Source organism: Harmonia axyridis, chromosome 5, assembly GCF_914767665.1.
Source record: "Harmonia axyridis chromosome 5, icHarAxyr1.1, whole genome shotgun sequence".
NCBI lineage: Eukaryota > Metazoa > Arthropoda > Insecta > Coleoptera > Coccinellidae > Harmonia > Harmonia axyridis.
Window position 1 is genome coordinate 34,826,474 of NC_059505.1, and position 72,089 is coordinate 34,898,562.

At 34.0% G+C, this 72,089-nt stretch overlaps 3 protein-coding genes across 3 annotated transcripts; 2 read left to right on the forward strand and 1 right to left on the reverse strand.

Annotated features, from left to right (window-relative positions):
* Window positions 1–818: 818 nt before the first annotated feature.
* LOC123680926 lies at window positions 819–7,157 on the reverse strand. Its single transcript, XM_045619049.1, has 3 exons — window positions 6,911–7,157; window positions 2,246–2,500; window positions 819–1,143 (listed from the first exon to the last, which is right to left on the reverse strand). The coding sequence occupies exons 1-3, from the start codon at window positions 7,155–7,157 to the stop codon at window positions 911–913; spliced, it is 735 nt and encodes a 244-aa protein (XP_045475005.1). The 3' UTR covers window positions 819–910.
* Window positions 7,158–15,933: 8,776 nt separating this feature from the next.
* Window positions 15,934–22,614, forward strand: LOC123680346. Its single transcript, XM_045618192.1, has 2 exons — window positions 15,934–16,325; window positions 21,773–22,614. The coding sequence occupies exons 1-2, from the start codon at window positions 15,971–15,973 to the stop codon at window positions 22,108–22,110; spliced, it is 693 nt and encodes a 230-aa protein (XP_045474148.1). The 5' UTR covers window positions 15,934–15,970; the 3' UTR covers window positions 22,111–22,614.
* Window positions 22,615–67,681: 45,067 nt separating this feature from the next.
* On the forward strand, window positions 67,682–68,842 carry LOC123680347 (keratin, type II cytoskeletal 1). The gene has a single exon (XM_045618193.1). The coding sequence runs from the start codon at window positions 67,739–67,741 to the stop codon at window positions 68,606–68,608; it is 870 nt and encodes a 289-aa protein (XP_045474149.1). The 5' UTR covers window positions 67,682–67,738; the 3' UTR covers window positions 68,609–68,842.
* Window positions 68,843–72,089: the final 3,247 nt, after the last annotated feature.

A 72,089-nucleotide genomic window follows, 5' to 3' on the forward strand; every position in this document is an offset into this window, starting at 1 on the left:
GAGTTCATTAAAACTCTGGAACTGGAGGGTAAGCTGTAGATCATGTAATGGCGAGAAGAGCTCTAATGAGAGGCACAATAGACCATTAGGTCGCAGGGTAATGGAACCCCTTCAAATCTAATGGCTAGCTCCTACATTTCAAGGTGATTCCAGAGGAATGGACTAGTTATTAAGAAGATTGTGTAGTATAGTTTGCAATTCTCGTTATGCCCTGATCGGGATACAGTATACTTTTGTCATAATATCAATGGACAAGGATCGTTTTGTGAATGACATACAGAGGATGGTAAAATTTATATGCAGTTGTGTGCAAGAGTTACTGAGCAGAAAATCCTTTTTTTGGGTGCACAAACTCGAAAAAATAGATTCTGTGATAAATAGGAAACTATAGGTCCCATTTTTCACCGCCAAAACCTAGGAAAATATAACTAGAATGAGTGCGCCTTCATCTCAATTTGCTCTTTGGTTTTTAGGCTCTACATTGAGGTAATTGTGCAGGCTGGCCTCAAGATCGCCAATAATATACGGTTGTCAGAAACAAGTTACAGTTGAAGCACTTTGGTAGAAGATCATGTAATTGATATTATGTTGCTTGTGTAGCAGCATACACTTTTTTGGTTAACGTTATTATAGTCGTACAAATATCTACAAGAATAGTTTGAGAAAAAAACATCTACTCGTACTTTATTTTCAACTAGTCACTTCTTAAACAGGAAAAACACTGGATCAAACCAAAAACTACAATAAGGGATAGTAGGAAAATCACATAAATAAATAATAAATAAAGAATAAATTCTGGTACTAATATAGCACTCCTGTCTTCAATATCTTCTGGTGTTCACTAATGGTTCCAAGTAATCTTGCGAATCAGCATACATAGCTATAACCTGCAAGAAGTCAACTTTTAAGCCTAAATACTTTTCGCTGTGTATTTCCTGATGGTGTACAGTGGTAGCTTTGGTAATCTCTTGCTATCAGCTCTTTTAGCAGCAATTGGTACAATAATCTGCTGCTGACCAGTGCCAGAGTAATTTGCTACTGGTGCTTCGACAGCGTAGTTCACCACTTGTGTTTGGGCTGCTGCACTTGGTACGTAGTTGGCGTAGGCTAGGTAATTTGTGGTTCCATGGCCTTCGTTTCCACCTGAAAAACCACGACTTGATTAATTATCAGGTTTTCATAATATTCAATGATTCTGAGAGTTTGAGGAATGGAGAAGATAAATAATATGAATGGATATATGATATAACTACTTCTACATACTATGATAATTCTAGAGATGCTGCATGACATATAATTTCTTTGAAAGCTTATTATTCTCACCAGAAATACCGTACACATAAGATTTCAAAATGATATTGTGTTTTTCTGAAAATAAAACCTATCCTCAATTTTCCAACATTTCAAATGAGATCACAACAAGAAAAAGAAGAAAACCAGTTCCCATCGAAGATGGTCACGTTCTCAGCAGAGTCGTTCAGTATAGAGACCTTGGCCTTCTGTTCGACCAGAATTTTTGCTTCACTTCCTATTGCGTTCTATTGTTTCGAATGGCTTCAAGACTCTAGGTTTCATCATGAGAAATTCAGGATGGTTCAGGGATACACGGACATATTTTATTTTATTCAATACTCTTGTGAGATCAAAGTTTGAGTATGGATGCGTAGTCTGGAGCCCTGGGTATAATGTTCACATCATAGAGTTAGAAAATATACAGAGGCGATACTTGAAGTACATTAGTTTTAGATTCGATGATGTTCATCCAAACCGTGGTATACCACAAGATCAGTTGTTGAGTAGATTGATTTTCTAGAGCGGCGTCGTCTTACTTAAGTATCTATATATAGGAATATATTTCACTAGTTGATCTTCATGTTCCTAGACTGCCTGTACGCAACCTAACTACATTTCATCTACCTTTTCCACGCTCTAACGTCCTTCTTTTTTCGCCTCTGTATCTTATATGTTATGACTACATGACCATCCAGGATATTGTTGATATTTTTCTTTGTAATCAATCTGATATAAGCTGTTCTGGGATCACGGCTTCACGGTGGGTAGTTAGGCGTAAGTTTTTTTTTGCTCAAGCCTAGCTCCATTTTTTTTATTATGTTCTTTGTTTTCAGTCTATTACGTTTCATTTCTTGTATATTTATTTTCTCATTCTGAAATTCTCCTAGGCTGTAGAATATTGTAAATATCAAATAAAAAAATTGAATAGAAAAAATTAATAAATTTCACTCACCCTCATGGCCGAGGAATATCGGATGAGTTTCTGGCTCGTGATGTTCAATCTCCACGTACGTCGGCTCGTGGTGGTGCTCGTGGAAGAAGAACTTCTTGACAAAAATAGCCGATGAAATCAGTAGCGCGAATTTGGCCACCATAAACGCCTTAATCACCAGCACTTTCATCGTAAACAATATGGCGGAAGTAATCCCAGCCGCCTTGAATCCAATTACTGCCGGAAGTATCATATTGCCCATCTTTTGGGCTCTCCCTGCAATGATAAGTGATCGTTAACACGCGAAAGTGAGAGAGAGAAATATTCGAGATAAAAAATTCCACCGGGTGAAGATACAAATTAATTTATCACAGCCTCCTTAGTTTTCTTTCGCCCTCGTACGTTACTCCTATACAGAGTGTTCCCAAATTGGTGGGACAAAATAAAATAAGAGATTCCTTGGATAAATTTAAACAAAAAAGGTATACGCCCTTGGAACCATTGAAAATTTTGTTTTCTTGTTAATTGGAAAATTGGATATTTGAACGGAAAAAAATGTTGATCGCTTAACCAGCACGATAGAAAATTCAGGATATCGAAAAAACTTGCCCAATATATTTTCCTGTCCACAAAACTGATGGGTTTCAGATTTAAGCCGATCAAATCATCAGAACTCATAAAGAATATTGGAAAGCAATACCAAAAATTTTTATGACAACCAATCGGATTGGGTTGTGATTTTGCATGTATCCCTCAAATAATCATTTAGCTTCATGCAAAACAGAAAATTCTGTCGAAATCATGGAAAATCTAAGCAGAATACCCAAAAATATTGTCCACCATTTCTGTAACAACATATCAGGCTAGGTTGTTATTTTATACCTATGTAAATTTAATCAACTCGAGTATTCATATCAATTTCAGGAGAATTGTAAGAGAATCCCTCATCTAGATAAACTAGCAGACGATAATGACTTCATGGTAAATCACGTCTCATACTTAGGTTGTTCATTAAATATCTAATATTGATTAGGTAATTCATCCTAGATAAAGTTAAGTATACTTTATGCAATATTCTTTAACTTAATCAGCACACATCATTTAGTTATTAAGGTAGGTAATGCGTAGTACCTTACCAACAATATAACGTGGAAAATCACTTGAAAGGGTCCTATAGTTTTTTTCAAATCTCTTCCAGTTTGCAAAAAAAAAAATCAATTTCAAAGATTAGACAGATTTTATATATTGTTACCTCTTTGGCCCCACGTTGGGCGCCAAACTTATGTGTAACCTCTTTGTTACAACTCAAAATGCCCGAGAACAGTCGTTTGTTTGAGTCGTGGTTCAGATCTCTGAATTTACCAAATGGAAGGGACAAAAACCCAGGACGATCAAACACCTCTTATATTTCAAGTATTTCACAATCCGAATCTTTAAAATATCTGGTACCAGAAAAATTGACATACAATATTTCACAAAATAAAAAAATATATAAGTGAATCCGAAATTTGTAAATGTACAAAAATAAAGAATGAAATTTTCTAAATTCACAAATTACTTCCCTTAAGAGGTAAAAGTCCTAGCTCAATACTGAGCCAATCTTCCTCCACCGAAGTTGATAAGAACTTAGGTCTGACAGTTCTTCAATGGTAAGGAGAGTAAATACTTCGGCTTGTAAGCTGACAATTGACAATTATGGGCTGTCTTTTGACGAAGGACTCTCAATGTAATCATCAAACTTTCAACGTTTTCAAGAACACCAATCAGGAATTTAGTAAAGAAAATATACCCAAAAAAAAACCTTTTTTCAGGGTTTTATGAATAAAATAGAGAAAAACAATTATAATAATTTCGCAGCGATAATTATCGACATACATTCAAAGAAACCAGAAAAAAAAATTATATCACAGTTTCAAAGTATCGGGTACATATGCACGCATTGGCGTACGCCCAGATTTTCATCAACTTTCCTGTTTCGTTGAATACATTGAATTTGCAATGTAGCATGCTACAATGTCGAACGAAATAATACTGAATCCGCCCCTTGACACCCCTCTTTATACGTCAAAACGGTGTTCTAAAAAGGCAGAACACGATCGATGAAAAAAATGACGACATGAAAGCGCTAGGAGTTTTTTCGGTGGCCGAAAAAAAGGAAATATAAATATTTGTCGTTAACCATTGAGTCGATGAACTCCGAAAATGATGGAATTCTGACGTGAAGATCCCAGCAATAAAAACCAATTCCATTTGAGCCCCACAGGCTGAAATGGAAAGCAGATTGAACGGGCTTCATTCCCTTGGTGAGGTTTGTTTTCATAAGGCAACTGAATAATCTTCGAAATTCTCAAACATTACGGAAAAAAAAGGGGTCTCGAACTGAATAGCAAACAGTCTAGACTCTCGCGTTTTTCTCTCTTAATTAGTAAAACAATGACCGTGCTGAAAAATGAATTTTTCGTCGAGTTTTCTGCATCATTGAAGTTGTCAACTGCAGATGCGGCAAGATAAAGTGCAGATTTGTTAGATTTTAATCAAACTAGACGGAAAAATAGACCGCTCTTTAATTGCGGATCTGCGTCGAAATCAGTTTTGCGCAGAGAAGATAATATAGTTATTATGACAGAATAGACTAGAAAACTCTAGAATGAATAATTTCACTCAGCGTTCAACATTCATAATCATTTCATTCAACTAGAAAAAAATCATATCTTCCGAACACTAGCATCTTTCAAACATTGATATATGTATATATTCTTTGGAGAAAAATAACCTCAAAAAATACACACCGATAACTCCGATACATTTCAACGTATGATATGAAAGTACAGATAAAAACCTCAGCAAAAAAACTGTCTCTCCGTATTTGAATTTTTAAATTTAAATTTTATTAGTGTAGTGTATAGGTGTAGTGATTGGTTTGTGTATTTGTTTACAGGATAGGCTGACATGTTTATATTGCAGGGCTTCCTCGTCATCCAAACAAAATTTTTTACATCCTTCCTCTTCGCCTAAAGTTGACGACATATATATATATTATAATTAAATCTGAAATCAAAAAAGAAAAGAACCAGAAAGGAGTAATGAATGTAATAGTTTCCATTATATTGACTTAAAGTTAGCGACCCATTCTAAAAAAGAATCTGAAACTGAATGGGTGGTTTGGAAACCATCATGAAATTTTTGGATTGGACAAGTATTCACCAAATGGTCAATGATTCCTTTTAAACCACACGCACATAGTGGGCTTTCAATAAAATACCATTTGAAGAGCATACTATTGCAACGACCATGACCAGTCCTAGGTCGATTTAAAATACAGTAAATTATCCTGGAAAGATTGAAACCTGGAACTTCCTCTGAAGGATCAATAATTAGACCTTTGTTGAAAACATTACAAGAACTCCATTACGAACGCCAAATTTCTTTGTCACTTTCATTTGATACCTATCTACGAATATAATATAATGAAGTTTTTATGACAGAATAGACAATAAAACTCTAGAATAGATAACTTCACTCGGGGTTCAATATTCATAATCATCCTATTTAACTAAGAAAATCATATTATCTTCCAAACATTAGCATCTTTCGAACACTAGTTGAACTATATCTCAAATGAATCTCATCCATAATATTAATTTCAATATGCTGTGCTGAATGAAAATTTCTGCGGGAATGATGTTATTTTTATATATATATATATTTTATTTTTTTACAAGTCGAAACAACTATCAATTTTTGAAAGAAGTTCTATTATTATATTTGAGAAATCTTGGGAAGAGAACACATTTTTGATGCACATACACTTACAACCTTCACAACTGTCTATTAATATTCTTGACAATACAATAGATCACTAAAATTTCAAAATAATAAATTAATCGAAGATGAAGTAAATTTTTTACTCCTTGATTTTCTGAAATAATTCTTATGTCCATTTTCTATTCCTCAAATGACACTTATTGTAATTTAGAGTGTATTTATATCAACAATGAAAGGAAAGACTATCCAAACAATTCTCTAACTTCTCACAAAACAAATTCTAAGGGAACATTTCAGTGTGTACTGAAAGATTGATAACGATTCATTCAAATCCTTATGAAATCAATATTTCATACAAATGAAGTATAGCAAATGAGTGTAGCAGATAAAAATTAAATCGAAAACGTTCAGAACCATCTCTTATGAGATGCATACGCACTTTCAGAATAATGATGAATACACACTTTCAGAATAAGCATGTCAGCAACATAGCAATGGGTTAAAAATTCAAATTGCCCGGTTTTGTATTAGTTTTCAAGGTGGATACAGTTGGAATCTCAGATACGTCATCAGTGACGTCATACCATTCAATTTCAAACGACTTAATTGCTGATGGCAGTTTTAAGATCTGAAATAACCACAATTTCATCCTTCAAATCTTCAATGTTCAAACATTCCACATAGCACTGATATTATAACAAACCGAACAACCTGAATTTCCGAAAATACAGAAATATTGTGCATTTTTGTGCTGAAGGTTAAAACTCCCCAGGTTCTAAAACATTCAGTAGCTCACCCGAAAGAATCGTAGCGAAAAATGCGGAAATTCCTAAGCCTCTTATAAAATCCGACCGTGAAAGCTTTCAGCCTTATAATTCCTAGAGTATTTCCTTCATTCCGGGAATATTCACAGATTCTCACCTTTTCCAGGATCCTGCCGCAACAAATCCAACTCTATAAAATTCTTATCCACGTCCTTGGCTATCGACAATCCATAGTTGGCGAAACTCATCTTCACCGTGTTTTTCTCCAAGAACGACGCTTTGTCAGACGCGTTGTGATTTTCCAGCTGGATGGAAAAACCACCCCCTAAGTCCAAACCCCTGGAAGAGTACAAATCATCCACCCATTCTGCTCGTACGGCAGATGCAACAACACCCAAACACATCACTAAACGAAGACACATCTTGATGGAAATGACTGAGAAAATAGCCATCGGCAGTTTTTATCTTTTGTAATATTTATCGAAGCTTAACTGAATCGCGTGCATAAGGTGTTGGTGAGGAGAGATTCACGATTGAAAAAATGCAACTCGCGGAGAAGAGTAATAATTATTTTCGATAAATGCCATAATGAGGTTAGAATCTGGTTATTTTGGTGTCCAGCCAGTCGAGATGTTATTTGATCAGGGGTTTTCCTACACTTTCCAAGGTTGAGCGATGATTTTGGTACATTATGAGAGTGTTTAAGAAAACTTGAGTTGAATTGTTTCGAATATTACAAGTTTTGAGGGAAAAACGTATTCACACATGAAGGATTGAATTAAAATGTCAAGTTATAGGTATTACTTGAAAGGCGTCCAGATGAATCATATTTATCACACTTTATATTGTGCGATTTGTTGAGTCATACACATCGTCAAATATCTTGGACCCCCTCTCAAGTTGTTGAATGTAACTTGACAATTTTTTGTTTGTGGAATCTTCACTATTTTATCACTTAAATGAAAATAACAAACCGGCAAAAAATGTTTCTTTTTCGGGAGAACACAGTTGTATTCGATGTTAATCAGTTTTCAGCAATTAACGAGAGTTGTAATATTGAGAATATTCCATGGAAAATGCCGGGACATCCAATTTCTTGGTTTGACCGGGCAGGAATAGTAGCCCTACATCAAGAAGCTTTGTTGAACCACCAGATTGCGCAACGTTTGAATACTTCAGACTTCAGTAAGGCGCATAGTGGGCCTTATATCGCAAATTTTACTCGAAGGAATCGAACAGTACCAGTAACAGCCCTTTGAAGTTATTTTTTGAGGACCTATAGACGGGTAGTCTCAACCAGTACCATAAGGATACGGTTGCATTCCTCAAATTAAAGGGCAAGAAGGCCTTTAAGAGTACCTGGGCTATCACCTGGACATAGAGCTATCCGTCGGCAATGGGCAGAACACCACCAAGACTGGCTTTTACCAAATGGCGCAACGTACTTTTTTCGGACGAGTCACGATTAGGTTTACAAAGTGTTGGTCGAAGAGAAAGGGTTTGGAGAGGTCCAGACAGACTAGAGTGATCCAATTTCACCAGGGAAATTGTGCCCTTTAGAGGCGGATCAATGATGGGGTGTTATGTTCGGTTACTGTACCCCTCTTTGTATCGTTGAACGAACATTGACCGGTACCATCTACGTAGAAAACATCATTGAACCAATCATTATTCCTCTGTGTAACGAATTTGGGGATAATTTCATTTATCAAGATGATAACTCCCCACCACACCGCACACGAAGGGTTCAAAACATTCTTCAAAAGAACATTATCCAGATGATGAACTGGCCAGCGAACTCACCAGACATGAATTCAATTGAGCACGTATGGGATTACTTAGGGAGATCAATGTCCAATCGCCAAAACCCACCTTTAATTTTTCAGGAATTGAGTTTAGCCCTTCAGACTGAATGGAAAGATATGCCAAGAAATTTCATTATTGACTTGAATCGTGGGATGGCTAGGCTTATTGGGCAGTTAATTGAAAGAAGGGGTGGTAATACGGACTATAGAATTTGGATTCTGTTGTGAAGAAACTATAATCAATCAAAAATAAATAATCGGTAAATTCAGATTTTTTTCTCATTTCTCCTATTCTGTCTCATTCTGTATAAAGCAAATCAAAAAGTATTCACATCTTCGATATTTGAAATAGAACACCCTGTATATTTTTGCTTTTATCAGTTTGTCGTTTCCCCTTGATTTTTTATATATCAACTTTCCTGTCCCTATCTCTAGCGATTTTGAGAAATTGATTGATTCACTTTTTTTTTTGTGCAAAAAATAGCTTCAATCAAACTTTCATCATTTCGGTACTTGGAATCCAAAAGAGCTTAAATTTCGGATATGTATTATCAATATCTATAGTATAATTAACGTGTAATAAAATACGTCCCTTATAATACAGGGCTGTTCAAAATCCCAGGTATCAAGGAGACATATTAAAATAATATAAAGTGCGTTTTTTCAAATGGAGTGACCTGATTAATTCAAATATTATGAAATTTCCTGTCAGACGTTTGATATGTTTCTATATCTAAATTGTAATTGTTTCTAATTATAAGCAATTTTTAATCTCGATGGCAATATTACGATACCTTTCTTTCAGATCTATGAACTTGTGAATTTTGATAATTTGACTATCGGCATCGCTTCTGGATAAGTGCTGTAAATTCTCTTAAAATCAACGAAAAAAAAAATTTCAGAAATGATGAGGCAATATCTGAATGTTCCTTAAAATTCTTGTCTGTCAACGATTCACTGCACAGGAAGTTCTGAATATAACCTTACATTCAATTTTTTTTTGTCACAATGCAAAGAAATAATTGCTAAAATCAACAGAAGGATTAAAGAGAAAATGAACAAAAAACTTCGTTGACAATTTGACTTTTCCTTAATTTTGCTTGTATATATATTTTGTTCGAAATATTAAAGGTTGCTAAAATTAGTCTGGTAGATAGATCCTTCACCCTGAAAATAATTAAATCAAATCTTCCTCAATTCTGGCATTATTGATCGTATCAAAAGAAACCGCTGGATGTGACAGATGCAACGATTTTCTACCAAGTTATTGGTATCCGTATTTTCTAGAGAAAACAAGTCTGACTTAAATATTGCGGATGTGAGTGTTACACTTAACATACCCAGTATAATTTCTCCTAGTTCAACTACGCTCGAGAATTCCATTCAATTAATTAAAATTGGTAATCTGAATGCGAAACCCAGATAATTATCCACAGCATTCGCATCTGGAGAAAACTGAAACTGCGATGGAACACGATACCAAGTCCCTGGTGACTGATCATTCATGTATTTCACTGGTGGAATAGGAAGAGAATATTATATTATCTCTGTTACAAGCGCTTCGAATTTCACACAATAGTTCATTTCTCCAGTTCTCCTCTCGCGCGGGATGAATCTTGTTCAATAAAGCAATAAAGAATATTTCAAAAATGAGGAAAGTGCAGACGCAAGGTCTGGAGCTCTTGATCTTCTTCGACAATTACGCCTTCGGAGGTCTCATATACCTATACACTGTGTCCGTAAAGTATGAAACAAATTCATTTTTAGCTAAACAGACCATTTCAAGAAATAATCCTGAAACACGTCGATTTTTTATTTTAATTTACCCTTATTTAAAATAATAATCTAATATACAGGGTGAATTACTTTCGAATAATGACTTCACCGTAATTTTTTTTAAATAGAACATCCCCATTTTGTCTCAATTTTCCGATTACTTTAGCTGAGCTGATTCCAAAAATGTATCACATGTTGATTCCAATTGATACAGGGTGGACAAAAATACAATGGATTTGTGTTTGCTCATAAAGTAACGCGTAACATTCTTTATTAGTTAAATTAACAATATTATCAAAAATACTTATTGTCTATCATTTCACAAAAAACTAGACGACTTTGATTTTTTTTTAAATTGATGAGAAATAATTTATGAATCTAAAAATGTAACAAACTACAGGGTGTTGCATTCAAACCAATTACCGCTAGACTATAAGTACTTTTGATAATATTGTTAATATAACTAATAAAGAATGTAACGCGTTACTTTATGAGCACACACAAAACTATTGTATTCTTTTTCACCAATTGGTACCAATACCAATACCAATTGGAATCAAAATGAGATAAATTTTTGAAATCAGCTCAGCTGATCTCTGTTACAAGCGCTTCGAATTTCACACAATAGTTCATTTCTCCAGTTCTTCTTTAGCGCGAGATAAATCTTGTTCAATAAAGAATATTTCAAAAATGAGGAAAGTGCTAACGGGAGGTCTAGAGCTCTTGAGCGCTCGCTCATTCTTTCGACAATTCTGCCCTCGGAGGCCACATATACCTATGTACAAATATCTCCAAGGGCACAATTGGCGAATGAATGAACTAGCGATCAAAAGCTTCTGACTTCACGTCAGTGTTTTCTCAGATTTTTTCGATATATTGTAATGATCATGTATATTGTATAATATAACTGACAAATAAACTGCAACACCCAAAAGGTTTAATTTTCATTTTTTTTTTGTAAAATATAGATAATATAGCAAGGAGTAAATAATTCAATTTGAGGAAAAAAATCGTGATGGTTTTTTCATGTAAACAATTTTTGTAACTTGAATATATTGTAGTCGTTTTTTGCAAGCTTTTGAATGTTACAAAAAATCAGCTGTACGAGGACATCCAAAGTCGATGTTCAGTTGTTGTTAAAATGCCTAGAGCACGTACGCGGAATTTATCGCCTAGAATTTGAAAGAGGTCGAATTATTGGTCTACGGGAGGCAGGGTTGTCATTTTGAGAAATCGCTAACGGTACGAACAGAAATCCAACTACTGTTATGAGATGTTGTCAAGCGGGGTTTGATAATGCCCAAAATCGAAGGATCGGACGTCAAAGGGGCACAAATGAAGTTCAAAATCGACGTCTGAGACTTATGGCCATTAAAGACCGATTTGCGACAACTCGATCTTTGGCTGATGAGTGGGTAGGAGAACAAGGCCATCCTGTAACTGTCCGAACGGTTTACTGCCATATAAGGTCTTTTGGACTGCAGCATTATCGACCCCATCTTGTGTTACCTCTTATAGTAGTGCAGAGAACCTCAACATTGGAATGTGGAATGGCATCAGGTCGTCTTTTCTGATGAATCTCGATTCTCCTTAGGTGCACACTGCACATGATGGGTGAAGAAGGTTTAGACGACGTCGGGGAGAAAGACGTGAACTTCAGTTTGATGTTAAGCGTCATGTACACTGGACAGTAGACGTTATGGTATGTGGTGCTATTGCACATGCAAGTAGGTCACCTTTAGTCTTCATTCGAGGTAACATGACAGCGCTGTGTTACCTTCAAGAAATAGTGGAGCCATATGTTCTACCTTACCTTAACAGGCTCGAGAATCCAATGTTTCAGAAAGATGTTGCCAGAGTTAGTTTAAACTTTTTGGAAGCGGCCCATGTGAATCTTTTGCCATGGCCGTCCAGATCCCCGATCTTTCGCCTATAGAGCGTGTTAGGGACATCATGGGTAGAAGGATTGGAGATTTACCCCAGCCCCCACGGACTTTGGCGGCTCTGAGACATGAAGTACTGGTTGCTTGGGATAGTATCCCTCAAGAAGAAATAGACCATCTTATTGCATCAATGCCGAGACGTGTTGGGGAGTGTATAGATAATTTCGGTGGACACACACTTTATCAACAAATATATTGAAAAAAATTCTAAACCTCCGTTTTTTTCTCCACATTTCAATCATTTACTCCTTGCTATACTATCTATGTTTTACCAACAGAAAAAATTAAAATTTAAATAGCTCCTTCTGGATGTTGCAGTTTCTTCGTCAGTTGGCAGATATACATTGCATATAGCGAGAAGTATTATTGGATATTCATGTGTAATATGGTCACCTTATTACGCAGTACATGAACAATCCATTGAAAGGTTCCAAAATAAATTTTCGAATAGGATTAAAACGGGGATGAACCTCTGAATTAGTCCAATACGAAGTCATTCGAAACAAATTGCCTCTTATATTCCTTGAAACGAGACGATAAAATTTTGATATAATGCTGGTATAAAAAACATGAATTTGAATTGAAATAAAGTTTTTGAATTTTCCGAACAAAATACAAGATATAGCGAAATATTTGAAGCAGTCATTTTTTTCAGAAACGCCCTGTAACTCGACCACTAACTAAGATATTCACGATAAGATATGCTTCCTGACATAATATTATTTCTGAAAGAGAGATCGAGTGACTCTGAAGATTTTTTCTCTAAATATTATAGTTCTCGAGATGCTCTCTGTGAGCATCGAATTTGGTACACTCTGTACACTTCACGCAATGATGACTTTTACTACCAACTCATTATATCATTATTGACTAGTGAAATCACCCATTATAAGGTGCTAAATGTCTCAATTTTTTATATGAAAGAGAAACAATAAATGTGAAAACTTCCAAGGTGATACAAATTCAATTTCTGCAACTTTGTAATGACTTGTATCGATATCGCTAATTTTGAGCAGGATACATAGAAACGGCAATGAAAAACATTTGTGGTGAGATCCCTACCAGCTTGTAAGTGACCGAGAACTTGTTATCTAGAGTTATCTGGGCGGAGCTCCACTAAATCAAGCATATTTGTCTATTCCTTGCGTACCTCAATTAAACTAATAACATTCTTCTATCTACTGACCGAGTTAGTTTTCCGATATGATGAAAAAGAGTGTTATCGACTTGTCATTCCGGGATTATCGATACAGCATCGGACTCGGCCCTCTGAAGGGTTAAGATAACCCTTATATATCAATATTAATTGATATAAACGTAGACCTAAATAACTCTAGAATTATGATAAAATCATTTGAACAATCGATTAGAAACAAAAATAAATTCAAGATTTCTTCTATTATTACGTCAAACTGGTGACGTATCCGTCTTCAAATTCGATTCTGTCCGTCCGTCCAACTACTCGAACACTTCAAGCTACTTGGCATGAGCTTGACTTGATTTCAAGTCGAGTAGTAGTTTTTCAATCTCAAATCAAGTCAAGTATTTATTTATCAAGTACTTGAATCATATCAAGCTACTTGATTTTTAGCAGTTTTATTGTGTACTGTTATATCAATAAAACAATGATGAAATGAGAAGGAACCTTGCGAAAAATACTTTATTCATCAAACTTATTGTATAAAAGAACCGAAAATATCAACTTTTTCGAAAAAAAAAACATGAATTAAATCACTATAAATCATAACAAAATAAAAAATAAAGTTTCATAATATTGAGAAACCTCCAGGCTTTGTTGGATTTTATAATTTTCCATCCAGGATCTAAGACACATGACGCATCTTATAGATTTGTCGCCTAACCTATTGCAGGTTTTTGTTACTGTAAGAGCAGCTCTGGAAAATTTTCTTTCAACAAGAGCTGAAGATGCTGGTGTTGATAAAGAACCCTTGGCCATTTTGGCCAAGTTTGGAAAGATATTTCTGGAACTACCAAAATCTACCAATAGCTTTCATAGGAATGTGAGAAAACTACAAATAAAGTCACACTGGCGAATGCTTCAAACTCTCGGCGCTCGAGGAATCCCCTTATTTAGTCTAAGCGAGCACGATATATGCCGTGCGACGTATGCATATCAAGTTCAAGTAACATCAAGTAGATTGATTTCAAGTCAAGCAATTAATATCTGAAATCAAGTCAAGTCAAGCTCAAGTATGTAATTTTTCACGAGCTTGATTTTCAAGTAAAGTAGTTGGTTCAAATGTCAAGCTACTTGACTCGATGAATCCCTAGATGGAAAGGACCTAGAAACTTGAAATTTTTAGGGTACATTGATACATTCAGTTCTTGCATTCCTCGAAATTTTGTGTTCCTCATAATTTCCAAAGTGCATATTCGATCGAGCATTTGGATCTAGGAGGACAATTTGAAGCCTCGTGCAAAATTCCTTGATGATCGCAACAGCCGCAGAAAATCCAACAAAAAAAATTTTAAAAAAATTCTAAATATTTCGTGCTGATAACGAGTCCATTCCCGGCTAAATAATAGGATTGGGAACGAGTACCCTACAAAAATTAATCAGTGAAAATATTTGCCCATCATACCTAGCCAGCTTTTCAATATTGATAATTGAAATAATTAATCATTATTTTATTCAACACACAAATATCCGACTGCTGAAATTGAAAGCAAACAAATCCCTGATAACGGATTAACCAAATGGGGAATAATTAAAATATATGGATGAAGTGTTTTCCGACTGATAAATATTTCACATGCATTATAGAAATATCAATAGAATATAATCTAGACTATTCTATTCGAATTATGTGGGTGATGAACTAAAAGGGAAGCACTGACTTTGCGTTTAGAACTTTCGACCACTCGTTCATTCATACGTCTGTTGGGACGCCCTGAGGTGTCTTCGAATATATGTAATTTTCCAACTAACACAGATCTCCTATATCTTCAACTGAGCGTTATTGTTCCACTGTGATCCTGTATATATAAATGTGATTTTTGTGCAAGTGAATTCTATATAAATTTGTGGAAAACTATAGGGAGTAAATGTATCATAATAATTGATTTAGTGGATTCTGTCCTCCCTTGATGAAAATTGGTTTTCAATAATTTGCTTTGGTTCACATTAGACATAAAGGAAGATAATTCAAGAAGAAATCAACCTGAAGGAGCCACAGTGTTGGCAAGACAATTGTTGGATATAATGAAATATTTTCATAATTCCATTTCATTTGTACCATAATTTCATGATCAATGGTATAAAATCATACAATGATTCACAAGATTGAATACTATGCATTTATTAATGTTCTCACTAGTTAATTTCACAATACATAATATAAAGTTTATTCAAATTATAAGGTTTCGAGCTGCATCAAAGGTTTTATTACTTCCTCAACGATTTTATTCAAAGCCCAACGAGGTATCAGAACTGGAGCCAACCCTGAAACGTGAATGGACGCACTTCTTGTGCATATCTTAGCTGAAGGTAGACATTCAGGTCATATCTGAGCTCACACTTGATCTGGTTACTTATTCTTTTATTTGAAGGTAGTATGCTCCACTAAGTAGCAATAATGAAAAGTCACGCCAATTTTTTCCCTTTTGATCAATATATATAACAGATTACTAACGCTTATCTATTTGATGTATCTCCCTTGATGAGCCAGCATCATGACGTCCCATCTTGTTCTCCTAGTGCCCTTGTGTGTTCTTTCAACAGTTTCGGTGAAAGGTGCTTCTGAAGGTTTGGATTTCGGCAAAGGGACCCATGTCCTTGGGAAGTTTTTCATACACTACTTGAACACGCAGCCTGAAGACATAAAGTTGAGTGAAGGGGTTCATTTGGTGTCTATCAAGAGTGACCACAATGCGAGGTCATTGAATAAGGATAAAACTGTGTTGGGTGCTATTGAGAACTATCTGCAGAGCCATGAAATAAGGATTAAGCTGCCTGAGCTGATGCCTGGAGAGGAGTTTGGAAGGTCTTTCAAGGAAGCCATCGAGGATATTGATGAGAGTAATGAAGGTCAGTAGGGTCACCGAATAGTCACCGAAAATTAACATTTGAGTTTACTTTTCTTCCTTTTTATAATCGTTTTGCTACTAAGTTCTTTTTGCTCGCTTAGTGTTTCAGTTATAACTGTCATTTAGCCTACTCAGTTCATCTCAAGATATACCTAATCAGTTCATCTCAAGTACGTTTTGCAAGTTTCGTAATTTAAGAATCCTTCTTGAAATATATAAATTTTCCAAAAATATCATATTGGTGAAGAAAAAATTACTTCATATTTTATCATTAAGAGGGAATACCACCGCGTGATTGCTTAGTTAAACAAAAGATTTTTATGGGGTTTTCACGAAATTTTTCTAAAAATTACTCTACTTAGGCGTACAACTTTGTTTCCGCCGTTTTTTTTTCCGAAATTCGAGGCTTTATTGTCAAAAACTGGTTCTACATTTATGATTCATAGTATTGTCCATCGCTGGCCACTACTTTTTCCCATCTTTCGAGCAGCGTACGAATCCAGCGTTGAAAAAAAATTGGTCTTGTATTGAAACGATCCACGAGTCGATCCAAGTTTTTACTTCTTCATGAAACTGGAAGTGATGTTCAGCCAGGCCGTGTACTATTGATCGAAAGAAGTGATAGTCCGAGGGAACATCGTCTGAAGAATACGGCGGGTAGGGAAGGAACTTCCCATTTCAACGTTTCCAAGTATGTCTTGAGCATCACTTTATCATGACTCTCGTTGTATTGCAGCAGTTTGCCTTTCAATGCTCGGTTCAAACGCATTAATTGTGTTCGAGACCGGTTGCCTATGATTATTTCACTCGGTTTTAACAACTCATAATACGATACGCCGAGCTGGTCCCACCAAATACCTGAGCATGACCTTGGAACCGAGAATATTCGGTTTGGCCGTCCACGTGGAAGCAATGCCGGTGTATCCCCAGAATTTTATGCGCTTGGGCTTAACGTCAAGTAGCCATTTTATTTTCTCCAGTTGAACATCTCTCGACTTCAACTCGCACAGCACCAATTTTCTTCTTTCTGAATCATTCCCATGACTTTCAGGCGTTATGAAATGGCTTGTTGCGTTACTTCCAATTATCCTGCCAATTATTGATGCGTTTGGCCCGAGTCTTGATCAAGTAATGCTCCGATGCTGCATATTGAAAAACAATCTCTCTACCATCCCCATGTTGGTCTTCGACGTCAAAATCACCGTTCTTGAAGAGCTGAAACCAATCTCGTCACGTTCTTTCACTAATAGCAACCTCCCAAGTATTTGAGAGCATTCTATGAGCCTAAGTCGCAGATTTCTTCATATCAAAGCAGAATATTCAAAACTCTTGCAAATGACGAAAATTTGGGTCATAAGCTGACGAGAAGAACTTTATATATAATATTTCAATGGCGTTATGTTTACAAATACCTAAGCTTATTGTATAACATCTATTTATTTCGACTACCACTTATCGTTACAGCCATCTATTGCAAAACGGCGGAAGCAAAGTTGGTAATCTATACATCGTAAAATGGCAATATTTTTAATTTGCGATTGGAAAAAAATGTTGGCAACTTTGTTTTTCGCAAAAGAATTGATGATATGTTCAACGTGAAGAGCATTGATATACATATTAGAAAAACCGAGAGAAAAATCTACAAAAATCATTACATAAGAGGTAAAACTATTATTTTGTGAAACAAATAATCGACCATCATGAAAAGCTGCGCTCTAGTTATATGCTCCGTTAAAAGAAAGAAGATAAAGTGAATGTTCAACTTCGTACTGGAGCGCCAGAGAAGAAATGACCTAATGTTTGACTGATACGCGGAAAGGCACGTGGTGATAATCCCTCTCAAATTGAATTTCTGTTCTGAAACTCAACTTACCAATAAAAAACCACTGTATTCCTCTGATATGACTCCGGTCAAATTTCCTCCTTGTTATTTCATGTGAAAAGATTATGAGATGTTCTGGTGATGAATTAGAAGCAATCCTTATGTTCTCTTTCGAAATAAAAATAAGTGTCAGCTTTCTCATCTTGAATTTTTCAAAATGCATTGAATACTTTTGTAGTTTTATGACTGTTTGTCATGCAATGTTCCGATTTCAATGAAATTTGGTTATTGAGATGAACTTCCATCAGTTCTTTGAATGTTTCAAAAATGTTGGAATGTGGATGCACTTGTCCATGAAGGAAATGAAAAGCACCAAGGAACTCTGGCTATATCTAAATTGAAATCACGCACACAATTCCAAATTCATTTACAGCAACCGCTATACAATTCACCTGTCAAAGGAAAGCTCATTCTGAGAGTCCCTTGATTGAAATTGTGTCGCATAGAATTGAACATAATTTTAGGCAATTTCAAACTAATTACTTCCAGCTTTGAAATTGCAACTAACTTCGTTTCAACGATCAACACTAATAAAACATGACAGAGTGATGTCTAGTTGAGATATTTACTATTTGTTTACTTAGGTTGATGATAAGCATCGTAAAATCAACAAAACTGTATCAAGTTTGGCTGAGGATCCTGCAAAAGTTTACCTAGTTTATTGGTAGCTTTTGGTACCTCATAAAAATTTACCGGATTCGAGTTATATCCGCATTTGACTTCAGTAGAATGTTTGTTTATATAATCCCTGAGTATCATCCGGGTTCATTTGGACTATCCGATAGATGTCGTTTGCTTTTATATATTCTCATATGATTATGCAAATTGGAATTCATGAATAACTTTTGGTACGAATAAGACCATAACCCTAGTGATAGTTATTTATGTCTAATAATCTAGATTTGAAGTCAGTTAGATACAATTATTTCGTGAAAACGAAAATTTTTTCAAGTATTATTGGTTGATGTTGATTTAATGATTCACTTAGTACAATTGACTTAAAATATATGAAGAGCCTGTAATCATCAGAAATTTTGAGTTGATAGGAAACGTCGATTCACTATGGGACATAATTGATTGAACTATCTCTGATATGTTTTCATTCCCGCACGCTTTATGTCAAATTTGATAGTTAATGTTTGGGACAAAATTTGCTTACTGGAAATGATATTTTCTCCCTCTATATATGTTCATTACTCTGAGTTATCAGCCAATATAATTTTTGTCAAATCAACGACAACCTAAGTTTTTCAACTTGACATCAGTTGTCAAAGTCATAATCTTCGAAAAATTACATATCCTGACATACCGACAAAAAAGAATTTCAGAGGAAGGAAAAACCCGAAAGAGAACAAATCTGGTAAAATCTCCCTGGATTGGATCATTCCAAAAAGCCTCTTCGAAACTTTGATACTGAAAGATCTAAGAAGTATCTTGATCTAGACTTCCTCATTGGATTCCTTGCAGGTCATTGCCGCCTTAGGAAGCAACTCATGAGAATAGGTCTAGCAGAAAACGACTAGTGCAGATTCTGTAGGGAGGAGGAAGAAACCCCTGATCAACTGGTGACGGAATGCCTCACCATCACTATTCAAGTGAAGAAATAGCCTCCTTGAAGCCATCCCAGATATTGGAGTTATTAGATCTCTGGAATTGGAAGGCGAGCTATAGATCACGTAGTGGCAACAATAGCTCTGATGAGGGGCAGAATAGTCCATTAATACGCAGTGCAATTAAACCACATTGAATTAGATCTCAATCTCAATCTGATCCAGACGTCTACTGAAAAATAATGTTCTGGAATTGCCATAATTGCTAGAAAATAGCAGGCCTCTATTCTTTTCTTCTTTTCAATTGGCAATGTATTCAGGAGTGAATGCAAACAGGCTGTAATAGAAGAATATCATATTCAACTAAAAAAGTTGAATGATGAAGGTTTACAATTCCTATAAAATGGGTTTTCTAATAGCTATTCAGTGAGACACATTCATTTTCATTTGGAAGACTACATTCTTCCATTAGGTATAGAATATAACATTCAAATGAGTATGACGATTTTCTTGTACGTAAATGTTGCATTCTGTCAACCCCATTTTTACATAAATTTAGCTGCATTTCATCAGAAATACATTCACTGTTGATTTTTAATTGCCCAATTGTTGTTTTATTATCGACATAAACTTTTGATCCAACATATCCCCAATGAAAAAATCACAAGTTGTCATATAGCATGACCTGGAAAGATGACTAGATAACTGGACCATTTCATGAAATATTTTCATCACCAATTTTCAATTTCAATAAATCGATTGTGAGATGGCTGTGTGGCAGGTCACACCGTCTTGTTGAAACCACATTTCGTCCAGATTATTATTCCAATAGCATAAAAAAGCTATTTCATATGATGCTGTACGTTCTCCATCGATAATTATTCTTCGACCTTTTTCCTCAAAGAAATATGGACCAGATGAATTGCACACTACACAGAGCTTTATCTGAAAGTTATGATGTCTAAACAGTTTCGTGCAGATTTTCATTTCTGAATTCTGCAATTCTATTTGTTTACATCACCATTCAACTAAAAATGAGCTCCATCAGCGAATAAACTTATTCGATGAAAACTTTTCACCATTTTCAAGTTGTTCAAGAGCACAATTGAAAGATAAACGACGTTAACGGTGGACTAATGGCTTCAGTTTTTGAACCAGTTGAATTTTGTGAGAATGTCGAGTTAAATATTTCCATAAAGGTTTCATGTTGTTGTTTGAAAAAATTTAATTGCCGAGAACGAAGTGGAACCAACTAATTCGGATATTCTCTTTCACTTGATGCTACCAAATCAATATCTTCTTGTATGAATTTGCATTTATTTGTCCAACTGGTGCTCTCGTATGCACTTATGAAGTGAAGAAAATTCATTTTCAAATTTGTCTACAATTCGAAGCTCTGACATTAACTTGATGATGTCGTCCAAGAATTCTTAAAATTCTCTCCGTCTGTATTCACCTCAGAGTAATAAACATTGATAGAGGGAACATATTATATAATTTTCAGTAAGCAAATTTCATCCCAAACATGATCTATCAAATTCAAAATGAAGTGCGCGAAAATGAAAACATATCAGTGATCCGATATTTCACTCAATTCGCGAGTTTCTCCACAAAGAACGCACTTCTTATGTCCCATAGTGAATCAACGTTCCATATTGACTCAAAATAGATTGAAATAAATCCTCGAAAATATCAGAAATTCAGAAAACAAATTTCAAGTGCTCCAAACGACGTGAAACAAACGATGACACTGGAAGAGCATAAGTTACATAAGTTTACATAGGTTTCCCTCAAAACAGAAGTAGGTAATTTGAAAATTTCAGAGTTCAATAAAGAAATAACTCTTTTACCTATTTCTACATTTAAGGACACCAATATAAATTACAATATAATACTGAAGAAGTTAACATCTAATTGTCATGAATAAATACCGCAGAATTAAACATGAAATGAAGATTTCTACTCCTATCGCTTCAAACATCAACTAAACTTCACAACCTTTCTTCTCTCTTTCAGTTGTCACCGGCAGAAGGAGGGGAGGCAACGGAGGAGGTGGAGGAGGTGGAATGGGCGGTGGAGTGATGGTAATGGGGGTAATGATGGGTAAACTCCTAGCAACTCTTGGTCTTGGTGGGGTGGCTCTTATAGCGAAGAAAGCTCTCTTCGTCTCCGTCCTAGCCTTGACACTGTCTGCTATTATCGGCATCAAGAAGCTTGTCCACTCGGATGATCATCACGAGGGCCACACAGTCATCCATGCGGCACACCATGGTCATGGTCATGATCTGCATGACTACAGAAGGAAAAGAGATGTTGATCAGTTGGCTTACAGGGCTTGGAAAGAGTTCAAGTAGTGTGAGTCAGTTGATACAATGTGGTTGATTCCGAAAATGACTTTGGTTTTGTTGACGGGACCAAAAATACCGGAACTGTCGAAAAATTTGATCAAAATTTAATTATTATTCGTTTAACATCTGCATATTGCTGATGGTTTCTTCTAACTCATAATTGGTAGATATTCTCCCAATTATTGGAAGAAGTTCAAAATTAAATCGTATTGACTCAATGCTTAATCATTTTAATTTGCGTTAGAATTTTGTGATTTCGATTAGGTTATAGAAAAAAAAATTTTTGAGGTGTTGATTGAGTTTTATAAACCTCTCAAGACAATTTGAGTACCTACGCATTGTAGGAACGCTAGCTCCAAATAGTAATTTCTCAATATTATATTCAAACGTTATTGAGGACGACAAAACCACTGTCAATTTCAGTTATTATTTATTTTATTTATTGTTTGTTTGTACTCTCATATCATGTTCTGTATATATCATTCATCAAAAATAAATTTCTTTGTTCAATTTTTGTAGTTTCGTTGGAAATAATAACATTTCAGATACTGAAGTCCAGATAACTGTGACTGTAGAAAGTAGTTTTTCAGAAATTATGTCAGTGTCTACTTTTGTAACTATGAAATAGGGTAGTTATCAACAAAATACTTTTGAATAAGAAACCCTAGCACTTTTTAGGTTTTTGTAGAGCCTTTTCAAATATTATCTCATTAGATGGTGAACCTAAGATGATATGCTTTATATAGTGTGTTTCAAAAACATTGAGAACAAACTCACGATATTTATCTCTGAGTTATTTGGAGTCGAAAAGGTACTGTAAGCCTCTGTCCTAGATACAGGGTGTTACATGATTTCCAAATAAATATATAGCCATCAATATGAGGTGAGTCAATAGTGTTCGATCAGTCGATAACTTTTAGATATTTTGGGCTAGCAGATTGATTCAAATTTTGACAGAATTGACAGTACTCAGCGCATCAGCTCAAATCATTTTTGATCCTACAGGCTGGGCCGAAATTGGTGAAACACAATACCCAACCTGTTTTTTTTTTTAATTGAATTTAACAATTTTATATCATACGCATAATCTTCATGAAATTCTTTTCAAATTTCGAAATACCCCACTTGTCGTTACTTATCTCTGGGACTTTTTGACGTAAGCAATTTTTTTCGACAAATTTCAAGGGTATAATGCTTCAAACTAGAGACCATGTCTTAAAAACTGTTCTAGAATATTGTATGATTTTTTTATTGAATTCCTGAAAAGTCTTCTGCAAATATATCTACGGATCACTCTACAGGGGATCTGAAAGAAAATGCAATTTTTCCAAAATGACCTCTGAAAAATGTCAATGAATCTATATATTCAAATGGCATGCCATGAATTTTTTTCTGTCTGTCTTCATTTTTTCGAAGCATGTTGCGTCTGAAATAAATAGTTTTCAAAATCCTTCGCATTTCATTTCCACGCAAATAATTCTAAAGGAATTTCAAGGATAAAATTTTGATGAACTCATTTGATCATCACAAAAAGGATAGGACTATCAAAAACACCTCGACAAACACTCTGTATCCTGAAAACAAAGCATTTGCGGTCCCATGTTTATCGGAAATTTTTCTCAAAAGTATCCAAGGAACATCCTGTATCTATTTATTTCAAAATTCAAATATTGAGAAACTTGCCAAAATATGAAAATATGCAGATAAATTAATTCAATCAGAAAACATGACGAGGACCTCCGACTATGTTATGAATGTAACAAATGAAAATCTGAATGAACAATCTAAAATTTCTTCCATGAGAAATCGACCGAGCATTTCCTCCTTGTCTTTCTACTTCCACAATTTCTCTCCAGCCAAGAGCCACCAAGAAAGCCGGCAGGTACTTATATCCGTCTTTTTATAACATTGACCTGAATTCCACTCGCTCAAACAAATTTCTCCAACCTTGCTTTTCTCACATGTCTTCTCCCAAGTTCAATGAATCAATTTCACCTAGTTATACACTGACCCCGTTGGAGCGCCAGACTGGTTTTCTTGGAGGTGGTGGTACAGGATAGAGAGAGACAAGCTGAGATCTCCACTTACCTTCCGGCTGCTTATACAGGATGTCAGAACTCTCGGAAATTTGTAGGTAGTTATCAAAACCGAAATTTGAATAATTGAATTATCGTTGTGATTTCTGAATATATGTAGATTCTAGTTTCATTATGTAGGTAAACGTCTCTTCTAAATTTTATAATTGTTGTTGTTGTTATTGTTTGATTGATTCACTTAATTACAATTGTACCTTACATGATTCTCCACTTACTCGGTAGAATTGGAATAAAGAATACTTCGAATGCTCTTCTGAAAAATTGAATACACAAAATCGCAATAAAGATGACTGATTTTGAGGACATAATTTTAAGAAAAACCTTCTAAATTGATAAGAAAAAACTTTATACTCTTAGGGTTTAGGCACATATTTCGAAAGAAAGTTAGAGTTCTCATCTCGAATAATATACCAATTCAGACTCTTATTTCGGAAAATTGAACACAAAATTGTTTGAATTTTTTTCCTAAAATTGGTCGATATATGAGATATTGATAATTCTACTTTTTTTAACATATTATGCATAATACCATAACTTGAGTGCATAAAATCAGTCTGATATTTACAATAACACTTGAAAAAGCCTTTTGATTCAGAAATTTTTTCAGTAGAATGTACATAAAATAGTATGGATGGACTAGGCTTATAATGTTTAATGAGAAATTATAGGGATGTTATCCTGTATTTGAAAAGTGGTAGGTATCTACTCCCCTTTTTTCAAAGCTGAGTGAAATAATCCTTTTCTGCATTGAAACTTATGGAAAGTAACAAATTTTTGATATAAATATCGAAAAAAACGAATTATAGCATACATTATCTAGTATCGAAAAGGCCTTTAAAAATGTAAGAAAATACCAGAACAACTAAAATGAACAAGAAAATATTTTTAGGGCTAAAATTGCAACCATAACAAAAAAACTTGTCATAAGTGTCAATAATGTGAGCATGATTTTTTTTTCTCTCTGGATGACCCTTCTTAGCAGCCAACATAAAAGGCACAATTACTAATTTGAACCTCGTGTAAGAGTTTCCGATATCACACCGGAGAATCTTATCACGAATGGAGTGACTTCAGGAACTCCTTTATATATAAATTCTCAAGATCAAGACAAGTGTTTGGCCTTCATTCAAGATCGGTCATTTCTATGTGTGGGAAATTAGAAAGTGTTCTCTTTTAGGAGAGACGTCCTCTCTGGGTCAATCAGACAAGGATGTGGATAGAAGTTGAGATCCAGTGACTGGTTGAAAAGTACAAATATAAATTTCTGAAATGAGCGTACACCATTTGTTTGGGGCTATCGAACAGATGGCTGGACGATGGCATTCTGACATTGGGTTCGAACTTTCACTTTAACGTTGTTGTAGAAGGCATTGTAGGACTGCGGAGAGATATTTTTTTAAATGAGAAAAATTTATGAAAGATTATGGGAGATTTAGTTTATTAGTTTCAATAATGTACCTTGGGAATCGAATATTTTTTTTTTGGTAGGTAGGTTAGGTTAGGGTTTAAATACTACAAATGGTAACGTTCATTAATGTATACAAACCAATGTTAATTGAAAAATTCGTGCATTATTTGGAGATATTTTTTTCTTTTTAATTTCGGTATAAATTTTACTGAAATTTGTGGAAATTTTGATATTCAGCATGAGAAAAAGATTAACTTCTTCTATTCTAATATCCCTCAAAGAAATTCTTAGAACAGACTAGTTAGTTTCATACTTTTGAGTTTCATTGTAATTCAACAAACTGCCAAGATTCAAGAAAAAATAACAAAGATTGAATCATCGTCCGATACTTACCCAGTTCATGACAAGAGTAAAAGATTTTCGTTATTTTGAAATTTGTACCGGGCTTTTCACCATAATTTGACCCTCCCCTTTAACTTTGAAACTAGAAAAGGTACAAAAAAAAATGTTTTTTACAAAAGTTTCACGAAATCGACTATTGTTATTGAAAATGATTTCACAAAACGAAATATATACACAGTGGGCAACATATTGATTGCAACTTCATTTTTTCAAATGGAACACCCTGTATATTTTTCTATATTTGACTAGTTCATTTTCCCCTGATTTCGAATATATAACATATGTTTGGTCTATCTCTCTTATTCTGAGTACCACAGAGTTTCAAATTTTCAAGAACCACCTGGCAGTTTTCAAGTGGTAGGCTGCGATAACTCAAAATGCCTTTTTTTGAGTTATCTCGTTGGCAATGATATGATATAAGTTTTTTCACTATAAATTGATATTCGATGTTTTGGATGCAACTCCATGCATTCTCTCCTTGTAGCTTTATTATTTTTTTGTTCTTCACATAAAGTGAAAATATTTCAAATTTTGCCGCTTCTGTGCAGTGTATATTCGATGAATATTTTCATTCAATGACAAACGTATATCATATTTCGTTGACAACGAGATAACTCAAAAAAAGACACTTTGAATTATCGCAGCCTTCCACTTGAAAACTGATTACTTAGCTTGCCAGGTGGTTCTTGAAATTTGAAACTCTGTGGCACTCAGAATAAGAAAGATAGGCCAAACATATGTTATATATTCGAAATCAGGGGAAAAAGAACTAATCATATATGGAGAAATATACAGGGTGTTCCATTTGAAAAAATGAAGTTGCAATCAATATGTTGCCCACTCTGTATAAATTTCATTTTCTGAAATCATTTTAAAAAACATTCGTCGATTACGTGAAACTTTTGAAGAAAACATTTTTTTGTACCTCTTTCAGTGACAGAATTGAAGGGAGGGTCAAATTATGGTGAAAAACCCGGTACATTTTTCTTAAATGATCGATTTCGTCAGAACCAGACAAATAATGATTGTGATTTTTGCATGATATAAAATAGCATGTATCGAAATGGGGAAAATCAAATCTTCCAAGAATGTATTTATTATTATTACAGTGGACTATCGTTAATTCGAAACACCACGGGACCAAGATTTTTCGTCTAGTACTAGTTACGTATAGTTCGACATAGGCGTAGTTCGAGTTATACAGGTCATTCTTGATTTAATTTGACTTACATGTCATGAGATATAGACGTACACCAAATGAAAATTCAATTTATTGAGATGAAGAATAGTGATATTGGTTCCCTATAGTAGGCGTAGATCCTATACATATTTGATGAATTCACTGAAAAATGAATTGACAATAGAAAATTTCATAATTACATAGACCAACGACTCTTAGTGTTGACTAATGCCAATTGACGAATTCTGAATATTTTAAAAGTTTGTCTGATGAAGAAGTCTGATTTAGACTCCAAAATGTCGAAAAAGGTATTCAATTCAAAGTGTTAAAGTTCGTTTCTTTTCAGGCAACATTTCTTCAACCTGACAAAGTATTGCAATTACATGCAGAGAGGCATTTTGTTCAAATTTTTTAACCTTGTTTCAACAATTGAGAGTGACAACTCTAAATAAATTGTTCGTAAAAATCACAATATATTGAGAGGTCTCTCAGAGGCTTAAGAGAGTCAGGATGAAAACATTAAACGTAAAATGTGTTTCCTTCAGCTTTTACAAAACTGAAAAATGAACAAAACTCTATAAAACCTCACGTCTTCGACATATAGAGGTAAAAAGGGTAAAATATACCCGTAAAATCACTTCCTGTTATGCATGGAAATTTTTTAGGCTTAGACAGGTTTTTCCAAGGATTAAAACAAATGAATTAAGTTTATTTATAAGAAAAAACACGTCCAAAAATCACAGAAATACAAATTTTGAATAGAATGCCATTTGAAGAACATACCATAGCAACGGCCATGATCAGTCCTAAGTCGATTTGAAATACACCAAATTTTCTTAGGGAGATTGAAACCTGGAACTTTCTCAATGGATCAACGATTAGACTTTTGTTGAAGACATTACAAGAACTCCATTCTGAACGCCAAATTTCCTTGTCACTTTCATTGAATTGAAGGAAAGTATTAACCCATATAAAGGTTTGCGTGACTTCATTCAGACAGTTCTAATATCTAATATAAAATACAATTGGAAATAAGTTTGGGTAGAAATTAAATTTACCCCAAAATTTGTTGACTGCATGCTCATGCTGTCTACGAATATGAGGCGGAAGTAACGGGTGTTTTTTTTCGAGGTATATAACTTTAAGTTGGCATTACTGTTCAAGATGGAGACCGATTTAACAGCTGTCAAGTGATTTATTCTCAGTTAGGTTTGGCAATTGATGAATAGACTCAAGCCTGAAAAACGCTTGCAAATAGTGCAATTTCATTTCGAAAATAATGGCTCTGTGCGGAATACGTATCGCGCACTACGTCCATTGTATTTTGTTTAGCGATGAAGCGCACTTCTGGTTGAATGGCTACGTCAACAAACAAAACTGCCCCATTTGGAGTGGAGATAATCCTCAAGTGTATGTCGAAACACCGTTACATCCAGAAAAACTGACTGTTTGGTGCGCTTTATGGGCTGGTGGAATCATTGGCCCGTACTTCTTCAAAAACGATGATGGCCAGAACATTAGAGTCAATGGTGATCGGTATAGAGCAATGATTACTAACTTTTTCATTCCTGAATTGAACAACCATAATGTCCAGGAGCTGTGGTTCCAACAAGACGGCGCAACATGTCACACAGCTCATGCCACAATCGATTTATTGAAAGACACGTTTGGTGACCGCCTAATTTCACGTTTTGGACCTGTGAATTGGCCTCCAAGATCTTGTGATTTAACACCGCTAGACACTTTTCTGTGGGGCTATGTAAAGTCATTGGTCAATGCGGATAAGCCACAAACCCTTGACCATTTGGAAGACAACATTCGCCGTGTTATTGCCGATATACGGCCACAAATATTGGAAAAAGTTATCGAAAATTGGACGTCCAGATTGGACTACATCCGAACCAGCCGTGGCGGTCATATGCCAGAAATCATATTTAAAATGTAATGCCACATGATTATCTTGCGGATAAATGAAATTCATGTCAATCGAATAATCCATCGTTGTTTTATTGCAATTTAAAGTTCTATAGCTTTAAAAAAAACACCCTTCACAAATGTAGAAAAATTTCAAGTACCTGATGAAACGATGAAACCAGTTTGTAGTTCATTGGAAATTTGGGTGAATTTCAGTTAATTCGAGTTTGAGAATTATATTGCAGTATTTCCTCATAGCCCCAATCTGTTTTCCACTAGAACACGAAAACAATCTGTTATTATCAATTCCCTTCAACTTCTACCATGCGAAAGACCTACCAAACCCTCTATTTCTGGCAAAAACACACCCCATCAATATTCTGCACCCTTCTTACGGTAACTCAATGAAAAATCGCCCAACCTTCGTGACAAAACTTCAGGGAAACTTTTAGGACCTTTCGCAGTGAAAGTAAAGTCAGTATTTCCAACCTGTGCAGAAATGGACAACGAAAAAATTCACGTTAACGCTTTACTTTCACTTGAAGATAGTATTCTCGTGAATTGTGCAAGGGTTAACGGGATCTCTTGTTACTTTCACTTGGGTCCTTCGAGAAAAGTAAATATTTGAGAAGGTGGCCTCACCAAATCTGATAATAGGTAATGTTAATGCTCCTTAGAGAATTAGAGACACTTCTATGAGAGTTTAGCATGTGAGGAAATTGTGTTGTTATGAGGAAAAGTTGATGGAAGTTTGCTGTTGATTTCTTAACTTTTGCAATCTGAAAAGTTATCGAAAAGTTTTTCAATGAAAATTTTCATTTAAATTAAATTTCTATTTTATTCCTGAAAGGAGATGATCGGAAAATGCTGCACTAGAGGAACAATTTTAATAATGTTCTTTCATATCTATTTGTATCTGAGAGAATTTAGATAATTTATATTTAAAATCTTTTCGATTCATGACAATTTCCCAAGACTTTTTCCTTCGTTTTAATTTCCACCAATCACAAACCCTCAATTTTGAATTAAAATTTAGATGGAAAAACTGTATGACAGCACCTGTAAGCAGTTTTTTCGAGTCTATCCGCGGCAAAACTGACAGTTATTGTCATGAAAAATTACAATATATTTGAAAACAAGTAATTATATGGTCTCATGAAATAGTCTTGTCAAATACCATTCGGGCATTCAATTTTTCCGGTGAAAGCAATCGAAAGAACGCAATGCGAAGTAATATTTTTTCAACAAAAAGCATTCGTGCAAATGCAAAAATCTTTGGCTTCGATTCGGATTTTTGTAGCCACCAGCACTCATGATTTTTGTTGAAATATTACTTAGCGACGAGTTTTTTCGATTTTTTTCGGAAAAATTAGATGCCCTTTTGATATTACTTATGAGAATTTGGCAATTTTGAATATCTCATATAACCAGAATTCCCCAAATATTTTCCAATTCAATTATATCATTTCTTACTGAAAGTAGGTTAAAAAGTTTGTCTGAATGTTTTTTCAGGGAATATATAAAACAAAACTAGTAATGTTTTCTTTCTTCATCCCTATCCTGCATTATCTTCTAAAAAAGAGGAAGAAACATTCGCTATAATATAATAATTTTGCCTTTTTTGATTGCTATTGAATTCAAAAATTACTGAAATTGACTGAATTGAGGAGAAAAAAATAAATTATTGTGTAAAATTTTTAGCCATCATCCTTCTCACCAAAGTATCCAATTAAAGCACAAAAGTATAAGCTCTTTAAATTTGTACAGCGCATCCACCAGAAAAATGAAATCAAATAGAGTATATCACATTCAGATCTTAAAATTTTGCTATGAAGAATGAATTCAACATACTCCCAATCTAATTTTTCGATATATATTGAGCCATGAAATAGAATTTTGAATTCCTCATACAGAAATTCTCGAAAAACTACACAGCTTTAAGAGTTTCAAGGAACTACATAAATTTTCATTGCAAAATATCCATTTAATCAGAGATACCATCTATGATCAGAAAATGAGATTAGTGAATAACAAAAATTTTGATCGGCGTTAATTTTTTTCTTTCAAATTGTATCAATTAAGGGCGGACGCTGGATAAAATAACAATTTGAACACAGGCGCTTTCGAGAACACAAAAGCTCCTGAGTACTGCAACATTAGTTTTTTTTCAGGAAAATATTGGATGATTATTTTCAATATTCTCATTAAATGTTTTATGGATCTAGTAATATGATCAACATACAATTCTGCAAGGGGCTTCAAGTTGTCATTATTCATTCATATCCAGGTTCTTATCTCGATAGAATATGCAACTTTGAAATCAACAAAAAATAAAATTTAGTACGGCTATATTTACGGAACCCACTAGTTAGATCTTTTTCCATCAACAAACCTATTCGAGGCATTCAGGATCAAAACCAATCCTGCAAGTTTTAAGTTTTTAGGTCCATCCGTTCGAAAGTTATCCTGTCTACGGACGAACAGACTTGAATTTGATGTAATCAGTAAGTCGAACCTTATCGTTTGAGACTTCCCGGCTCAAAATTCAAGAATTACAGGCAAATAATAGCGATATCTCAAAAATATAATGTGTAGACAAAAAAGTACATATTTATTATACCAAAAAAATGGGTATGGTTTGAAGACAAGGATCATGGTTCCAAAAATCAAGTGTATAACATCAGATCGAATAAATTATATCAGATGCTCTCGACTAGGTATTCGACACACCCAATATTGATAATCATTAATTTCGGAACACGTTCTTCAAAACTTTCAGACTCCGAATTATTTTTTAATTAATTCAGAAGTATCGAGAACCAGTCCAGAATTTCGTGGGAAAGCATCCAAAGTTCTGAGAATCGAATTTTTCCGGATTTGTATATTGCAGATAGTTTCTTAGTTCTTCGATTTCATTGTGGTGAAGGAAGTACCAAAATTGTGGAGTGAAATTATTCTCTATGCTAGATAAGCGTATCTTTGGTTGCCAGCAACTAAGGAGTTAGAGTTAGATATTCTCATGATTTAAATAGTGTTAAGACAGAGTCGACTTAGCAGATAGAACAATGATGAGTTTATGTTATTTTGTCGTTTCGATTCATGATATCATGGGGCTATCCTTCTGCCAATTCGCGAATTTTGCGCCGAGAGTGGTCTCAAATAATTGGGCTCGACTGACTGGATTATGTCTATCTGTTCGGTCGCTGTGCACACGACAACTCTTGAACGGAGTAAGCTGGAGTCTTGAGAAATATTAAAATAAAAAAATTGACAACTTTGTGTCCATTCCCTTCACAATAATATTCCTTTATGATATATTTGCTTAATTTTTGTCTTGAAATACATTTCCAATTCTAAAAATGGCAGAATTGATAACCAACTAAAAGAAAATTCAAAATAACTGAAACTTACAAATTGAGTAAACGGTTAACAAACTGAATAACTAAATTAACATGAAGACAGACGTACGTTACGGAATTTTTGTATTTATTAATACAATTTGTCATCATCATTCAAAAAAATTTACTAAATTTACCAATTCACCACTTGTATATCTACTTCACAAAAATTGCAATTTAGGAACTTCAAACTGACTTAATGTATATGTATAACTGTTTCTCTAGGAAGGAATTAAATAGAAAGCAACTATACATATACAAATCGACATTTACAATTGAAATAACAATTTTAGAAATTTTAAATGTATCCTTTGGTAGATAATGACTCTTTAATCAATAAATAATTACTTCAAATTACAAAAATTTATTTTATAACTTGAGAAATATATTTACATATCTACAATTTGTAAACAAATACATAAACACACAAGGGCGGCCCTAGCCTTAAATTTTGAGGGTCACCCTTATGGAGTTCAAGTTTTTGATGGGACCATTTCGTAACTTGTTTGCTTGAAACGCATATTAAGTGTTAGGTAGTTCCATTTTGGGGAGGGTCATGACCCCCTTGGGCTTTGACCCCCCCTGGGACCTCGCTTACAAACACACAGGTATAGGGTATTTTTCGACAAAAAGAAGTAAGCATACACACTAATTAATTTTTATCAAATACACATATGTGTGAATTGAATATTAGGTACACACCGTTCGAAGATAATTTTTTGTAACATCGAATTGTACTAAGCCAAGTTATGTTTGAAAAGAGCAATGAAACATGTTGTTATGTTTGCTATCTTAAGATGTCGTTGATGTTAAATATTCACCCATAAATGCGATCCAAATGAGAATATTTGAAATAGCGAGACTTAAATACTACAAAAATGCGGTGTAACGTAGAGGTTTGTGATATACGTGTCTATCATGTTATTAATATTATTATACATGGTTGCACGTATATAAGCACCACTATCTTGCCTAGCATTTTTAAATCAAATAAACACAATTATTATTAACCCAGCAAAAATTTTAGGTCTTGAATCTTTGACGAAAATAGTAAACCGATTCCAAAAATGGGGAGCAATTTTTTTTTGAAATCGAAGAAGAATTGCAGAAATACATTTTGTGAGTATGAAAAGGCTTGTTACGGATATATTTGAAATCGTTTTTATATTTTAAAAGGACGCAACATGCAAAACTTATTGCATTCTGTATCAGAACTTTTTAACAAACCAAATTTTTCGTTTCAAAATAGGTGTTGAAAATAAGGATTCATTGCAAAAAATGTTTTTAATCATATTGTGTTCCTAGAATTAATAATATTTGAATAACAAAAAAATAAAATGCAACATTGTGAGTACATGAACAGATCTTCTGTAAACAGAATCGTAAAATCTAGTAGGTAGCTGCCCCGTTTTTTTATTGGTGAAGCAAAATCAAGAAAATAAAATCAGAATAATATTTTCTAACTTTTGGGAGCATTTAACTTTTCAAGGAACGGTCCTACTACGGTGCTGATACTATGAACTCTCATATCTTTGTCAAATAGCAAATTTTCACTGATATTTTACAGTATTGTTACTATACGCATTCTCCATTATCTACCTAATTGAAAAAAATGAATAAAACGGCTGGTCCGTATCAAAAATTACATTTAAAAAAAAATTCCTATTGAAAAATTCAATTTACGAGTCAGGAAAAAATACCACTGTAAATAAGATAAAAAAAAATTAAATAGGAATTTGAGAAGAGCGAAGAATATTGATTGAAGATCAGGTTTTTGTATTAATAGCCAAATTTTGTATGGTTTTCATGATATTTTGAAAACGGAACATCTCAAAATTTACATATCTACTTGATGAAATAATAATGATGATTTTCTGGACGGTCAAACTTGAAAAAAACAACATCATTTCCTTCCAACAAAAATTTCTTCGATATTCTGTTGTTTGCATTGAAGAAATTCTCATTGGGATACAATCATATTATTTCATTTTTCACAGCTCATAAAGAAGAACTCATGTCACCACCTCAGTACCTGTACAAATCAAAGACCTGTAGAAATTGAGTAAACGGTTAACAAATTGAAAAACTAAGTCAACGTAAAGACGTTTCGGAATTTTTGTATTTATTAATATTTTTTCTCATCAGTGCCTTATGGTCCAGAAAAATTTTCTGAATTTACCAATTCACCACTTGTATACCTATCAACTTCACAAAAATTGCAATTGAGAAACTTCAAACTAACTAAACGTAAATGTTTCTAGTGAGGATTCACAGATAAAGCAGTTACAGTTTCTTTCTTGTTTAACTCATGAACTACATATACAAATCGACAATTGAAACTGAAATGAACATTTTAGAAATTTTATTTCTAAATAATAATAATAATGAAAATTTGATAATGAATCTTAATCAATAAATTATTTCTTCAAATTACAAAAATTTATTTTATAACTTGAAAAATATATTTATATATCTACAATTTGTAAACAGATACATAAACACACAAGGGCGGCCCAAGCCTTAAATTTTGAGGGTAACCCTTATGGAGTTCAAGTTTTTGATGGGACCATTTCGTAACTTGTTTGCTTGAAACGCATATTAAGTGTTAGGTGGTTCCATTTTGGGGAGGTTCATGACCCCCTTGAGCTTTGACCCCCCCTGGGACATCGCTTACAAACACACAGGTATAGGGTATTTTTCGACAAAAAGAAGTAAGCATACACACTAATTAATTTTTATCAAATACACATAAGTGTAAATTGAATATTACACACCGTTCGAAGGTAATTTCTTGTAACATCGAATTGTACTAAGCCAAGTTATGTTTAAAAAGAGCAACAAAACATATTGTTATGTTTGCTATCGTAAGATGTCGTTGATGTTAAATATTCACCCAAAAATGCGATCCAAATGAGAATATTTTAAATAGCGAGACTTAAACACAACAAAAATACGGTGTAACGTAGTGGTTCGCAATATACGGTGGATCATGTTATTAATATTATTATACATGGTTGCACGTATATATGCACCACTACCTTGCCTAGCATTTTTAATCAAATAAACACAATTATTATTAACCCAGCAAAAATTTTAGGTCTTGAATCTTTGACGAAAATAGTAAACCGATTCCAAAAATGGGGAGCAATTTTTTTTTTTGAAATCGAAGAAGAATTGCAGAAATACATTTTGTGAGTATAAAAAGGCTTGTTACGAATATATTTGAAATCGTTTTTAAATTTTAAAAGGACGCAACATGCAAAACTTATTGCATTCTTCATCAGAACTTTTCAACAAACAAAATTTTTCGTTTTAAAAATAGGTGTTGAAAATAACGATTCATTGCAAAAAATGTTTTCAATCATATTGCGTTCCTAGAATCAATAATATTTGAATAACAAAAAAAATAAAATGCAACATTGTGAGTACATGAACAGATCTTCTGTAAACAGAATCGTAAAATCTAGTAGGTAGCTGCTCCGTTTTTTTTTGGTGAAGCAAAATCAAGAAAATAAAATTAGAATAATATTTTCTAACTTTTGGAAGCGTTTTACTTTTCAAGGAACGGTCCTACTACGGTGCTGATACTATGAACTCTCATATCTTTGTCAAATAGCAAATTTTCCCTGATATTTTACAGTATTGTTACTATACGCATTCTCTATTATCTAAATGAAAAAAATGAATACAATGGCTGGTCCGTATATAAAATTAGATTAAAAAACAAAAAAATTCTTATTGAAAAATTCAATTTACGTGTCAGGAAAAAATACCAATCGGTAAATAAGATAGAAAAAAATTAAATAGGAATTTGAGAAAAGCGGAAAATATTGAGTGAAGATCAGGTTTTCGTATAAATAGCCAAATTTTGTGTGGTATTCATGATATTTTGAAAACGGAACATCTCAAAATTTACATATCTACTTGATGAAATAATAATAATAATTTTCTGGACGGTCAAACTTGAAAAAAACGAAATCATTTCCTAAAATAAAACGAAGTAATTTCCACAATATCATTGAAAATTACTTCGTTTTATTTTATTTATAATGAATTTCCGCCAAGTAAGGACCGAATTCATTAAATAAAGATCATTTCCTTCCAACAAAAATTTCTTCGATATTCTGTTGTTTGCATTGAAGAAATTCTTATTGGGATACAATAATATTTTTTCATTTTTCACAGCTCAAACAAGAAGAACTCATGTCACCACCTCAGTACTACCTCAGTACTACCTGTACATACAAAACAAATACCTGTAGAAATTGAGTAAACGGTTAACAAATTGAAAAACTAAATCAACGTAAAGACGTTTCGGAATTTTTGTATTTGTTAATATTTTTTCTCATCAGTGCCTTATGGTCCAGAAAAATTTTCTGAATTTACCAATTCACCACTTGTATACCTATCTACTTCACAAAAATTGCAATTGAGGAACTTCAAACTAACTAAACGTAATTGTTTCTAGTGAGGATTCACAGAGAAAGCAGTTACAGTTTCTTTCTTGTTTTACTCATGAACTACATATACAAATCGACATTTAGAATTGAAATGAACATTTTAGAAATTTTATTTCTAAATAATAATAATAATAAAAATTTGATAATGAATCTTAATCAATAAATTATTACTTCAAATTGCAAAAATTTATTTTATAACTTGAGAAATATATTTATATATCTATAATTTGTAAACAGATACATAAACACACAAGGGCGGCCCAAGACTTAAATTTTGAGGGTAACCCTTATGGTGTTCAAGTTTTTGATGGGACCATTTCGTAACTTGTTTGCTTGAAACGCATATTAAGTGTTAGGTGGTTCCATTTTGGGGAGGGTCATAACCCCCTTGGGCTTTGACCCCCCCTAGGACCTCGCTTAAAAACACACAGGTATAGGGTATTTTTCGACAAAAAGAAGTAAGCATACACACTAATTAATTTTTATCAAATACACATATGTGTAAATTGAATATTACACACCGTTCGAAGGTAATTTCTTGTAACATCGAATTGTACTAAGCCAAGTTATGTTTAAAAAGAGCAAAGAAACATGTTGTTATGTTTGCTATCGTAAGATGTCGTTGATGTTAAATATTCACCCAAAAATGCGATTCAAATGGGAATATTTTAAATAGCGAGACTTAAATACAACAAAAATGCGGTGTAACGTAGAAGTTCAAGATATACTTGACAATATGTTATTAATATTATTATACATAGTGGCACGTATATCGGCACCACTACCTTGCCTAGCATTTTTAAATCAAATAAACACAATTATTATTAACCCAGCAAAAATTTTAGGTCTTGAATCTTTGACGAAAATAGTAAACCGATTCCAACAATAGGGAGCAATTTTTTTTTTAAATCGAAGAAGAATTGCAGAAATACATTTTGTGAGTATGAAAAGGCTTGTTACGAATATATTTGAAATCGTTTCTATATTTTAAAAGGACGCAACATGCAAAACTTATTGCATTCTTTATCAGAACTTTTCAACAAACCAAATTTTTCGTTTTAAAAATAGGTGTTGAAAATAACCATTCATTGCAAAAAATGTCCTTAATCGTATTGTGTTCCTAGAATCAATAATATTTGAATAACAAAAAAATAAAATGCAACATTGTGAGTACATGAACAGATCTTCAGTAAACAGAATCGTAAAATCTAGTAGGTAGCAGCCCCGTTTTTTTTTTGGTGGAGCAAAATCAAGAAAATAAAATCAGAATAATATTTTCTAACTTTTGGGAACGTTTAACTTTTCAAGGAACGGTCCTACTACGGTGCTGATACTATGAGCTCTCATATCTTTGTCAAATAGCAAATTTTCACTGATATTTTACAGTATTTTTACTATACGCATTCTCCATTATCTAATTGAGAAAAATTAATAAAATGGCTGGCCCGTATCAAGAATAAGATTAAAAAAATAATTCTTATTGATAAATTCAATTTACGTGTCAGGAAAAAATACCAATCGGTGAATAAGTTAAAAAAAATTAAATAGGAATTTGAGAAGAGCGAAAAATATTGAGTGAAGATCAGGTTTTCGTATGAATAGCCAAATTTTGTGTGGTTTTCATGATATTTTGAAAACGAAACATTACAAAATTCACATATCTACCTACTTGATGAAATAATAATAATAATTTTCTGGACGGTCAAACTTGAAAAAACAACATCATTTCCTTCCAACAAAAATTTCCTCGATATTCTGTTGTTTGCATTGCAGAAATTCTTGTTGGAATACAATAATATTTTTTCATTTTTGACAGCTCAAAAAAAGAAGAATTCATGTCACCACCTCAGTACCTGTACAAATCAAATACCTGTATAAATTGAGTAAACGGTTAACAAATTGAAAAACTAAATCAACGTAAAGACAGACGTACGTTTCAGAATTTTTGTATTTATTAATATTTTTCTAATCAGTGCCTTATAGTCCAAAGAAATTTTCTGAATTTACCAATTCACCACTTGTATACCTATCTACTTCACAAAAATTGCAATTGAGGAACTTCAAACTAATTGAACCTAATTGTTTCTAGTGAGGATTCACAAAGAAAGCAGTTACAGTTTCTTTTTTGTTATTGTCATGAACTACATATACAAATCGACATTTAGAATTGAAATGACAATTTTAGAAATTTTATTTCTAAATAATGATAATAAAATTTGATAATGAATCTTAATCAATAAATGATTACTTCAAATTATAAAAGTTTATTTTATAACTTGAGAAATATATTTACATATCTATATTTTGTAGACAAATACATAAACACACCGGTATATGGTATTTTTCGACAAGAAGTAGTAAGCATACACCTTTACTAATTTTTACCAAATACACATACATATGTATAAATAATAAACATATCTACAATTTGAAAAATAATACATAAACACACAAGGGCGGCCATAGCCTTAAATTTTGGGGGTCACTCGTATGGAGTTCGAGTTTTTTGATGGGACCATTTCGTAACTTGTTTGCTTGAAACGCATATTAAGTGTTAGGTGGTTCCATTTTGGGGAGGGTCATGACCCCCTTGGGCTTTGACCCCCCCTGGGACCTCGCTTGTAAACACACAGGTATAGGGTACTTTTCGACAAAAAGAAGTAAGCATACACACTAATTAATTTTTATCAAATACACATATGTGTAAATTGAATATTACACACCATTCGAAGATAATTTTTGTAATATCGTATTGTACTGAGCGAAATTATGTTTGAAAAGAGCAACGAAAGATGTTGTTATGTTTGCTATCATAAGATGTCGTTGATGTTAAATATTCACTCACGAATGCGATCCAAATTAGAATATTTTAAATAGCGAGACTTAAATACAACAAAAATGCGGTGTAACGTAGAGGTTCGTAATGTACGTTTTAATCGTGTTATTGATATTATTATACATGGTTGCACGTACATTGGCACCACTACCTTGCCTAGCATTTTTAAATCAAATAAACACAATTATTATTAATCAACCCAGGAAAAATTTTAGGTGTTGAATCTTTGAGGAAAATAGTAACCCGATTCCTAAAATGGGGAACAATTTTTCTCTTGAAATTGAAGAAAAATTGCAGAAATGCATTTTGTGAGCATGACAAGGCTTGTTACGAATATATTTGAAATCATTTTTATATTTTGAAGGGGGGAAACATGCAAATCTTATTGCATTCTGTATCAGAACCTTTCAAAAAACCAATTTTTTCGATTTAAAAATATGTGTTGAAAATAACCATTCATTGCAAAATATGTTTTTAATCATATTGTATTATATATATAAGCATATAAGGAGATTCATGAAAAATTGCTGAAACTATGCACTCTCATATCTTTGGCAAATAGCATATTTTCCATTGATATTTCACAGGATTGTTACTATACGTATACGAATTCTTCATTAGCTAATAAAAAAAAATTGTAAATATCTGGCCCGCATTGAACAATTCAATTTACGTATCAGGTGGAAAATATCACTCGGTATATGAGATACTTGACACCTGACACGAAAGGTGATTTATTTCAATACCGGGAAGCAATTTTTTTGAATTTTTGTTTTATTGGCTGATGGAGAATGCGTATACTAAATATTCTATACAATACCAGTTGAAAATTTTCCATTTTACCACTTTTTCAACCCTGTATATAATAAAAATAATAAATTAATCAATGTGTTGAATGTTGAAAAATTAGAGGTCACAAACATTTATTTTGGTTCGTCCGCTAAGACGAACGATATCAAACGAAGAAAATCATCCAAACAAATATAATACAAAATATTATTATTTACGTCAAAATTAATGAATGTTGGTGAATATCTGCATGAAAAAATGATTAGAGTGCTATAGATGGTGATTCACTGCGATGGTCTATTAGGAGTTTATGGAAAACTGATCACAATTTTGTGCTGAAATTTGCATGTTGGGGTTTGAGACAAAAATCTTTCTTCCGGTTATACCGGAAACAGCTAATACTTCCTTATTTCAAATAGCACACCCAGTATATTATTGCATCATTAGATAGCTTTTTTGATAACAATTTTAGCAAGATGCCATAGCTTGGGTAAAAACTCAACGTTTCATGGCTGAATTGGAATCTTATGAAAAAAATGATCGCGACGAGAATTCACATTTTTTTAAAATATTTCTCAGGAATTTTTTTTTTCCAAAAACCTTCATCTTTCTCGATTCTGCATATATGTAGTATTATAAACCTGTTCGCGGTTTGGACAAAAATACAGTGTGCTCATTAGAAGATCATCTTGGTGTGCCATTTCAACACCGTATTTTTGATGATAAAAACATAAATATCAAAACTTGTTTTTATCAGTTTTAAACTAATTCTTTTAGACCACTCATACATTTTAAATTGAATGGGTAGTAAAATGGGTTCTTATGAATATCTTCAACCTATAAATAATTGTGTTTATTTACTTTAAAAAATGCGAGTGATGCAGTGGATTACCTAGGTGAGAGTATGCACACGAAATTCTGTCTCCATAATCTCACTAGGGGTCCTCTACGTAACAACGCATTTTTGAGGTATTTCTGTCATGGCATTCAACTTAACCACATTCGAATCGTAATCATGGGTAAAAATTCAATGTGAATGACATCTAGTAGCAAGGGAAGTCGTTAATCCACAACTGAAGAGATTTCCAACAGGAATGATACAAATTAAAATTATATTTTAATCAATATATATTTTGGTTTGAAATCTTATTGAAGCAACTCATTTCCACGTCTGCAAATTATAATTATTTCTTCGTCAAACTGATCGTATCCATTGTTACGTCGTTGAAAACATTAAAATGGTTAGAACAATCTTAATTCAAAGACATCTGGTGTTTTCGCGATAATACCAGCTGTCTTAGGCTAGTGATTGGGTCAGATAGAGTGAAAACGATGATATGAGCGAAATAGTACAATCGTGTATAGTAACTCCTCGTGTGTTGGTGGAATTGATTTTCACTCGAACAGAAGAAGCATTTTTATACAGGGTGGTCCAACGAAAACTTAACACATCGATTTACCGACTTGAAAATCGCAAAATTTTTTTTAGAGTCAGATAGAAGTAGTTCAATATTAGTTACCGCAACACCCCTTATCTCTATTAAAAATCAAGGGATTGTACTCTCCCCCGTTAGGGGGTGTAAGTTACGGGGTGAAAAGGGCAGAAAAGCTGCTCCCCCTCGAATCAGAAATTGATAGGTCCGAGCGATTTTCCACATTTTCATTTTGGAGCCGGAAAATCGAGGTGTCGAGTTTTCGTTGGACCACACCGTATAAACGTCATTTTTCAGTAATTAGGTAGATTAAATAGATCATGCAAAAGACAAAAATTAGAAGATTATCACAGGGGAAGAGCTGTTATGGTGTCAAGGTTTTTTGAGCGGATTCTCACAATTTAGTTTTTCAGTGCATCAGTTGAAGAATATCTTTTTTCGTCCATAACTCCAGAACACCTGAAGCTATCGCTTTGCGACCTTTTGGTTTTTTCATACAAATTTGATGGCATTTCTGTTTCTCTTAGCACTTAAAGACACAATTTGGATTTTCGCAGTGCATCAGTTGAAGAATATCTTCTTTCGGCCATAACTTCCGAACGCCTGAAATTATCGCTTTGCGACCTTCAGGTTTTTTCATGCAAATTTGATGGAATTTCTGTTTCTGTTAAAGAAATCCTATCATTACATTTGAAATTTCGGAGTAAAATGAAGAAAACAATGAACTTCTGACTTAGCGCCCCCTACCGAAAGCAGCAAAAACAATTTTATCATGACTATATTTTGTCCTCAATCAACAAGATATTATCTTTCAGACGAGATCTAATTTGCTCAAAAATGTTGAGCCAAACTGAAGTTACAGGTGTTTCAATCAGTCAGATTTCTCCCTTTCACCTACCCTTATTCGATGTCGTAAAATCGAAAGTGACAATTCGAAAAGATAGAGAATTTTCCAAGGATTACAGTGATGATATTTTTTCTTCAACTTCATATGAAACATTTTCGAGTGAAATTCATTTCTCTACTCGACGGTAGCTATTACGCCCCCTAGCGGTAGAGGTATACACTTCAAAACAATTTCCAGTGTGTTCTCTTTATCACTTTAATGGTGATTTTTTACCGCAAGTCTGTACGATGAGTGGATCGTGAGATATAGCCGCTTACCTCGCTTATTTGCCCACCCTGTACAAGCTTCTCGTTCAACTTGATTCATTGAATTCATGAGGGCAGGATTCTTATTTAATTGTTTTATTTGTGGCCGGTCAAATATCCCTTTGATTACGTTTTTCTCTGTTCAACTGATGCATTTTTACCCCCACAAATGCAAAACATGACCCATTCTTATCAAGAGCGTTTCAAATTGCCTCATTAAGCCCAACTTTATATGTAACAGAGGAAGTATGATTTTTTTCTGTTTCAACCAAAGCGTTAATGACATTCTTTTTCCCAACGTTCATGTTTTCTCTGTGAGGCCAATCTTTTCTAACCCAGTGGTGTGTTTTGTCCCTACTATCCCAGAGGCACAAGAAACATGGATATTTCGTAGAACCACTTTGCTGCCCAAGAAGAAAGATTACCATTTTCAAGTTTACACAAATCATCCATTGTAGTTCGTGATACTTCATATTCTGCAGGACCAAAGCTATGGTATTAAATTCTTTTTTCAGGTTCGTTGAGTGAGCTAGTGGTAATGAACTATATTTACTCAAATACAGACTAACAATAAAACCATTGTACCTACATTAATTAATATATAATAATGTTAGAACTCTCATAAATGAATAATGAATGAAACCCACATTGGTAGATGAGTTGATGTATATAAAAATGTAGAGCTGAAAGAGAAAAACGGATTACATGTACAGATTAAGCGATCCAAATGTAGTTAACCCATTAGTGCATAAGGTTTACCGAACATATTAGAAGCAATCTAGGATTGGTACAGGACCTTAAAATATATTCAAAACACAAAAAACTAAAATCTCAATGTGAAGGAAAAAATAGACCGTCCATTTTAGGGGACGTTATGCATACAAGTCATTAGAGTAAATGATATGCCCTAAACAGTTTTTCGGGTGTAATCCCACATTGCATTTAGTACAAACGAAATTGGATTTTTTTCCACATGTGGCACATCTTCTGACCGTTGGGCAGTAATCAACGATGTAATTTCGTTCATCAAATCTGTCCTGCTGTAGAGACTTCGGGGGCATTTTACCTTTCATTGATATGACACCATAACTTTGCAATAAAATCAGACACAAATTACTTCTGAAAGTCAACAAACATCTGCAAACAGAATCATTGGGATGCTATTTTCCCATCAACAACCAGGTGTTTACAACGCTCACGTCAAACAGATAAACAAAGATAGGCCACCACCACTTAAAAACAGCTTTAAAATCCTAGGAACCATTTGTTTGTTGTTCTGTGATCCAAAACACTCTATGATGAGAACGTTCAAATCTGACATAAATTACCATCCATACAAGCCCTAGTGAGGATAAATCGGGAGACCTTGTGTGCCGGGTCGAACAATTGAGCCCAAGGCTACTTTCGCTTATACAGAACAACCAAAACGTTTTTTAATATGACTGGACATCCTAATCCCAATTCCGGAAATATCAAACTGCAATCGTACGGTATTCGGATGTTCTGGCACGGTTCCTATAAGCTAATGAGCAGAAGTCGAAAATCTCAATTCACAAAATAATTTTGAATGACCGTAAAGTGAAGTTGATCGAGATAGCAGACATTATGAAGACATCATCTGAACGTATGCAAAATAGGTGCCGCGCGAGCTCACAATCGATAAAAAGCAACAACATGTTAATGATTCTGAGCAGTGTTTGAAGCTGTTTAAGTGCAATAAACCTGAATTTTTGCGTCGATATTTGATAATGGATGGAATATGGCTCCATCATTTCACTCCGGAGTCCAATCGGCTATCAGCTGAGTGGACTGCACACGATGAACCGAATCCAAAGCGAGGAAAAACACAGCAGTCAGCTGGTAAGGTTATGGCATCAGTATTCTAGGATGCGCAAGGTATAATATTCATTGATTACCTCCAAAAGGGCCAGACCATCAACAGCGATTATTGAATAGTTCTAAAGATGAAATCGTTAAAAAACGGCCCCATTTGAAGAAAAAATAGGTGCTGTTTCATCGAGACAATGTGCCGTGTCACAAATCAATGAACACAATGGCAAACTTGCATGAATTGGGCTTCAAATTGCTTCTGTATCCAACGTATTCGCTAGATCTGGCTGCCAGCGAAATTTAGCGCCAATGTAGAAGTAATCGCCGAAATTGAAGCCTATTTTGGAGGGAAAGACAAATCGTACTACAAAAATGGTATCGACAAGTTGAATGATCGCTATAATCGCTGTATCGCCCTCGAAGACAACTATGTTGAATAATAGAATCGAATTTTGCCAAAAAAATGAGTTTAACAATGATAGACCGGGGACTTTTCAATTGGCCTGCTACATGCCCTAGTGAGGATAAATCTGGAGACCCTACTTTCGCTTAAAAACAACCAAAACGATTATTAATAAGACTGGACAACCTAATCCCAATTCCGGAAATATCAAACTGCGATCGTACGGTATTCGGATGTTCTGACACGGTTCCTATAAGCTAATGAGCAGAAGACGAAAATCTCAGATAATAAAATTAATTCAAAACCAGCCGCTGACCTGATAGTTGCCGACCACCAGACATAGTTACACACTTTTTCTCCATACTCATTCAAATTTCATGAATATCAATGAAATGAAGATCATACATCGGTGTCGATTTTAAACCAGTGGAATCTACATAACTGGGTGAGAGATGTACTATTGGGTGTAGCTGGTTCTAGAATATTTGATCGGTTACTCATGGTAGTAGCTGAGTGTGCTCGATGGACGCTTTGGCGCGTGTTCAACAAGCCTATAAAAGTGATATTTATCTAAATTCCGGTAGTAATGGAATGGAATTCGACTTATTTGATCATCAACTTGGGTTTGATTACTTTTTTTGATGTGCGAGTTGCATTTGGTGTCGTAAATTGTATAGTAAACATTTTGAGAATGTTAGGTTAAGTTAGGTTAGGTTCGAGAAGGTATTCAACTATTTCAGCTGTTAAGACTTTGTAGTTAATCATAATTGGAACAAGTACTTCGGTGATATATGTGAGAAAATAGTATTTCCAAATTACAGCCAAATATTCCTTTCAAACCAATAAATAGAATATCATCGCTGACCGCTATTATTTAAAAGATTCAAACCTATTATTTGAAAGATTCAAAACAAAATACAAGTCAACATAACGCCATCAAAACATTAGTCGATTTGTGTCTGCATCATAAAGTTATTATCGCAAGTAATTGCACAAGTGCATCAAAATTACCGATAATTTTGCATGACAGCGTGTTGTCATAAAAACTGCATGAGTTCATTTTCATTTTTGGAGAAAGAGCCCGACACCGAAGGTGGAGGGCTCTTTCCCCAAAAATGAAAATGACCGAATGCAGTTTTTCAAAGACAACACGCTGGAATGCGAAATTATCCGGTCATTTTGATGCACGAGTGTAATTCGGGGGAATATTTCCCGAATAAACTGTTACATTACCTGTCAAACTGATTTAGAATGGAATTGCCATAGATTCGAACTGTGTAAGATGCATAGAAACTAAGCATCTATGAACAGAACAATTATCGCAGTGCAGTTTCGCTTCCTACAATGCAATTATCGCTGTAATTTTCGATAATTGTTCTCCATATACATAGAATTTTTGACAGGAGGGAAATATTCGTAAGTAATTGCACAAGTGCATCAAAATTACCGATAATTTTGCATGACAGCGTGTTGTCATAAAAACTGCATGAGTTCATTTTCATTTTTGGAGAAAGAGCCCGACACCGAAGGTGGAGGGCTCTTTCTCCAAAAATGAAAATGACCGAATGCAGTTTTTCAAGGAAAACACGCTGGAATGCAAAATTATCCGGTCATTTTGATGCACGAGTGTAATTCGGGGGAATATTTCCCGAATAAACTGTTACATCACTTGTCAAACTGATGTAGAATGGAATTGCCATAGATTCGAACTGTGTAAGATGCATAGAAACTATGCATCTATGAACAGAACAATTATCGCAGTGCAGTTTCGCTTCCTACAATGCAATTATCGCTGTAATTTTCGATAATTGTTCTCCAGATACATAGAATTTTTGACAGGAGGGAAATATTCGATTAAACATGTCAGCTTACGAGCCAAATTCTCGTCATTTGCTGAAAGTTTCAATTTTCTGGTTTAATATGAAAAAAATCTGCGGCTGAGGCTCATCGAATGCTCTCAATTACCTAAAGTGAGGCCGCTATTCGTGAAAGAACGTGCCGAGAGTGGTTTCAAGGCTTCAAGAACGGTGATTTTGACGTCGAAGTCCAGCATGGCGTGGAAGTGAGAAGGTATTCGAAGATGCAGAATTCAGGAATTACTTGATCAAGACTCGTGTCAAATGCTACAAGAATTGGCAGGATAATTGGAATTGACGCGAAAGTCATTTCAAAACGCTTGAAAGTCATGGGAATGATTCAGAAACAAAGAAATTGGGTGACGTACGAGTTGAAGCCGAAGGCTTTTGTTTGCTTGTGAACAGCTGCTTGCAAGCCAAAGACGAAGGATTTCTGTATCGTATTGTGACTGGAGACGAAAAATGTGTTCATTACGATAATCCCAAGCGCAGAAAGTGATATCCTGACCATGCTTCCACGTCGACGGCCAAACCGAGTATTCACGGTTCCAAGGTCATGCTCAGTATTTGATGGGACCAGCTCAGCGTAGTGTACTATGAGCTCTTAAAACCAACTGAAACAATCACAGGCGATCGTTATCAAAAGCAACAATGCGTTGGAGCCGAGCGTTGAAAGACAAACGGCCGCAATACAACGAGATACATGATATAGTGATTTTACAGCATGATATAGAGATTTTACAGCATGATATAGTGATTTTACAGCATGATATAGTGATTTTACAGCATGACAATGCTCTACCTCATTTTGCGAAAGTCATAGGCATTCTATAAACGACACTACACCGTATGTTGCATAAGGACTCACATCTCAAAGTTCAGTTAACACAAGAACTCAAGTCGATTGATCACTAGCTGTTTGAGTCCTTGAAATAAAAATGATCCGGATTTTCATCGAAACATCATATTCAGTGATGAGGCCCATTTCCCGTTCGGACACTACGTGAATAGGAATGATTGATGAAAATCCTCTGCATCCTCATTGTGGCACTGTTTGATGCGTTTTTTGGGATAATGGTCTGATTGGACCGAAAATGAAACTGTTGCAATTGTTACAGTGAATGGATTGCGGTATCGAACTATAATTAATGATTTTTATGGCCGGAACTGAAAGATATCGATGTGAACGACGGTGCTACGTGCCATACAAGCAACGAAACAACCGCACTTTTGCAAGAAAATTCTCCTTGCTGTGTTAATTCTTGAAGAAAGATTTTGTGATTTGGTACTTTAAGACTGTTGCAAATGCCCCACAATTGACTTAAAGATGGATTTCGTGAAATTATCAAGGACATATAGCCGCAAATGTGCGAATTAGTCATAGAAAACTTCATAAGAAGAATATGGTGCTGCAACCATAACTGTGTCAGCCATTTGACTCTTTGCATGGAAATAAACATCCATTTTGTCAATACATATATTTTTTTTTCAATATTAAAATGAAACCTCTTATTGGAAAACCCTTCACCTCGAATATCACGTTTGTGAAAATTTTATGCTATATCCGAAAAAGCTGAAATTTGTATGGGAGGATCTCAGTACTAATAAGACATCCAGACGGAATTTTATTGAATTCGGATTGAAATTGTAGAAGTTGGGGCTGGTTAAAAGGGTTTCGGACATACAGACCGACAGACAGACCAGATAGTCGTTACAATCCTACCTCTACCTATAGAAACTTGAGCTGTGTAAATGTCAGAGAATGTTGACGTCAATTCAAAATCGCCTACACCCTAAACGTGCTGAAATCTGTGACCTACACCCAACTTAATGGTTTCTGCCAAAGTAAAACTACTAAAAAAAAACTACGACAACAAATAAGCCATTGAAATTCCAGTTCACAATACGAATAAATTCATCGTCCTAAGACAATGACGTGTGTGGCCAATAAAACCTCTAATCGACTGCTTTTACCATGCAAACCACACTCTGAACGTCTGAAACGGCAATTTCCGATACCATTGTGCTGCTCACTAATCACGTTTCTCTGTTTGTCCATTTGTTTTGTTGACAAGATGCAGAACAATGAGTAGGCTCTCGAATGTTTGACCGACAAATGGGCCATCTGCTCCGGACCTGAGTAGGTCGTCGAACATAGTCGAATTGAACTACCTTCGGACTCACTTTTACTTAATCACTGCCGGATATATAATATCGAATGGAGGTAAAAGTTGGTTTACTTTCTTTCTGAATCGTCCGATGAATCGAGACAATCACGGCTTTTTTAATTGGCCGACGTTTCTGCCAAGCCGAAAGGAAGATGTAATAAGCAATTTTGTTGCTGTATGTCTGTTGGAGATGTGTTGGTTCGGAGGTTCTCACGCTCTGAGAGTTTTTGCGGAAGTAGGCGATGTTCGGGTGTCTGGATAGGTCAGGGTTATTCTACAGCCTGCACTTATTACCGATTTAGATCCTCTAGTTTTTGCTTACGAAGGTAGTGGAAGCATTGCAATCACTTTTGCGATTCCTAAATTTCCTTTATCTGAATACATTTCAGACCATCATCAACAAGTTAGATTTTGTTTATGTCTGTCTGTCAGTCTGTGTGTCTTCACACTCTTGTAACAGCTATAACTTCTTCAATTCTTATCCGATTTCAATGGAATTTTGCAGGTCTCCGGCAAGGGTCACGGATGGTCCTATAAAACATTGGCATTTCCAGGGTAGGCGTTGAATATGTGCAAAGATTAAATTACAGAAAACTCCATATCTCGCATTCCACTTGGTCGATGTTAATCAAAATTGATATAAATATTGAAATCGGGCAGTAAATTATTCTATGAAAATTGCAATTCTTACGAATGTATTGCTCAACTGTTGACATAAATTTCTATTCGATTCATTCATAAAAATTGTTACTTGTACAGGGTGGGCAAATTTAGATGTTTTAGCACTACAACTTTTAAACCGGAGGAGATAGACGAAATCTGATACTCCCTCTCGGTCTCTTCTTCTGAGAAACTAACAAGGTAGTATTCATTTTAGGCCAACTTCTTTTGTTTTCGAGTTATAAGCGAAAATTGGAAAAATGGCGATATCGAAAAACATTTATATCTCCGCTAATACTGATGATAAAGCTCTGAAATTGAAACATTACAGGTACTTTTTTACGTAGAATCCAGTGGCGTGCTCGACTTTTCGAAAGGATTTTTAAATACGAAGCTATGAACTAAAGTTATGTTTTTTTCAATTGGCACAGAAATATAGTGTTCCCATTTGAGAAAACATGAACTTTTAAGTTCTACGGCTTCGACTACCAGGGCCATTAGCCGTGTGAATTAAAGCTCAATGTGAGATCACTTTCTTCTTCTGCTGTATATGGGCAAAAGTAAATATTTCATTTCGACTAACATAATAAGACATGAATGTGTAGATATAAAATGAATAAATATATAAATAAATAGTAAAATATAAACAATATTTACAACATATACAATATAGGGATAACTCTGGTAAAATAATTTAGATGAAAGTATATATAAAATAAATAAATATATAAATAAAATTATAAAATATAAACACTATGTACAATATATTCATAGCTTCGTATTTAAAAACCCTTTTGAAAAGTCGAGCACGCCACTGGATTCTACGTAAAAAAGTGCCTATATGATGTTTTAATTTCAGAGCTTTATCATCAGTATTAGCGGAGATATAAATGCTTCTCGATATCGTCATTTTTCCAACTTTCGCTTATAACTCGAAAACAAAAGGTGACCAAAAATGAATACTACCCTTGCTAGTTTCTCAGAAAAAGAGACCGAGAAGGGGGTATCAGGTTTTATCTATCTTCTCTGGTTTAAAAGTTGTAGTGCTAAAACATCAAAATTTGCCCACCCTGTACAATAGTTATAATAAATTTGGCAGGAAGCTGGCTAAGCAAGCTTACACATATCCTGCAAAAATTAAAAGAAAACAATCCACTATCAAAAGAGGAAATTCAACATAATATGTCCTATACAACTGCTCTAATTCTTCAGTTTATTTCTATGTTTCTCACTTCTAAAATTGAATGTCTCCTTTATTTCAGTAGTAAGTACGTTATTAATAAATTAACCGTAATGAATTAGACTTCTTTGTTTTTTTCTGTTTAATTTTAGAACTAGAATGTCTCCATTTGGAACTTGGACAGCATGCTTGACAATATTCTCTTCTCTCTTAATTTAATAGAAAACATCTAATGGTGTTAAATCACAAGAACTCGGTGGCCAATTGTAATCACGTCTTCGAGAAATAACACGACTAGAAAACTTTTTTTGCAAAATTTCAATTGTTTCGTTGTTTGTGTGACATGTAACGCCGTCTTGTTGAAAATGAACATTCATCGTAACAGTTATACCAGCCTCATTTTCGAATAAGTAAGGTCCAATCCCTCACCTGTCCAAAAACCGGACCAAACAGTGACATTTTGAGGATAGAGAGGCTTTTCAACAATCATTCAAGACCATAGCCTTGAGGTGAAAATGGGTTCCATCACTGAAGATGATTTTTCGATGAAAATCATGATCATTTTGATGCATTTCAAAGACTCGATCAGCGAAGTTACAATGTTATTGGTGATCGACTGGCTTGAGTTCTTGTTCTTGCATTAACTGAAATAAGGGTTAGGAAATAAGTTTTTATGCAAAACACGGTGTCATTTCATTGATGGACAAGGAATCAGCAAACCTAGGTTTTCGTCAACACTAAGACCTACAGCAGTAATGCTCTTGGGTGACGCCCATTGTTTTGGTTCTTGAAAGCTCAATTTATTGCAACAGTTACATTATTTAAAATTTTGAATTTGAAATTTTGAATAACCTACCAAGAAAGTGCTTCACGATGACCCAAAATTGCTTCAGTCTTGAAGCGGTGACTGAAAAGTTTTCACCATTTTGGAAGTGAATTATAACAATTCCATTGCGTTGATGGAGCGTGTTTCATTCCATTTTTGATAATGGCGTAGTTTTTACTTATCAAATATCAGAAGATCACAACTTCAAAAGTGACAGCTGCCCAGAAAACAGGCTATTCAAAATAAAACTTTTCATTGGAATACTCTTTACTTTCAAATGAAGTCGCTGATGCATAAACGAATGAGGCGTTCAAAATGGTCTCCAAGGGCGGAATTGTCGCATGAATGAAGAACCGCTAAAAATCTCCGGACGCTAAGTCAGACATCTTTTCGAATTTCCTACTTGAAGTTCTAACTATCTTAAAAAAATATACTTCTCATTTTTCGGTCTGTTACTGTAGTTTGAGGGAAGTTTGAAACTGTAGCAAAATATGAGCTCGAAATGTGATAATAACTACATAAATACTAAATAGATCGATTTTTTCCGATTATGATAACTTTCATTAGGGAATAAAACAAGAAAAAGATGATATAACATAGTTAAAATATTTCGACGAGCTATGTCATATTTAATCGATTCTGGAAGGAGCTCAACAACCTGCGTGATGCACTGAAATCAAATGACAATTACATGGCGGTATGAAATGTAATTCATACACGAAAAACATTATGAAGAACTATTATAATTCACTTCAGGCAAGCGTCTGTTATTACGCGTACACGCGCACACAAAATTACGTGACATCACAGCTTAAAAAAAATCCATCGAATTGAACGCATTGATATGGGTCTCTTCACTTTGGGTAGGTATTCAAAGACTTGTCGTTGTCATAACCATGGCGAGGATAGAAATTTGAAGAATGGAGTTATAAATTTTAATTTTATAGCTTTAATATGATAATAATTCAATGTATTTGTGGACAGGTTTGAAATATGTGTGTAGATGAGCACTGCAGATATTCTTGTTATTTTCGCCTTTCTATTATACTGTTGCTTGGATTATTCTTTTTATTATTAAGATTTATCTCTTTTGATAATTAATCCTCAAAGACTAAATGTATCCTGCAATTACGATACCAGATATTTCAAAATGTCAGTACAATCCAAAAATAGAATGAATACAAATACATTCGACTTCCAGAACATTTCTTAGGAAATTTAAGAGCTGTTTGGATGAAAACCCGTAAAAAAACAACAGGTACACTCCACATTGATGGTTCCTTCTTGAGTAACCGACCAGTTAAACCGACCAAAAATCATGATATAAACTTGTAACAATAATATTTAACCCAATTTTTCTTCTTCTTAAATAAATTTTAATATGAAATTCTGTGTTAGTTTAATTATAACCAATTCTTTGAAATGTTTAGGTTTTGTGATGCACGTCGTTCTTCATAACGAAGTTATTTACGTTATTTTATGGAAATTATTGGCACTAAATTCATTTTTCATTATATCCTGAACTTCTCTCTGAGAACTAAAATTCCTATGAAATTTTGGAATTATGACGCGATATGTTTCAAGATTTCTAGCAGTAGGCAACGAAATTTCAACTATTTGTATTTACTGAACCATAGCAATAAACTTCTCATATTCTCTTCAATAATTTTCTGTAATCAATTTTGATTCATCATTTGTGGACAAATTCGAAATTTTCACTTGATTCGCAAATATTTCGAAATTATCTAGGTTTACTATTAGGGTTTACAATTTTTTTAATTAATTTGTTAATGATGTGTTTGTCCACCGCGATTATCTATACACTCCCCAACACGTCTCGGCATTGATGCAATAAGATGGTCTATTTCTTCTTGAGGAATACTATTCCAAGCTACCTATACTTCATGTCTCAGAGCCGCCAAAATCCGTGGGGGCTGGGGTAAATTTCCAAGCCTTCTACCCATGATATCCCAAACATGCTCTATGGGCGATATATCGGGGGATCTGGGCGGCCATGGCAAAATATTCACATGGGTCGCTTCGAAAAAGTTTAAAATAACTCTAGCAACATGAGGTCGGCCATTATCTTGATTAAATATTAGATTCTCGAGCTGGTTAAGGTAAGGGAAAACATATGGCACCTCTTTTTCTTGAAGGTAACGAAGTGCTGTCATGTTACCTCAAATAAGGTGACCTACTCGCATGTGAAATAGCACCCCATACCACAACGCCTCTGTCCAGTGTACATGACGCTCAACATCAAACTGAGATTCACGTCTTTCTCCCGACGTCGTCTAACCCTTCTTCGACCTTCATGGGCACCCAAGGAAAATCGAGATTCATCATAAAAGACGACCTAATGCCATTCCATGATGACGGAGATGCTCAACCGTCAGAAGTAACACAAGATGGGGTCGATAATGCTGCAGTCCAAAAGACATTATCTGGCGGTAAATCGTTCGGACAGTTACAGGATGGCCTTGCTCTCCTAGCCACTCATCAGCCAAAGATCGAGTTGTCGCAAATCGGTCTCTAATGGCCATAAGTCGATCTTGCACTTCGACGTCCGGTACCTACTCTTCTTCGATTTTGGGCATTATCAAACCACGCTTGACAACATCTGATAACAGTAGTTGGATTTTTGTTCTTCTCTCGTAGACCAATGATTTTACTTCTTTCAAATTCTCTTAACTGGCGATAAATTCCGCGTACACGTGCTCTAGGCATTTTAACAACAACTGAATATCGGCTTTGGATCTCCTCGAACAGCTGGTTTGTTGTAAAAAAACTTTCAAAAAACGACTACAATATCTAAGTGACAAAAATTGTTTACCTTCACGATTTTTTCCTCCAAATTCAATCATTTACTATCTATATATATATATACTATCTATGTTTTACAAAAAAAAAAAAATTAATTGAAACAGCTCCTTCTGGGTGTTGCAGTTTCTTTGTCAGTTAACATAAAACAAAAAATTTAAGTTGGAACTGCTTCTTTCTCCCCATTAATAATATCAAATTCCCAGTTGCAATTATTCAAGATAGTCCTCGTTAAAAAAATAATCTAGATAATATAATGTGATAATCACGTGAAACTCAATAATGTCCAATTCAAATATAATATAATAAAGTGCCTCGTTACGATCTACGCCTATTTGAAGCAATTTCTCTTGTTACTCCACAAACTGCCTTATTATTTTTTTTTATTTTTCCATCTGATTTGAATAAAGTACGTAACGCTTCGTTGATAACATAACCTCAAACACCGCAACACTGTAATTAATTTGTGACGGTCTGAAAACTATAATTTTACTATACTTCATGATCTTCCCGATGGTTGTCTGTTTTGGAGGTCATTTTTCTTTTCGGTTGGTTGAACGTCGGACTTGAGATATTTGATCATGATAATTGGATTCAATTGTTGAATTATTTCATTCAGATTAGAATCGAGTTTTAGTATTTGTACTGCTTTATTTGAAACGATTAATACCTTTGTATTATATTTAAGCGGTTTTACTTATTTGCAACTTTCATCATTTCTTTTCGATATTTGTTTGAATTTTGATGATTTGATTGTGATGACGCGATCAATACGTAATTTTGCATAACTTAGAATTGTTACTTTATACAGGCTGGTCCAGATTTTAGTTCAATAACTTTGGCGTCGGATAGAACAACCCTTTTCATGAAAAAAACTTCATATAAAGAGCTTCGTTTTCGTTTTCGAGTTATTGAACGACATTTGTTTGCTTGTGAACAGCTGCTTGCAAGGCAAAGACGAAAGAGATGTCTGCATTGACTGGAGACGAAAAATGGGTTCATTACGATAATACCAAGCCCATATGATCATGGGGATATCCCGCCCATGCTTGCACGTCGACGAATAAACAGAATATTCACGGTTTCAAGGTCAAGTTCAGTATTTGGTGGAATCAGCTCGGCCTAGTGTATTATGAGTTTTCAAAACCGACTGAAAAAATCGCAGACGATCGTTATCAAACGCAATTAATGCGTTTGAACCGAGCATTGAAAGACAATCAGCTGCAATACAACGAGAGACATGATAAAGTGATTTTCCAGCATGACAATGCTGGACCCCATGTTGCGAAAGTGGTCAAGACATACTTGGAAACGTTGAAATGGGAAGTTCTACCTTACCCGCCGTATTCTTCAGACGTTGCACCCTCGGACTATCACTTGTTTTTATCAATGTCACACGTCCTCGCTGACCAGCACTTCCGGTCTTATGAAGAAGTAAAAAATTGTATTCGTTGATCACTTCAAAATATGATCAGTTTTTCAACGCGGATTCGTACGCAGCCCAAAAGATGGAAGAAAGTAGTGGCCAGCGATTGACAATACTTTGAATCATAAATGTAAAACCAGTTTTTTACAATAATGCCTCGATTTTCTGAAAAAAAAACGGCGGAAGCAAAGTTGTACGTTTATGTTCATATTCGTGTTTTTTTTATATCAAAATGAAACCTCTTATTTGGTAACCCTTTACAAATAAATGATCAATAAAACTTGATGAAATTTAATCTTTTGTATGTGTAATAATGGATCTCAATACCTGTTTTAACCGCCCCTGTTATGAGGACGATTGAAACAATGTTGTTTTTTTTTCTAATTTCATTTTACTTAAATTCTCTACTCCAATGTGACAACCAATTGGTTAGTCAAAACATAATCTTGCATTAAACATATCTAATTATGTGTTCGATTAGATCAGAACGACAATGCTGTGGCCGATAAAAGAAAATTATTTCAACCTACACTATTCATTACCATGAGGATCAACTAAGAGATTTCGAACGATAGATTTACCGGCGTTCAAGTGCCTCCAACTTTTTTACATCGCCAGACATGACGATCCTAGCTCTAGCATTGAATTATTCCACCTAGACTAGCATCAGTTAGTTAAAGTTGTGAAAGGAGTCCGAATATATCCCTAGTCATTAGCAAAATAACAGACACTCATCCAATTACCCCAAATTAGACATATCAACTTCATCAAGAATCACAAAACATTTGGCAGACTGCAAAACTCAACTCGCCAGTTCATCGACACCAAACAGCAAAGAACCCTATCATCTGAAGCAATAAAGCCATGAGAAACAGATTAGATAGCTAGACGTTTTATTGTTCAAAATCCGTTTCACCGATTTAATGCGACGGTTTTCGAAAAATATGGGATGAGAATATCGAACTGATAATGAATAAAGAGTAGAGAAAATTTCTATTCGTTTGGTCAGTGAAAGATGAACCGTACCCACGTTATAGAAAGTGAAATACTTATGTTAATTTGCCACTGTCTCCGTTATATCCTGAATCGAACATTTGTCAGTGGTGATTCAAGATTGGAGCGGGTTACAGCAGCCTCATACACGATCGGTTAATTTTTTTCTTCGCCATTCAACGAGAAATCCTAGTTGTTGGTAATGAGAGATTGAAGTTATCCAATAATGTGTGATAAGCTGACGATGTAATTTGATGTTGTTAGACGAGTTGTTAGCAGTGAATTTTATGATGAAAATAGAGATATTAATTGTTAACAACTGAGTGTGAATTCATTCAGTTTCGTTTGAAGAATATTCCATACTAAATGGTGGTTGAATTTTGATATTGAAAAAAAAGAGTATATTGTAAAATAAATCAAAGGATGTTGATTTTTTTCTAAAGAAGATGGTATGCCATTAATGATGGTCAGCCAAATGGTCGCCATGGCTACGGTTGCAGCACCATATCCTTCTCATGACCAATACGCTCTATTAGTGATGACGTCACACACCACCATTTTAGTTCTCCTGTCAGTGTTCGGAATCCAAACAAACAAATTGTCATTCAAATAAGTACGTTGTCGTTGAAAAAATTGGCTTATTTTGATGAATAAGATTATTTAAGGAACGATTTTACTATTAATTGATAGACAGAATGCACGAGATTAATGCCAGTAAGTTCGAACTTGAAGTTCAACTAATAAACACGGCTTTTTACAAAATCTGGAGAATGATACAGGATTCAAACTTACTGGTATTAACCTCGTTCCTTTTGTCTATCAATTAATACTGAAATCGTTCCTCAAATACTCTTATTTATGAAAATAACCCAATTTTAATGACAATTTATTTGTTTGGATTCCGAACACTGACAGGAGAACCAAAATGGCGGTGTGTGACGTCACACTAATAGAGCGTGTTGGCAGAGAAAAAAGTATGAAAACATCAAATCACAAGATCTGGGTGACCAATTGTCATCACCTCATTGAGAAATAACACTACCAGAAAACTTTTCCTGCAAAATTGCGATTGTTTCGTTGCTTGTGTGACGTAACGCTGTCTTGTTGACAATAAACCTTAAGACGTTTAGTATGCAGAATAGTCGTTTGTGGAAAGCTATATTTTCTAGATCGACGAGGAATCGACAAATCTGAGTTTTCTTCAATACTACGGACTATACAGCATCAAAAATCATCTAAGTTCTTAGTTGTTCTTGAGTGACGCACACGGTTTCTATTCTTCACAATGCTTCGTGTTTCGAGATACGTGGTATTAAAGTTGCTGAAGTTTTTGAAAGAAAGAATTGTACGCCACTGAGATATTTCAATTCAGAAATCATATTTGTGTTGCTCGTTCGATTTGTGACGTAAAATCTCTTATGCCTATCTAAAAATATATAATTTATTCAACAAATTGAAAATAGGCGTCAAGTTATTTAATATATATTTTTTCTTCAAATAAACGTATGGAAAGTTCTTTACCACAAATTGAAATTAAAATTCGAAAATTTGATTTGTGACGAAAAATCTCTTATGCCTATCTAAAAAAAGATAAATTATTCAACAAATTGAAAATAGGCGTCAAGTTATTTAATATATATGTTTTTTTTCAAATAAACGTATGGAAAGTTCTTGACCACAAACTGAAATTAAAATTCGAAAATGATTTTCAGATTGAAATATTTCAATGGCGTACCATTTTTCCTCCAAAAAATAAAAGATAGATACCCGTATACAATTCCTGATTGATGTTTGCAAATTCGCAAGAAATACTTCTTGAAACCCATCAGTTTCAGATCAATAATTAAATAATCAGTTTTCAAGAAAAACTTTAACAAAAAAATGTAGGGGTCTATTCCTTGTCAAAAAATAGGGTGGGTCATTAAAAAAAAATTTTTTGGAGCCTCCCCTTGCTGAGTTATAGCCCCCAAAGCTGGTGCCCGAAAAGAAGTTTTCAATTTGTGAAAAGTTTGAATTTTTTTTTTTTTACATTTATTTTATATTTGTACCAGTTCTCAATATAAATATCGTTTTGATATCTGCTTATTGGATGAATTTGAAGTCGAATATAATTCCTGCCTCCACAACTCAGGCGTAATATCTTTTGATATTTTCTTTTTCTCATAAACCGTGAATTTTAGCAGAAAATTACAAAAGAACTTATTTGTAAAGAATGGGTCAGTAAATTAATTATCTTATTGTAACATAAGAATAGATAAAAAGTTATTGCAAAACAAGTTTGAGGGGTGGCTTTTTCTACCACTTGGAATCATCAGAACACAAACAAAAATTTTCTTGAATGTCTTCTCGCCCGCATAAAATCGCAGCTTAATTTCATTTTTGTGTTTTTTTTTATTTTTAAGGCAAAAATTGAGAACTACTTTTCGGGCGCTATCCTTAGAGGGCTGTAACTAAAGAGGGGGACTTAAAAATTATATGAAAAACCCGCCCTTTTTTTGACAAGGAATCTTCCCCAAATTTTTTACGCAACTATCTATATTCACCCTGTAAAGTAAACTATGATTACTTTAACATGAATGATCTATTGAAGTTTGTCGCACTTAATCACTAAGGCCCAGTTTCACCAAACAGCACTTGATCCCAGATTGATTAAACTCCGCTTGTTACTAAAGCAGGCTTAACAGTGTTTTCTGTTTCACCATGCATCAACCCGTCCGAAGATGATCGCGATTAACCAAATCGCGTTTAAATAGTCAAACCATTTGGCAACGTTGTGAACAAAAAGTTATATAGTGTTCTGTCTCGTAATAGCAGTGATGACCAACATTGGCGCTAGGTGTCAGGTGTCATTTATTCATAACTCATAACATTTCAAATCATTTGTCATCTTGTAAACAAAAAACAAAGTTAATTTTTGCCGAAAATGTCGAGTGATGTGCTTCGAAATGTCGGAAACTTGCAGAAGTTAAAAAGAAATTATCCCATTTCTCAAAACCACACATTCTGGAAAAAAAATATATAAGTAATTTTATTAACTTATTTATTTTTATTAACAAGTTTAACTGCTTCTTGAATAATATTTCAATCAACCATATCAATAAATTATTCTTTGCAATAAATTTCATAAAACACAAAAACAAAGTTTACGTGTATTTTAAATGGGAAATATTGAGCCTATACATATAGTCATATTTTGATAAAATTGACCCAAAAATTAGAAATTTCCTGAAAAATAATTACATAGACAAGAGTTCCATACTGATAAATAATTATTAATCTCAACTTGAAAGGTTATAATCCTCCGAAAATGGCCGATTAGTGCTAAATCGCGATTGGTCGATTAAATGGCGCTTTGGAGTGTGGTGAAACGCTACATTACATTAATCGTGATCTAAGGCCTCACTTAAGAGCCAAGTCAAGATTAAAGCATTTGGTGAAACTGGGCCTAAGACTCTGTATTACAATATACAGTTATGTGGTATTGAACGACATATAGGCGCAAAAACAGATGAGCGCTCTAAATTTCCTGATTCCAAGTCGCTCGAATTTTCAATTGAAAATGTATCATCAAATACTTGAGTAAAACACCAAAAAAGAATCTGCAATAGTACCACCTGAAACTTTCACCATATGGCTGTGTCAAACTGACCAAGAGACTGGCAGGCAATTCCAGGCATAATCTTGAAAATATTAACCATGCATAAATCAGTAAAATATTCGGACCTATGTGCTCCTTTCTTGCGCTTCAAAAACATCATACCTCATTCCGAAATACCTATGTTAATTAAATGCCTACCACTCCCAACAGAAGGAAATTTATATATGAAGATGGTACGAAATATCTTCAGGTGAGAATGTTAACCTCGAAAACATTATGTCTCCGTTATCACTAAAACGATTGAAAAGTCGATTCGTTTTGTTTTTGTATTTCCAACTTTGGGTTTTTGCTATCAATGAATTGCAATTGACTGGTGGAAATGTTAATTGTTAATCTTTTTTTTTTGTGAGAGAGGATCATAACTTCAGAACACAAAAAAACGTTGCAATTGTCACTAGAAGTTTTTTCAGTTACTGCATTCTATGAATCTTTGAAAATTATAAATGTGATCTCTATTATTCAGTTTTTATTTGCATTATTTTGTCAATCTTCAAATTTTCTGCTGGAAATGACCTTAAATAATTAAAATCCACTCAAATATGAAAATTCGTAATCAAAATAAATTCTGTCCGTCCGGCAGTCTGCTGTTGAATGATAACTCTCGAACGAAATGTACTAGAGACTTGAAGGTTCCGAATTTTTCCGTTGAGTATGTAAATGTGTAAAATCTGTTCAGTGGTTCCGGAGTTTTTATGTTTCAATAACTGAAGAAATGCGTATCTGATTGAACGGAAATAAAATCAGTTCCAAAATAATCATTTTGTGGGATAAGTGTTGATGGAAATATAAAAATGTTTCTAAAATTTCGATATCTCAGCCTATCCAAAACATTTCACTGAAATTTCGTGTGAATCTAATTCTAACAAGGATTATTCATTCATAAAGTCAGTTTTGTAGCTGACGAACTGAAAAAACAGAAATGATCAATCAGAAATCTACTATTTAATTGAAAAATAATGGTTTGAAGATTCCTGCAAAGTGAATGGAAATAATGTGAATAAGCATTTATACTCATGAGGTTGAAAAAAAAAAACAAATGAAGGAAAATTGTGCAAAAACAATCTAATTTGATGTGTTACGAGGAACTTAAAAACAATTAATTTCTGAGGATATAACTGCTGCTTGGAGTGCTTCTCCCCTTCCTTAATGTTTCACCCTCAAGATTTCTTGACTTGAGATTCATTAATTAAGATAATGAATAATGATTATCAATTAATGTCAAATAAGTTGTTGAATGTGGATAAAGAGCTGTTAATCAACGTTAAAGTAACCATATTTCAAAATTAATGGATATGAATGGTGTTAAAAACGTAAATAATGATTTTACTGGAAAAATATTTCATTCCGCAAACGATAAATAAGTTTTAACTTCAGTTCATATTATATCTACCAACCTGCTGATCACATCATGGAATATTGAGACCAGCTTCTCAATTTTATATTATATTATTTTATTTGCCCATGTACAAAACAAAGATACTAGCATTTTTCCAGTATATGTACCCTGTAATATATTCTTATTATACCCCAAATACGAATCAAGGCAAGCGTATGTTCTAGTCATATCAGATTATTCGGAAAATCCAGTTAAAATGTTTAGTAAATAACATACATTATTCATAAAGAGAATCTTACTCATTTTTTTTTGAAGGAATGAAAAATTGTGGCTTTTGTATGTAAACAGATATATAGATTTTTTTTTGGTGCTTCATATAATGTTGACACAAGTTCTAATAGAACAATAGAATATTTAAACAAGACATCATGAAAACATTCATATGACTTCAGATATATTATTATTATTATCTTTTTCGTTTCAAACTTAAATCCTTTAAGAGAACAATCCTTTTGTTAACTTAACCGAGCTCTTCTCTATGATTCTTAGTTTAAATTATATATATTTTTTGTTTTTCACGGTTCATGGTCAACCACTCCAAAACTATCGCAACAGCTGCATGTACATCACTTTTACATGAGCTGGATCATCTAATGAGACAAAAATAGGTTGTTGAATCATCCGCGAACAGAAATCAGCCTATTTTGCCGAAGTATTTTGCAAGTTCATTGATATAAATAAAAGCAAAGGACCCCTAATGGATCCTTGAAGAACTCCCATTTAAACGTTGATCTTCCCAGAAAATCTGCCATACAAATAGACTTACTAAGACCACCCAAATAAGATGTTAAAGGCTTCGTACGACTGATTTTTTTGTAAAAAGCACATTATTTTGGAAATATATAATTATCTGTTTAGCCATCAACTTCTCCATTACCTTTAAAAAAATTAGTAGTAGCAATATTGGCCTATAATAACGTGCATCTTCTATATAGTTGGGGTCTTATTCTTTAATTCCCTAATTATTTGATTGAAAAAGACTTCTAGCATTTCAAAACCAAAAGACATAACCTCTGTCTTAACCCTATTAAATATTGAATTCCTTTCAGAGTTTATATCTTAAAATCGAGAATAAGTTAGTAAATGTGCAAAAGATAAATCAATTACGCTTTCATCGATTAAAGTTATATCTGCGAAGAAAGCATGTATCCAGCATCAGCTTTTATGTCTATAATCTTACACGAGAAAGTGATCATACTTTATTCAAGAACGATGTGCATCTGCAAATACGGCAACATTGCGTGATATTGCGCTAGACGTATTATTCTGGAATTTTCATTCATCCTAACACTTTTACGTAATTGTTTCATTGAACCTGACTTTGAAAAACCCGTCTTTGAATTGCTGTATGCAAACGCGAATCGGCGATGCAAGGACTATTACGTTAACGAACGATCTGAAGATGATCTGCATTATAGTTATGTAGCTATTGTTTTGTTTTGCTCTTTTGTTTCAGGGGATACGTTGACTCTTGAATGAAATATAGTAAAAATTTTCAAGGTAGGTTCAGAGTCGTAATAATTTAGTTAGGTAAATTTTATAAATTGTATTATTTGGAGATACAAAAATTATAGACAGGGTGGTCCAGATTTTAGTGCAATAACTTCGGCGTCGGATAGAACAAATCTTTTCATGAAAAACAATCCTAAAAACATATGTCTTAACGAGCTTCGTTTTCAAGATAGAGGGTATTAAAGTATAACAAGAAAATTTAAAATCTACACCACTGTATATTTTCGAAAAATTATATAAATATAAATAAATATAATATAAATTATATTATATTTCTAATCAATAGAGCTTCATTAAAAAAAATGATTTCTTGATTTTTGTGATAAAATTTACCATTTCCAATATAATCGAGTTCAAAGCAAACACTGTCCAGAAAAATCTACAAAATTAATTTTTCGAATTTTCCCATTAGTGATAAATGAAAGTACAAAAATTTAGTAGTGTAGTGCATTATACCGCTTTCATATTGCATTTAGTTGTACATTTCTGAAAATTGATTACACTTAAACAAAAAGAAATGTTTGTTAATATTTTTTATGGTTTCAGTGTTTGATAAATTTTAATTGAATTGAATTTTTTCATAAAATGTGCCATTTTCGAGATAATCGAATACAAAGCTATCCACAAAAATCTAGAGAAATAAGTTCCTCAAATTTTTCACTTAGTGATAAATGAGAGTACAAAAATTGATGTAGTGTATCATAAAACTTTCAGATGGCATTCAATTGAATATTTCAGAATGAAAATTTATCAAACACTGATATGATCTTTTTTTCAATGAAGAACTGTTGATTTCCGAAATGAAACATTTTTTTCGAAAAGAAGATAGTGGTGGTAATTGTTGCCAACCTTCATTGAGATGGATATGGCACTTCAAGAAGAAGGTGTAGATTTTCAATAAGAAAAGAATCATCGCAACCCTATATCTAACGCCACTGGTAATTTTGGAAGGAGACATCTTATTCCAAACATCACATTATCAAGACTTGAATACCTAAAAATTAAAATAATGAATGTGATAATACTAGAGTTATAAGTAAAATACTGATTTTTTTTCAAACTTTAATCCTTTGTATCTCGAAAACGAAGCTTGTTAGGATATAAGTTTACAGGATTTTTTTAATGAAAAGAGTTGTTCTATCCGACTCCAAATTTATTGCACTAAAATCTGGACCACCCTGTATTGAAGTCTTTTTCAATATTTTTTAAATCTCCTTCAGTAAGATGATGAAACAATTCTAGATTCACAACCATGTCGAAATTTTTTTAGGTTGATTGGGTTTCATCTCAATTCGAAGCTCTGCAGTGATTTCTTGAAATTAAGATTAAAGATTTTCAAATATTTGAGAATGAAGAGATTAAAAATTCATTAATCTCATAATGCCAACATTTCAATGGCTCGATAAAAATTGTATCTAAAAAATTTCTAGTTGGCCATCATATATCAACAAAAACAAATCTCCAACACTCTTTATCATTAAAATCTACAATAATTTCGTCTCTCATTCATTACCACAGCTCAAATCGAATCTTGACCTAGGATATTTGCTGTTTCCTGAGGCAATTTCGAGTACTCCAACGATTTTAACACCTCACGAATTGTTTTATCACTCGAATAATTCAATAACAAGTGGTTGAAGCCGAACGCCAACTGGTTCATTTAGCATGATAGTAAACAGAGATCATCACGAATATTATTCAGTTATAAATTCATCATATACAGAGTAATTTGCAGAGTAATCTGCACAAACCGTCAATTTAGAAGTTATGTCTTCCATTAAGGGGAATAATTTTGGTATTGTTTCCTTTTTTACTATGAGAAATGGCAGGGAATGTATTGTTTTTTCAGAACTAGGTATATCGTAAAATATTCTAGAATAATATTCGATACTAGTATTGACGTCCCATGATAAATGTTGACGGTTTAAAATTATTGACTTGTATATTTTTCGTAAATAAATAAATGAAAGATGAGTAAAGGAATTCTACACGATGCTTATGAAATAATATTGTCCAACCTACTCCAAGAAGAAATTTTATTTGAGTCAAGTATATACTCCGCTAGATCCAAAATTAGACTGATTCTTCCGAAAATATACGTGCTGATCAAATTCAAAGCGATAAAACTTCAATAATTTAAAATAATAATAATAATTTCGGGTATTGCGCACTTGTTTGATTGGATATTCTTGTAATCTCTCAACAAAATTCTACAAATTAACTTGTAACGAGGAATGCAATCAAATATTTAAATACGTATTAGTTTCTTATATCCTAAGTATCATTTTTTGATTTCTTGAGGATAAAAATGAAAAATTTATTCTTGAAAGGTTCGATTTCGATTCAGACTTTTTTTATGGCGCAAATTAGAAAGAATCAGTACATGGTTGCATAGTTTTTGATTTAGGCATTTCTCAGCTGAAACTCCAGAAAGATTTCTGAGAAATTTCCATAAAAGGTAAAATATGAACTGAATACTCTTTCTATTTCCCACTGAAAATTTTATTGTGATTATGATATTTGATCCTTTCGAAATTTTAGGTGAATATACATTCCTAATTTTAGTACTGTTCGTTAAATTTCAGTTGGATCCAATGAATATTTTTTAAATTTTCGAAAAAAAAAATTTGGTCACAACTACGAAGCCATCGAACTCAATCCAGATACTGTAAATCACGCAGATTCTATTCTTGAGTTAGCATTAACATTTTTATTCCATATAATCAACGTAATCCTTCATTCCACAGATTTTTCCAGGCCAAAAACCGTTGTTAACAATCTTCTTCGAATATCTTTAAAAAACCGTCCAATAATCCAACGATTTAACACCTCAGTACGTAATTGTTTCATTACACGTATAATTCAATAACAAGGTGGTTGAAGCAGAACACTAACTGATTCATTCAACACGATTGTAAACAGAGATCATCACGAATATTACCCAGTTATAAATTTATCTTATACAGGAATAACGTGGAGAAATCTGAACAAAATGCCAATTTAAACCTCATGTCTAGCATTCAGTTGTAATTTTGTTCATTTATTAGGTAATATGAGAAATGTCCGGGAATAGATTATTACATTCTCTCAGTTTTGTTAGAATTATTAGCAATTTTACCCAATAAATGGATATACATTGACGACAAGCACATTTTGATGAAATAAATTCTCGATAATTGTTGTCTAATGGACTTATATTTGGGAGAATCACTCAAGGTATTCGTATACAACTAATTAGCAGCGAAAAGATTGAGTAAAATTTGTAGCAAGTTCACAAATTTAAAGAGATTATGATAACTTTTTGTCCAAGAAAACTTCCAAGATTTGTATAAAACAAACGACTAATTCTCGACCCGCCGACCATGACTTTGAAATCACCGATAGAATTCACAAGTCACCGACTTATAACCCGAAAATTCTTCAATTTACTCACGGTTTTTATCAACTAAGAAAACCACGGAACTATCTCAATTTCATCGATCGAAACGAATATGAGGAAGGTCATATACGAAATGACAACTTAACGTTTTGCGCTGATGGACATCGAGAACACATATTGTAAAACCGTGACATGCAAAATAAAAGGTAGGAGCCATTGTCGATGCGTATAGTACTTGCATATCGCACAGGGTTAAAACGAGGTTACACCGCGACTTTTCAGTGAGAAAGCGGTCCAAGATATAGCCCCCCCGGCCGTTATTATGGTTATCTGGACCCAAATTGTGCTGAGACCAGTCGACTTAGGTAGGGAGCCCCCTTCATATATATACCGGTGGAACATCTTCACCAGTATCAAACAACGATCAACTTCCTTCACACAGTGAAAACAACAGTAGTTATGGCATCTCTGAAATTAGCCGTTTTAGTTTTTTGTGTCGCGTCAGTGGCGGCGGTACCAGCTCAGAACGAGGCTCGCGGCAACTCGATCCAAACGGAAAACGACCTCCTCGACTCGATTTACCATGATTGTTTACGCAAAGATTCGTACTCATGTCTCAAGGTCAAACTTTTCAACTTTGTGGATAAAATGCTCGGTCACAAGGACAGTATCACCATCGCCGACGGAGTACAGTTGGTAAAAACCAGTGACGAGAAGGATGGTGCACCACGTTCCATCGGAGCCGATGATTCCCTGGAGAGCATGCTATGGAACCGCGTCAGTGGCTTCTTGGAAACCCACGAGATCAAGATCAACCTTAAGGGTAGTGAAATCGTAAACACGGTAGCCAACACCGCTCGTTCATTCAGTGACGTAGTTGATAGCTTGTCCGAAGAAGAAAACTCTGTAGAAACCGACGAAGCCAGAGGCAAGAAGAAGAAGGCTGCCAAAATCTTGGGACCACTCCTAGCTGCTGCTGCCCTCAAAGCTGCCGTTCTTGGTAAACTCGCCTTAGCTGGTATTGCTCTTATCGCTGGTAAAGCTTTGATCATCGGTAAAATCGCTTTGGTTCTCTCCGCCATCATTGGACTTAAGAAACTTCTTGGAGGACAAGGCAAACATGTCACCTACGAAGTTGTATCTCACCCTCAACATTCTACCAGCCATGTAACATCCCACGAAACTGTATATGGTGGCGCTACCGGTGGTGGATACGGTGGATCATCTGACAGTGGATACAGCTCCTCCGGACACGGTGGTGGATGGGGAAGGTCCTTTGAAGGTCAACAGCTCGCCTACAGGGGTTACAAACAAGCCAACCAGCAGTAGGATAGCTCAGCATGACCGGAAGAGTACCTGCCAAACCTCAGAGAGCATAACTAGTTGTTTTGTTTGTCGGAATCTTTCCCTTTCTAATTTAATTTATATTATTTATTTTTCCTTAAATTTTTATCGATTTCCGCACAAACAAAAGTCAAGATACCATTTATATCTAACTATGTTAGGTATTTATATTTAAGGAACATTGTTACTTTTGTAAAATAAACGTTTTTTTCAAAATAATCCATATCTTTGCATTCCACACCAAATCACCCATAAATCCAACTTTTACCTCATATTCTGAAACTTATATCAAGCTAAAATATTATGAAACTGATAGCAAAATATGTAATGAATACAATTAACAGATCATGAAACGTTTCGAGTACTTTTGATTTCAAATAAATCAATCAATAGACCATTTACAACTTGAGAACAATCTCAAACAAAAAACAATTAAAGGAAACAGTGAAAGTTAATCTGATTCTTTTCCACTTTCGATTTCGAGTCGAAATTTTCGAAAGGTTTCAGTTGAAGAAGAAAGTCAATTCGAAAGTGGCAAAGAGTGTTGGTCTTGCTAATGTACGAAATTGGTAGATATCGCCTGTAGTGTCATTAAATGATAATGAGCATTTTTAAGCGAGTGAAAATTATGCGTAGCACCTTTCTTCATAAAAAGTGTGTCAAAGATGGAAGTGATAGGCCGAAAAGAGTTTGGCTGAGAGGTTATTATAGCGTCCGATTTAAATTTCTCTTCACCTTGACCAAGTACACGGTCAATGTTTACTTTTGTGTGGGGTTCCGATGCGGAAGGTTGATCTTTCCAAGACTGGTTCAATGTTGGACGTAGGATTTTGGTGGTGTGCATTCCTACGGTTTCATTCAACTCGCTTGTGTTCTCAGAATCGATGTAAAAAGTCATTACTCTTCACGTTGTCTCATTATAATGGAGATGATTAGGAGGTATTGAAGAAAGATTGATGATTCTGGTTTCTTATTTCCCTCTTGAATTTCCGTTTGGTAAATTAAATCTGTGAATTTTGATCGTTGATATCGAGGAGTGAGTTTTGAATAAAAAATGGAAACATACGTAGAGATTATGTATTAAAATTTGTGTAATCATAGATAATTCATCCTTTGATTGCAATTCACAAGTTTTTAAAGAAACTAATGCTGAGTCTCCACACTCGACACATCACGAATATTTGATTTTTATGTCTCCTTAGGTATTTCTTATTATTTTTTTCTCCAAAATATATGTGATTCGGAGGGATAACAGGTCAGAAAACTGTGATTTTTTCCGATGTAAAATTTTACACTTCACTCAAAAAGTCCTGGGCATCAACACTAAAAACATATTTTTTCTTGAAAATTTGACTTGAGAGGGATTACCATCACATGGCTTTCCACGTATCAGTCAAACATTAGGTACCTACCTATTAATTTCCCCTCTGGCGCTTCTGCGATTACCAAACTTTGTACGGTGTACGAATTTGTTCATTAACTTCATCTTCTTTCTGTTTACGAAGCATATGAATAGAAGGTAGTACTGTACGACGGTCGATTATATTTTTCGAAAAATTTTAGTTTTAACTGTTTTGTGATGGTTTTCTTCACGAATATTTTAAAAATATATCAGTGCTTTGTACATTGAATCATCAATTCTTTCACGAAAAACGAATTATCGAAAAATATTGTCATTCTACAATGTAGTAGATTATTGCTCGAAGCAATTATGTGAAAATCCTATAAAAATCGATAGTTGTTAGAGGAGAAATCTCTAATTTAGTTTCAAACTGAGCAATCACGTGGCGGTTTTTCCTGTTGAATAATAATAATAATCGGTAATTATAATAAACCTTTATTTGATATTGTAACATAATGTACATGAGCTACCAAATAAAGAATTGCAAACAAATGATGCCCAAATGGAACCTAAGTCTATCCAATTATTCATTCAAAGAATGTTCTTATTGTAACAAAAATTCTTTGATATTTTGGGAATACACCCTGTAAGTTCCAAAAACCCTCAAATGTTGAGGTTACTTATTGAATAATTTTTTGCATTTATATTCTGGGTGTTTTTCTCTTAATGTAAGACGTTGTAAAGAGTAATAAAAGTTTGTGGATCTCACATGGTAACTATTTCTCACCTGTACATTATCAAATCTATCACAATTTGCAAACAAAAATTTCAATGATTCAAAACTATAAATTCCAGCAACAGTTAATATTTAATTTTTTCTTAATAGTCGTTAACATAGTCACCATCAGAAGTGATATAGATGTACTCCAATACTTCCCTAAATTCCCGATAGCTCTTCTGCAGAAATATTCTTTCATGCCTTGAAGCATTCTTTTGAAGTCTGCAAAACGTTTGTAATCACTAGAAGCCAGATCTACAGAAAAGGAGCTATGAGGTCAAGCAGTTGGAAGCGCAATTACTTCAATTGACCATGGTTTTCATCGATTTGAGACAACTAGCAATTTTGATAGACTTAAATCGTTTTTATCCATTTTTCAAACAACAATAACTCCATTCAGACAAAACTTTGACACTTAAATTTTGGAGCTAGGAACCAATAAGCGTCTTTATTTCAGTTATAAGAAATAGAATAATATCAAAAATAACAAACACCTTCAGAAAGTGCGCTCTGCACTGTACACTGTTCAATCTAACCTGAGAAAACTATTGACGAGCAAAAAAATTTAACTATAAATTTTTTTAAATTTTCCGATGATTCGATCATCTTAAATTTTGTATGAATATTCGTGTATATGTTAAATGAGTAAAAAGAGCCAAAAAAATATAATTCCGGAACCGTTAGATCGAATGTTTCCGGACCTACCCTATATCTGTCTCAAATGTTGAAAACAATATTTTTTCTTTGTAAGCTCCGACCCACACACTATTAATATTCAAATTAATAATTAAACCATCATTCCTATAACGTCATGCTCAAAATAACTATTCCAATATTAATATAATTTCGAATATCAATTGAATTCAAGCTGGCATAAATCAATATTTCCATGGACGTCAAAATCCGCCAAATTCTATTCAACAGGCCATAAAATGTGTGAATTCACAACTATTTGACTTGTGTGAGGAGCTAAGTACGCCATAAATTATATGGAATCTCTGGCTTTAGTGCCCGAATGCATTAGATCAATAAATAATTCAGTTCCATCATTTCAACACGTTGTGATTCGTGAGATGATGATAGCGCCATGTTTAGTCAATTCAAATTGCCTTAATCTAGTTGAAATATGAACGCTTCAAATATCTATTATTCACACTTACCATTTCGTGATTTCAGGTTGTATAAATACTATAAATTGCCACATTAATTTTTTACAATTTGATTCGTTGACTTATTCGTTCGATTATTAGTCGATGTTTAGTCAAATAATTTTTGGAAACAAAAATCAATCTGCATGCCGTGCCCCTGTTATGAATCAAACTTTGTACGATAAACGAAGTTGTACA

Bases quoted from the DNA above. Each gene is read 5' to 3' on its own strand.
- LOC123680346 (XM_045618192.1), top strand. From the start codon at position 15,971: ATGACGTCCCATCTTGTTCTCCTAGTGCCCTTGTGTGTTCTTTCAACA. The intron at 16,326-21,772 runs GTCAGTAGGGTC...TCTCTCTTTCAG, and splicing joins TATTGATGAGAGTAATGAAG to TTGTCACCGGCAGAAGGAGG.
- LOC123680347 (XM_045618193.1), top strand. From the start codon at position 67,739: ATGGCATCTCTGAAATTAGCCGTTTTAGTTTTTTGTGTCGCGTCAGTG.
- LOC123680926 (XM_045619049.1), bottom strand. From the start codon at position 7,157: ATGTGTTTGGGTGTTGTTGCATCTGCCGTACGAGCAGAATGGGTGGAT. The intron at 2,501-6,910 runs GTGAGAATCTGT...TTATCATTGCAG, and splicing joins GCGGCAGGATCCTGGAAAAG to GGAGAGCCCAAAAGATGGGC. The intron at 1,144-2,245 runs GTGAGTGAAATT...GTGGTTTTTCAG, and splicing joins GATATTCCTCGGCCATGAGG to GTGGAAACGAAGGCCATGGA.